General features: G+C 46.7%; 3 protein-coding genes across 6 annotated transcripts in view; 2 read left to right on the top strand and 1 right to left on the bottom strand.

Moving 5' to 3' along the window:
- Window positions 1-13532: 13532 nt before the first annotated feature.
- LOC146042146 (alpha-tectorin-like) lies at window positions 13533-40676 on the bottom strand. 3 transcript variants are annotated; one of them, XM_083162064.1, is made up of 14 exons: window positions 40598-40637; window positions 35099-35186; window positions 33487-33548; window positions 33357-33395; window positions 33222-33254; window positions 24978-25010; window positions 24038-24070; window positions 22596-22628; window positions 20750-20782; window positions 20529-20659; window positions 20026-20307; window positions 18032-18169; window positions 15380-15539; window positions 13533-14037 (listed from the first exon to the last, which is right to left on the bottom strand). In XM_083162064.1, the coding sequence occupies exons 3-14, from the start codon at window positions 33524-33526 to the stop codon at window positions 13865-13867; spliced, it is 1128 nt and encodes a 375-aa protein (XP_083018190.1). In that variant the 5' UTR covers window positions 33527-33548; window positions 35099-35186; window positions 40598-40637; the 3' UTR covers window positions 13533-13864. The 3 variants fall into 3 exon arrangements, with proteins under 3 accessions (XP_083018190.1, XP_083018189.1, XP_083018191.1); XM_083162063.1 differs by lacking the exon at window positions 35099-35186 and having other exon boundaries at window positions 40598-40676; XM_083162065.1 differs by lacking the exon at window positions 40598-40637 and having other exon boundaries at window positions 35099-35453.
- On the top strand, window positions 38631-59220 carry LOC146042149 (serine protease 1-like). 2 transcript variants are annotated; one of them, XM_083162067.1, is made up of 7 exons: window positions 38631-39010; window positions 42609-42743; window positions 44489-44605; window positions 56638-56794; window positions 57204-57457; window positions 58395-58534; window positions 58959-59220. In XM_083162067.1, the coding sequence occupies exons 3-7, from the start codon at window positions 44596-44598 to the stop codon at window positions 59124-59126; spliced, it is 729 nt and encodes a 242-aa protein (XP_083018193.1). In that variant the 5' UTR covers window positions 38631-39010; window positions 42609-42743; window positions 44489-44595; the 3' UTR covers window positions 59127-59220. The 2 variants fall into 2 exon arrangements, with proteins under 2 accessions (XP_083018193.1, XP_083018194.1); XM_083162068.1 differs by lacking the exon at window positions 44489-44605.
- Window positions 59221-64648: 5428 nt separating this feature from the next.
- The window catches only part of LOC146042148 (trypsin-like), a 14552-nt gene continuing 7111 nt past the window's right edge, over window positions 64649-72089 (top strand). The window contains exon 1 of the mRNA XM_083162066.1: window positions 64649-64704. Within this exon, the coding sequence (XP_083018192.1) occupies window positions 64665-64704 (40 nt within the window). The 5' untranslated portion in view covers window positions 64649-64664. The remainder of the gene's footprint in view (window positions 64705-72089) is intronic.

The raw sequence follows: 72089 nt of genomic DNA, 5'->3' as shown, positions 1-72089 counted from the left end.
AGGCATATAACAATGTCCAATAAGTCCTGCAATGTGTGCTGCTCCACTTGTCGGATCCAACACAAATCCACAAAGGTATGCTTGCAAAAAGAAGGTAAATGAAGCGCACAGTCAGTAATATATATAACACAATTTTACTTATAAAATACTGACGTACATTAAAGGGTAAAAACAGCAATGCTTGCCAGGGAGTAGACGGGCAGTGCGGCAGGACGGTCAGAGTAGAAACAGCCGTAGGCGGTGATCAGTCGCCGGCAGGAACCTCATCAAACAACCGCTCACTCGGATCCACTCCTTCAGATCGACATGGACTGCAAAGACGCCACAGCGTCGGGATCACTGGAAGCCATGCCCAGCGCGTTTCGTCACAGGTTCGGACTTCGTCAGGGGGTGACGAAGTCCGACGAAGTCCGAACCTGTGACGAAACGCGCTGGGCGTGGCTTCCAGTGATCCCGACGCTGTGGCGTCTTTGCAGTCCATGTCGATCTGAAGGAGTGGATCCGAGTGAGCGGTTGTTAGATGAGGTTCCTGCCGGCGACTGATCACCGCCTACGGCTGTTTCCATTCTGACCGTCCTGCCGCACTGCCCGTCTACTCCCTGGCAAGCATTGCGGTTTTTACCCTTTAATGTACGTCAGTATTTTATAAGTAAAATTGTGTTATATATATTACTGACTGTGCGCTTCATTTACCTTCTTTTTGCATATATATATATATAGTAGCTGTGTGTGTTTGCTGCAGCACAAACGGAGACGAATCAACTTTGCCAAATAACGTTTTTACTGTGTGACAACACAAATCTCTGTGCCGACGTTTCGGGGTCCCGTGTGCCCCATTTTCAAGGAGAGAGATCTCTCTCCTTGAAAACGGAGCACACGGGATCCCGAAACGTCGGCACAGAGATTTGTGTTGTCACACAGTAAAAACGTTATTTGGCAAAGTTGATTCGTCTCCGTTTGTGCTGCAGCAAACACACACAGCTACTATCCTATTCTGGCTGCGAGCACCGGAGCATATACCGAATTGAGCGGAGTGCCGGACCACCTTCTCCAAGCTATAAATATATATATATATATATATTTATACTGTATATATAAGGCTACCTACTCCTCACCTCTATGAGGTGAGATACTGCAAGTGACCACTAGAGGCCAATCCATGGACCAAATGACTCCTTTGTTTGCTAAAAGATGTCATAACAGAAAGTGAAAGCAATTATTGCAGGGGCACTGATCTGTTTCAAACTTGCTGGATATGGAGAGAGGGAGCTGTGAAGAAAGAGATTGTAATTAGGAGCAGAAAGGGATAAGGGGGTGGGGTGAAGAGTTTGTGGGCTAAAAACTGTCACAGCTCAAAGTGAATGTACATTGCAGAAGCCGTCATTTGGATGAGCTTTAAACTAGTAAAATAATCACATTTTTAAATGATCTCTGTGACATTACCTTTAGCGCCACTAGAGGGCCCCACGGCTCAATGAATGCTACAACTCTTCGGAACTGTTCTTGAATTGAGACTTTGCGAATGCGGAATAGAGCTGATTCTGTCTGATGCATTTCCATTGGAATGGAATCCAGGTGATAGGTCGATAGTGTCTAGCTCGACGGGTTGGGATCGTTTGGTCTACAGCAATAGGTCGACAGTCAAAAGGTCGACATGGGGTTTTTCACAGTTTTTTTACCGGAATGTTGACACAGTCGACATGGACACAGTTTCCAATGCACCGCATCCCCTCACGTCGCTCGCAATGCTTCAGGCACGGTGACTCGCTGTGCTCGACACATTATTTTATTCTTCCACCACGTCCTAGTGGATGGTAGGGCATGAAATACCGCCTGTCGGCACATGTCGGCTCAAAAAACTGTGAAAAACCCCATGTCGACCTTTTGACTGTCGACCTAGACCCTGTTGACCTAATGACCTGTTGACCTAAACCCATGTTGACCTAGACCCATGTCAACCTTGACCCATGTCGACCTAGAACCATGTTGACCGATCCCCATGTCGCTGTAGACCCAATGACCGTATCCCCGCTCGACACCATATGGTCAACATGCAAAATGTTGACATATACACAAGGGAGACATCAGGCACATGTTGACGTGCGTATGGATGATATAATACAAAAAAGTTTAACACTCGTGTCTGCTTATTCAACTGTCAACCCTTTCTGTGTCAGCCTTTTGCTTTGGTTGATCTCTTTCCAGTGTTGACCTTGTGACTGTTGACCTTTCAATTTAATAGCGATATCTTGTGAATCTGTGAAACTTCACAATAATGTTTACTACATATTGTACTTCAACATGGTGCATTCTGGGCCTCAATAATACAAAGCCTTGTAAAACGCACGGGTTCCAGTCAACGGGATACATTTACTAAGACAGGAGTTCTACTGAAGATGAGAGGTTGCCTATAGCAACCAATAAGATTCTATTTATTATCTTCTAGGAGCTGCTAAATAAACAGTAGAATCTCATTGGTTGCTACGGGAAACATCCAATCTTCAATAGAACTCCCGTCTTAGTAAATAACTTCAGAATGTTGACATGTTCTAAATGTTAACTTTCAGGATGTTGACATATTTCAAAGGTTGACAATTAACATACAGTATCAACAAACACATTGCCGACATAAACATGTTAATATGCTATTAAGGTTAGGCAATAATTAGGGTTTGTGTTAGAGTCAGGCTTGATCCATCAATAATAGATAATATCAGTGGTGACGCTCATCCTGAACAGCCTGGGAGCGGTGGAATATGGCGTCCGTGGAAGACATCACCGCCTACAGCGCTAGTCAGACTCAAAGATGGAAAAAATGTTGTCTTTGTGTGTTTAACATTATAGGTACGGCTTTCAGATTATCTGGCTGATCAGTCTTAAAACAGGGGCATGCCAAAGCCTGTTGGGGGGGGGGGGGGCAGTAATTGTCTATTGGGATTTTGATGCATTAACGGATCAATTTTGTGGGCAATGCTGGAAATGTGCTGCTCTAGATGTACACATTGCATATGTCTATAGGACAATGGGGTTTATTCTGATTGGTGCGGCCAAACTTGCGTACGTTACATATTAGCGTACGCTCTCCGTACGCGGCCGTTAAGGTTAAGTCCACCCACCAATCAGCCGCATACGTACGGCCAGAAACACAGACAAAGGGGAGTGGTGTACAATTGAGCGTACGCTAACGTACACGGACGGCTCACCCCTTAGACTCCGACAACTGGCGTACAACAGAGCGTACGCCACCGTTTACGGACGTCTCTCGTCCGTCTTCCCACCGACTTCTTGCGGCTATCTGAGCGTACGCCACCTTGCACGGACGGGTCTCTATTGTTTTCAATGGAAAACTCAGCGTATGTCACCGCTCATGAGAGTGAGCGTACGTCCGTGCACGCTGGCATACCCTTCACATATATGGACCTGCAAATCTTGCCTTTCATCTATAATTAAGAAAATTAATTAATTATTCTAATTGTTATTCAATTATTGTTTTCTATTAACTCAATTGTCTACCTTAATAAAGACCCTAATAACACAACATTTTAACCCTCATTACATGTATATTTGTTATGTTCTAATGTGGCATTTTAATCACTATCTATGTGTCCCCACATTGCTTTTACTTTTAAATAAATTTATGTTGGTGTTTGTGTGTATGTACTAAATTATGTCCATAATTAGTTTGATCTGATTTTTTTAACATGTATACCTACCGTGATGTTATGTGTGATGTTTTAATCTAACAACAATAAAAAAATCATGCCTTTTCACTATGTGTTATTTCACCCCAAAACACACACATTCACACATCATTCATTACCCCTCACCTCAAATTACCAATATAACTTACATTACACATCTGTATGTACCTGCCCTTACAAACCCTCTCACATATTTATGATTCAAAACACAGGCAACTTCTAACTGTAAAAACACTTTTATTCTTAACAAACATAATAAGGGGGGGGGATAAAAAAAAATACATGAGGGCCTCCAGACGTACAAAAAGAATATTTAAATAAAATAAAGTCAGGAATATTTCCCGCATTATATTGGCCACCTCCTCCTGGTGCTGTTCAGTGTCTGTAGTGAAGGGGGAAAGAACATTATAATTAATATATATTATCCACAAATGTTTGTTGTATTTTAACATAATAAGAAGTTGTGAGTTAAGTCTGAAGCCCACATACATTTTTCTACTACATTGAAGATGGGTCTGCTGTAAACACGGTACAAAAGACTAGTATGTTTTCACACACATACTGTACATATTACATGAAATGAAATAAATTCCTCCTTATTGGATGAATGTATGCTGTATCACCATTGGGAGGTTTGTTTTGGGGGAATCACCTCTAACCTCACAATTAACCTGTGCTATTTAAGGGTAATGACATTGTTGTGGCTTAACCACTCCTTACTTAGTAAAATGTTTGCCATTGCTGTACAAATTATAGGCCTAAAGCTATGTTTGTAAAGCATGCATCCGCATGGCCTCACATACTATTAACAAAACAATCTATAAATTAATGTTGCACATCATGCTGGGAAGTGGAGTTACACAACACCTGGATCCACATAACTACAACACCACTAATGTCGGATATGTCATTGGATGTACTGTTATGTCAATTATTCAAGGGGTGAGGCATGGCCACACTCAAAAAAACCACCAAGGGGACCCTTGTTCCTGGAGAAGGACAGGCCACACCTCATGGTCGCCCTGCAGTGATATGTTGCAACTAATGTTGATGTTGGATACACATATGTGGGTGTTGTGATTGTTTATGTGTAGAAATGTGTAGGTAAACATTGGCCACATTATTTACTTACGGCTAGTTGAGCCATCCTGCTCGCCGCTGGTTCGGTGTCCGGTGGTTGGGGGGGTCAGGAGCAAGGGGGATGGGATAGGACTTGGGATAGAGGTAGTGGGTTGGAGTGGGGATTGGAGAGGTTTGGGGGTGGGTGGTGGGGAGGTGTAGGGGGGTTGGAAATGGGGTGGGGAGGGGGTTTGGGTGGGGGTAGGGGTGTGGGTGGGGGTAGGGGTGTGGGTGGGGGTTGGGGTGTGGGTGGGGGTAGGGCTGTGGGTGGGGGTAGGGGTGTGGGTGGGGGTAGGGGAGTGGCTGGTGGAAGGGGATCTTGATATGGGGTGTGCTCCAGCAGGCCACAATGTGTCCTCCTCCTCTTCCTCCTCTTCCTCCTCTTCCTCCTCCCTGGCTGCCTCCTCCCGGGCTGCCTCCTCCCGGGCTGCCTCCTCCCGGGCTTCCATGCGTGCCCTTGCGCGTGCTGAAATGTTCATGTTGATGGCATAGAAATCGAAGGTTGGGTTTCATAAAAATGGGGGAATGAAAAATTCACATTAGTCATGCTCATAACCTTACAAATTATCATTTCTGTTATATTTCATACATTTATCATGCTAACTAATTGATATGCTACACCCAAAAACAGAGCGACTACATATACCCCCCCTATACACCCCTTATACACCCCATATACACCCCTATACACCCCATATACACCCCTATACACCCCATATACACCCCTATACACCCCTTATACACCCCTATACACCCCATATACACCCCTATACACCCCTTATACACCCCTATACACCCCATATACACCCCTTATACACCCCATATACACCCCATATACACCTCTATACACCCCTTATACACCCCTATACACCCCATAGACACCCCTTATACACCCCTATACACCCCATATACACCCCTATACACCCCTTATACACCCCATATACACCCCCTATACACCCCATATACACCCCATATACACCCCTTATACACCCCATATACACCCCATATACACCCACATACTCATGAACATATTTATAAAAAGTACAGAAATCATTGCAAAAAAAACGCAGACATACTAGTAAATAAAAACTTACATCAGGCAATATGGCGGCGAATTGATGAAAGCATCACTGGCTGCCGCCGGCGCAGGTCAGACCAGCGCCGCTCAACTTGTGCCAGGCTTCTGCGGAAGCCGGTCCAGGCGTATATTAGCCGGCGGGCAGCATTATATGCCCGCCGCTTGTCCATGTTGGACACATATGGGCCCCTGGGCCCCAGGCGCCGGTCCATGACCTCAACCAAGGCCACCAGCTCCTGGTTAGAAAAGGCGTTAGCCCTGGTTGAAGTCATATTGGCAATGGCGCAGTTATTAATTGCAGGTACATATATCACTTTTGGTGCTTGCTGATTGGTCTAAAAACTTGTTTGTTTAGTATTAACTTTATTAATCCTTCTTACATTAACAAACTGGATGCGAATAGAAACTTACGCGGACCGTTCTGATATACACACACCATAACCAACAGTATGCTTTCAATGTATAGAGAGACGTACTGTATATACAGTGTGCTGAAAATAATACACGCAACCGTCTACTAATAAATACGCTGCTAAAAAAGGCACAATGCAACATGTTAGTGTATGACAATTTCATACTCATTACATATGTAAGGAAAGCATTATAACGTGATGTTTTGAAATGTGATTCAGAAAGCATACACAAACTCCAACAGATACCAGCTGACAACACTCATCATTGGAATGACAGGTGCACACATTTCACCATGTAGCACACAATGGTCCACAACCTGTGTATGTGCATGTACAGGTGAATGTTCAGGTGCGTTGAGACCTGCGTAATTAAAGCGGGAATTATCGCCGGGAAATATCGGCTAAATTAGCTACTACATTGCGGGAAAAATATACGCCCCCTTGTTCATGGCGGGAGATTACCATATAAATATTCAGTCAGATGCAGGCCAGAATTGCTGCAAACATGTCTAGCTCAGATGATTCCGCAGCTGAGGACGCTCTACAGAGAGCTACAGCAGAATCCCTGCTTGAAGCTTTGACCAAGAGGGAACAGGAGCGGAGAAGGAGGGCCCAAGAGAGGAGTAGCCTGCAAGACCAAGCGGGCCCCTCACTAACAGGCCCTGTTCAAACTCCACCAGCTCCACAAGGGCCAAGCAACCAGCCAGAACAAGAGGTTGCATCTCTCCAAACAGGTGTGACCCAGCAGGTGCATGGTGAGAGAACTGGGGCCACCAGAAAACGAGCTGCAACATCTAGGGTGAGGACTGAGCAGGATACCACCACCAAAAAGAGAAACCCTGCATTTCTAGAGGCAGAATTGAGAATTTTAGTGCCCAGGGCACGCGAATGGATCGAATTGCCAACCAGGAAGCCGGGTGCCAGTGCAAGGAGAAACCTTTGGGACAAGATCACAGAGGAAGTGAACCAGGTGTCACCAGTGGTCAGAGATTGGCTATCAGTGAAGAAAAGGCAAGTGTGTTTCTCCCCCTGATAATGTCATATGTGTGTACATATGTTACATGTATGTTTTGAGCATAATAGAAAGGTGTGTTTGTAGATAGTGCTACACTTCAATGTCACATGTGAACACAACCATGTCTAATAACCCACATTTATATATGAAACATGCACCATTGGTGTGATGTGAGGTTATGGGCACAGTTCTGCTCATGTGAAGTATGTGATGGGACAACAGAAAGTGTGTTGTTGAAAAAGAGTTGTTGTAACATGTTCCATATGATGCTACTGAAACAAGAATGACCAAACTGTGCACATGTAGCTGGTGAGAAACTACACATCCCAGTATGCCTTCCCATAGTTAAATTACTCCATAATAACCACACTGTCAAGCTATGGTGGAATGTGTAGTTTCACACCAGGTGGAGGTGCATAATTTGGCCATGGATGATGTAATTTCTGCATAGTGATCTATGTATGTGCATTTAGTGGCCTAATGAATGAGATGAGACACTGAAATGCCTCATAATGGAGACATTAATGTGTGTGTGGGACACATATGGCTAAAAAACATAAGATCACCCACACTAGGAAATGTAACGTCGTCATGATGTTCACTAGCACAGTGGTGCACATATCTCATGGTGATATTTGTATTTTTAAACTTGTAGGTGGACAGACTTCAAAAGTACACTGAAGAGGAAGATGACTGACCGGTACAACCACAGCATGTCCACCGGGAGGGGGCCTATGCCAGATCATTTGGAATATACCCCCCTGGAGCAGGATGCCTTGGATGTCATTGATGTGGCCGAGGTCAGGGGGATATCCAATATGGATAGTGAGCTCCCGGTGGAGGTCTTTGCTGTTGCTTTTGATGGTAAGTCACAGTAATGCATTGTATTTGGAAAGATATTTTTTAGTGCGTATGTGATGGTGACATTGTTTTCAATTATTATCCTAGAAGAAGCAGAAACACAGGATGAACGGGCAGCATCTTCCTCTGCAGAGCCACAGGTGGAGCAAGTGGTCCAGCCTCCACCAACACGACACCCCCAGCCACAGGACACATGGGATGCCAGGTGGATGGTGATACTGGAGAGGATGGAGCAGCGAGTGGAGGACTCTACGGTCTGTCAGCAGAAGGTTGTGGAATTTCTGGCAGATTGGAAGTCCACAAAGAGCCAGCAGTGTGAGGCCTTAAACCGCATCAATGACACTCTGGCGGCTGGCATGCAAAGCATTCACCAGCAATTCAGCCGCCAGAATGACATTCTTGCGGAGCTGCTCACCACCGCCAGGTCCCTAAGGGACAATCCCCCATCTGCTGGCCCACCCCAAGCTGCTCCCCAACCTTCCACCTCTGCTGACCCTCCTGTGTCCACTAGGGGAAGACGGCGTAGCCATCAGAGCCAAAGGCCCCTGTCCCCAAGGCCCCATCTAAAAAGGGGAAAAAAGAGCCCAAATAATGACACCTGGTTCACTTCCTCTGTGGTTGGACCCCAAATGTTTAAATTGCACTAGACATCCACTTCCTGAGTTGGCCATCGATCCATTTTCGTGCCATGGGCATTAAAGTTCTTATTTTGACCTCTAGAAATGCAGGATAAATTTTTGGTGGTGTGTATCATGCTTAGTATTCACCCTGGTTGTTGCAGTACGTATTCTGGTGTCCCCATTTCTTTCACCATTGCATTTGCAGGGTAACACATGTTTGGAGATATGCAACCTCTTGTTCTGGCTGATTTTTATTTTTGTGTATATTTTATATTTTATTTTTATTTCTGACATTAAAGTGGCAAATAAGCTGTGATGCTGAACAGCAAATAAATTTATTTTCCCAATTACAACACAATTGTTGTATGTGTAATTTCTTGTGTGAAACAAATAATACATTTATGTGTACTTACTGACCAGGGTATTTTTGAGCATTTCTTGAAGTGTTGTAGAAGTTTCCCATGTGTAACCCTCTCCATGGCCATTCACATGTTCCTATCCAACTTTTCCCTGCTAATTAGTTTGTGTCAGCACATGTGCAGAGCAACTTAATAGGTGAGAAAGCAGTTTGTGTGCAGGTGAGGTAGCTCCTACATTAGTAGGTAAAAGCAGGTCCAGAACAATGATTTCCTCATGGAGTGGGTGAGGTAGACAAACAAGGGTCAAAAGGGACATTTGTGTAGGAATGCATATGTGTCCTCCCTAAAAAAAGATGTGTGAATCGGCCAAACATGATAAAATTGCTTGTGAACAAACATGTTTAACTATTTAAATATATATGAGTTTACAGTGTCATAAGCAGGTGTAGGAATCCTTTGTTAGAGAGATGTGAGTGCAATAATGTGATTGGTGGCATCTTATATCCAGAGTGTAGTAAAATCCAATTCATAGCAGATCAGATAGTGGTACAATTCGGTATTTTGGGTACTATACAAAGATTGTGCGCTAAATAGTGGGCATGGGCTTAAAACATTGCTGAAACATCCTTTGTAGGTGTTAGATGTGGTTTATGTTATTGTATCATAAATACAAAACATATGTTTGTATTAGAGTGAACACGTTGACACATGTCGACTTGTGTAGATTGAGTGTGCTACTGTGTAAAGTCTATGAAAGCACGTAGTGAATGTGTATAACTGTTTAACAAATACCTACCTTAGCATATATAAGCAGGTCTTACAAAGATTCTCACCTTAAATTAAACAATCCTTTAAATGTCGAGAAGTATAGAAAGATAAGCCTCCAAGGTGTTTCAGTGCTGTGTGTGGCTTGCAGGTAGTGAAATAATGGTTTGGACTTAATAGACTGCAGCATTGCTTATTACATTCAGGTGTATGTGTTTGAGTAGTAATCAGCGTAAATTAGCAAACCCAGGCGTCCGCTGTCATGCGGTATCTGTAGGGGTGGTCTGAGGTGGCGGTTGGCGGCCGCCTGTTTTGTGTCCGAAATGAACGGTGCTTTAGCCGATCGAGCGGTAGTAGCACCGTTCATTTTTGGTGCACACCCCCGTGTACGCCCATGTTTACGCCCATTTTCCCTCATTATTTCGGCCGCTCCCCTCAACACGCCCCTATGCCGCCCCCAATGCCCGTACTCTCGCGTACAGGTTTTTTCGCACGGAGAGACCCGTCCGTAAGCGTTGTGGAGTGTTCGCGCCTGCGCATTGGAGATGGTACGCATGCGCAGATCATTAAAAACCCCGGAACGTACGCGTACGGCCCAGCCGCACCAACCAGAATAAACCCTAATGTGTGATGGTACCATCAAGGGCATAAATGTGTGCAAGGCATGGCGGCCATTTTCCCAGTTTTGTGCATAGACAGTAGGGAAAATGGCGGTTCGGTCATCTTTCTGGTGGTTCCCTACTGCGTATGCACAGTAGACAACACATTTGTGGGCAAGCTGCTCAATCTGATTGTGATGTCACTCAGGTGCCAAAAGGGAGGGGCAATTCTGGTTAGGAAAAAACATTTTGCATCCCAATTGCACACTGAGTGAGACATATACAAATGTGTTGTGTAGTTGAGAGAGGCATAGATGGGTCAGCATTAGGAGGGATTGCTGACTCCTGAGTGCCATTGGAGAAGCCAGGGGTATCTCCAGGTAATGGTGTGTACACACGGTGAGATATGGCTTCCGATGTTGCCGATAAAGTGAACATCAGAAGCCATATCGCATGCAAATCGCATGCTTTTTTTTTTAGGGCTTGCGAGCAGATCTGCACTATATAGTCTAAATTGTGCCCCTCCATGCATGCCATGCGATGTGAGTCCCGATGCGATCTGATCGCATCGGGACTCGCATACCACGGCATATCGCCCCCGTGTGTACACACCATAAGCTGGCTCTCAGATTTCGTAAGCCATTATCATGTGGCCTTACACTGGGCTATTAGACCCAGACATATTTGTTATTGACTATGGGATGGTTTTGGGGCATAGCGTCCCCTGTGTTGGTAAGGCTGGGTTGCTTCAGGTCAGCACATTCTAACACTTTATTAACACTTTTGTTTTCCCTATTACATTGTATATATTTTGTATTGTAATCACTCCCTTAGGCTGGTTTCACACACTCCGGCTCCTGCCGGACGGCGAAATCCTGCACGGCCAGGGAGCCGTGCCGCACACATTAGTTGTGAATGGACACTATTGTGTCCATTCACACGGGATGGCCACGGCCCGGCCGCACGGCTGCAGCCGGATCCCGCCACTGGAAGGGACGGCTGCCGGGCTGTGGCCATCCCCTCCATGATAAAGTACTGTGTGCGGCACGGCTCCGTGGCCGTGCGGGATTTCACCGTCCGGCAGGAGCCGGAGTGTGTGAAACCGGCCTTACATAGCACTTAAGTCAGGGCTGGGCAACACCGGCCCTCCAGATGTTAATGAACTACACATCCCAGGATGCTTTGCATTAGGTTTTGCTATGTGGCCATGCTGAAACTGAAGCACGGCATGCTGGGATGTGTAGTTCATCAACATCTGGAGGACCGATGTTGCCCAGCCCTGACTTAAGTGCTTCTTATTAACCCCTACTAATTTTCATTTGTGTGCTGCCCTGGAGTGATCAGCCTCTGCCGGCATGATGGGGCCCACACCCCAGACCCATACCCAGTATTAGGGACCCCCAGTGACACAGAGACGCCTTGACGTACGGCCTGGGGGCTTAGCCCTATATCTGCAGATATATGCCACCAAGATCTCTGTATTATCTGATTATTATGTGTATATGTCCCCCCCCCCCCCCCACAGACTATCACCCCTCCCACCTCACCCGCTGCTCGCTGTTGCCCGGGGGATCCTGGCAGTGGCAGCGCCGCAGCGGGGTCCCAGCAGCGGATATGCCGTCAGCAGCAGGGTCCCTTCGGAAGATGGGAACTAGCAGCAGTATTAATACCACTACTAGTTCCCATCCGCCGCAGGGACCCCTGCTGCTGACAGCATATCCACTGCTGGGACCCTGCTGCCGTGGCCCATGCCGTGGGTGCTCCTCACTTTCTGTGGGTGCTCGGGCCCCGGTTTTGGCGCCTATGATTGGGATACAAAATGTTTTCCTATGCACAGAAGAACCTGACTATGCTGTCTGGCTAACGGCAGTAGAGAGAGGAAGAGGCCCAGTTGGAGACTGCACATAGGCCCCTCCTCTTTAAATATGCATATGGGTGGAAATTTACTAAGATTGGAGTTCTATTTCACACGGAAGGTTGCTATGGCCAACCAATCAGATACGATCTATTATCTTCTAGAAGGTGCTAAATAAATAAGAAGTACATTCTGATTGGTTGCCCACAGCAACATCCCATGTAAAATAAAATTTCCACCATAGTATCCTACTGTATATAACGATCTATACTGCTGAGTCTATTCCCAGCAGCCAATAACATACCCTCCAACATGACCCATTCCATTAGGTACAAAATGCTCTGTTCCTGGACTTCTCTGCCGGTGGCAGTTACAGAGTTTGGACTCCAGCACAGTCCAATATTCAAAGAGGGGGTCACATCAACTGCCAGTGAGTCCAGAACAGTGATGTTTGGGGTGGCAGTATACGTGGCTCCCCTTTTTGAATATTGGACTGTGCTGCAGCCCCACCTCTGTAACTGCCACTGGTAAGGAAGTCCAGAAACAGAGCATTTTGTACCTAATGGAATGGGCCATGTTGGAGGGTATGCAATAAGGCTTGCCTGCCTAATCTGTGAGAGCCAATGACAAGGATAGTATTCAACAGCACTTTTTATGTCTATCAATCATTGCCTACCCTCCCACATTCTGCAGGAGGCTCCCGTTTCAGTCATAAATCTCCTGTTGCCCTGATTTGTACTTCTAATCTCCCAAATTCTGCAGATTCTACCCGGGGTGCCACTAAGAAGTTTCTGTGCAAGGACAATGATTTGCTGTAATCAGTGTGATTTACTGTAGCTGCTCAGAAGTCCTTGCTAAGGACTCTCATTATCCCTGCTTGTGGGCACTCCTTACAGGAAAGACAGAAGGACATAATCACACAGGGTCTTTTAAAAGGTGCTGGTGTGCACTAATCCATAGCGTGCTGATGTTAATGAGTTGTGATTTAGCCGGTGTCCATAATGATTTGACTAATGATATGGAAAACAGAACAGCCAATAAATAAAGGCAGTGTCTACAAGCTGCAGGCAAGTCCAGTGTTTACAATCAAATAACATTTAACACCTCGAAAACATACTTATATGCTCTGGGATGAATTCACACAAGGTCAAATTGCATTTGGAATTTATTGCATAGACATCACATTAATCATGTATACTCTGCTGAGTGAGAAGAAAAGAAACAGCGAGTATATAGCTGCAAACAAGAAATCCTCTATTGCAGGCAGCAATGTTAGTATCAATACTTTTAAAAGCAAAACTTTTATCAGTATAGCGTAATGGTATCACTGAAAATTAACATCTATTTGGTTGCTATGGGTTACAATACATGCATTATACTAGCACTACTGTATTAAATAAGCAAAACTGTCTATTTTTTGTGTTGTAAATGGAAGAAATGGGCACATGTGGGTGAATTGCACAGGGGCCGGCCTTCTTCTCACAAGCAGACCTTTTGCTTGATTTTGCATGTGAAGAATGAGCCTGCGGATTGGCAGGTGCTATTTTCAGGGCAGGGCTCATCCTCACAACACACCCGCCCATCGTGGCAGGCGCACTTTGTGTCGCAGGTGGATTCTCTCCAAAACTCTTCTCCTTCTCTGACAAATTTTGCTGAAAGAGAAATTTTAAATTTGAGGAAGAGAAAAAATATCTGTTAGGATTTCCAATAAATTACTTTGGGCAAAATCTGGATGTGGTTACAGTAGAGAGTGGGCATGCTTTTGTAGTTTGGAGGTTTTACTGGTTCAGTTGGAGGTGTGGCCTATTACAATAGCTGTTATTCTGGTATTTAAATGATCAGGAACAGTAAATTCCAGGAACACTTGCGAGGCCCATGGTCATCTTATCAGCATTGTAAGGCTTGGGCACAGCAATGTACTGGGGTCCCTACAAAAATAATGTGGTCCTTCGCTGTTTCTCCACATGCTACCACACAGTGAATGGCTTTTAGCACTTGGATGCTGATGACCAATCACTGCTGGCTCCAGGCTGGAAGGCAGGAAGAGAAGGCTGACTGGATGCTCTGGTTGGTTGTAATTCACAATCAGAATCCTAAGGCAGGAATATCAACCTGCCTCCTAAAAAGTCCTGGAGGCACCAGCATGCTCAAAGGCCTCTAGAATCATGGGGCCATGGATAACTTCCCAGTGCGCCTGTATGTTAAGATGGCCCTATTTGGGACATGAAGCTCTACCAATGGACTAAAGAGAACTGGACGCAGGTCTTATGGACCAACAAATCAAAATGTGAAATCTTTGGTTTATCAGACAGAGTTTTTGGATATTGTCAAATGGGTAAAAGATGGTTCCTCAGCATGTGAGGTTTATTTACTAGTAGGCGGCTTTTACAAGTCACCACTTATTAAATAAACCCCTTGGGGCCATCTGTCAGACATGGAGGAGGAAGCATGATGGTCTGGGTTGGCTGGATCCCAAGTAAGTAACTTGCACACTGATTCAAAATGGCTACCACAGCATTTTGCAGCACCACGCAATACACTCTGATATGCTGTATGCCTAGTTAGTCAAGAGTTCGCCCTACAATAAGATAATGACATAGAAATATATCTCCAGGCTATGCCAGAGATATCGTCCATAAAAATGTCTTGATTGTAGGCTACAAATCAAGGAATGGCCGCACAGTCAACCCTGTCCAACTTGAATTAGATAAACTGACAGAAGGATGACACAGGTGTGGCACATTCATGGGAACATCTGCAGCAGAGCTGGGAAGCATCTTCCCTAAAATCTTTGATTTCCATTGTGTATAGATATCACAGGCAGTTGTGTTTGGTGGTTCTAGCTGCACAAGGCGGCCATTTTGAGGAGTCAACATTTTGTTAACTTTGTGATAATTATTTAATAATTATTCTATAATTTTCTTGGTATCTTCAGTTTCAATTTACAATGAGACATTAAACTGCTGGTCTCTATGTACAGTATTGTGAAAATACCTTGGAAATTGCAGCCTCCAAGAACCTTAAAGTTGTCGACTTCAAAAACCCACCGTCCTGGGTAGTTGACGTTGGATGTAGACTTAATATTCAGCACCTCATCAGTTCTGGATCCAGGAATATTGAAGTAGTGCGTGTCATCTCCACTGTTAAATCCAGCCTGCCAATGTAACAACATCATAGCCATTCATTTGTGGTCACCTTGAAATACAGTATATGGGACTGTATGACAGGGGATCTGGAACATCTCCCCTCTCCTAGGGTCTGAAACTAGAGTCAAACTTTTTCTAATTATGAGTTAGATAAATCATTTATCATTGTGGAAGTGAATTCCTGCATGTACTACTGAAATAGGACATAGTAGCCATTTTTATATTTATTAATTATAAGTAGTCATATTTAATATCACTTTTACTGTAGTTGGAGTAAATCCCAAATAGAACAGTGGTAAACACAGGTCCATCCGTCACTAGAATAGATGCCTGGAATGCAGCAATACCCTTTGTTAGCAATAGTTGGCAATAGAGAATCATTGAATTTTCAAATTAAGCAACGGTCAGTTATAATTTATTTATTTGTATGCATCCGTTTCAGTCCTTATTTATTAGGTGCAATGATAGAAAAAGTGGAGACAATAAAAAAAAAACTAAGAGCAAAAAAATTCTTTAGTAGATCACTAGTTAAAAGTCCATAAAAATGATGACTTCTGCAATGTACTTTCACTTTGAGCTGTGACAGGATTTACGTTCACTTTGAGCTGTGACAGTTTTTAGCCCACAAACTCTCCACACCACCCCCAGTCCCTATCTGCTCCTACCTCCAATCTCTGTCCTCACAGCTCTCTCTCTCTCCATATCCAGCAAGTTTGAAACAGATCAGCGTCATGCAAAAATTGCTTTTACTTTATGTTATGACATCTTTTAGCACACAAAGGAGTAATTTGGTCCGTTGAACTGTGTGATAGTGGATTGAATTTTAAAATGGTAAAACTTTAACTTTTGCATAATGTGAACTGGTGGCCACTGTAATGTGGCATAATGTGTACTGGACTGCACTGTATGCCATGCTCTGACCTACTTATTGTAATGTCAAGGCACTGTAATGTGAGATAATAAGAACTGGGGCACTATAGTATGGCATAATATGAACTGTGGGTACTGTATGTCATAATGTGAATTGAGGATACTGTGTGGTATAATGTGTACTGGGAGCCCTACAATGTGACATCATGTAAACTAAGGGACCACAGCATTATGGTTCATAAAAAAAACTAGGGCACTGCTATGTGGCATAATATTCACCAGGGCACTGCTATGTGGCATAATATTCACCAGGGCACTGCTATGTGGCATAATACTCCACAGGGCACTGCTATGTGGCATAATATTCACCAGGGCACTGCTATGGGGCATAATATTCACCAGGGCACTGCTATGTGGCATAATATTCACCAGGGCACTACTATGTGGCTTAATATTCCCCAGGGCACTGCTATGTGGCATAATATTCTCCAAGGCACTGCTATGTGGCATAATACTCCCCAGGGCACTGCTATGTGGCATAATATTCACCAGGGCACTGCTATGGGGCATAATATTCACCAGGGCACTGCTATGTGGCATAATGCTCCCCAGGGCACTGCTATGTGGCATAATATTCACCAGGGCCCTGCTATGTGGCATAATACTCCCCAGGGCACTGCTATGTGGCATAATATTCACCAGGGCACTGCTATGGGGCATAGTATTCACCAGGGCACTGCTTTGTGGCATAATATTCACCAGGGCACTGCTATGTGGCATAATACTCTTCAGGGCACTGCTTTGTGCCATAATATTCCCCAGGGCACTGCTATGTGGCATAATATTCCCCAGGGCACTGCTATTTGGCATAATATTCACCAGGGCACTGCTATGGGGCATAATATTCACCAGGGCACTGCTATGTGGCATAATATTCACCAGGGCACTGCTATGGGGCATAATATTCACCAGGGCACTGCTATGTGGCATAATACTCCCCAGGGCACTGCTATGTGGCATAATATTCACCAGGGCCCTGCTATGTGGCATAATACTCCCCAGGGCACTGCTATGTGGCATAATATTCACCAGGGCACTGCTATGTGGCATAATATTCACCAGGGCACTGCTATGTGGCATAATACTCTTCAGGGCACTGCTATGTGCATTAATATTCCCCAGGGCACTGCTATGTGGCATAATATTCCCCAGGGCACTACTACTATGCTTTTAGAAAATGAACTAGGGCACTACTATAGTTCACTTAATACTGGGTAGAGGTGTCTCTCAAGAAGTATTGGGACAGGGTCCAATCAATATGTTGCTATGGGGCCCAAAAAGTTCTTGTTATGTCCCTGAAAGTATCTTTTTAGCATAAGAAAGATTATATGATACCAGTCACCAGCCTGTTAATCAAAATCACGGAACATACCATTTAGAACCGGCGGCTGTGGGCAACACTTGACTTGCACTGTCGGGTGCCACCTAGTGGCCGTCAGTACGCAAAACACATGAGGAGCAGCGTTGGCCTTTATTATATAGGATGAGAGCCGGTACTTGATATGAGAGATGCCTGTGTGGGAGCTGGTATTGTTATATATAAGGAATGTTACCTTTGTTACATTGTTACCTGAGCCGGGGTGCCACCCAAACCAGTCAGGGGGTTCCCATCGCTGGCAGTTCCAGTTGTCCATTGGATATCACCGTAATTAAGGATGGCGAAGTAAGAGCTCCCATCAGTGGTAAGGACAGCCTGGAACGTGTTCACCTGAGTAACCACCAAAAAATGAAATAAAAAGTAAATATAAAGTCACTTTCTAATGATTGTGCCTCAATGTATAATATTGGGGTTACAACCTCTGCAACCCGCGTCTGGCTAGCTACTTCCCTGTCACCTCCCAGAAACAGTAACTGATGTTCTGTCTCTGTGCATGCAAAGTCTGCGTCTTCATCAGGGGCAAGCACAGTGTGACTCAGATACGTGTACAAATCGCTGCATCTACTGTATACCGCTTGCACCTCTGAGTTCTGCCCCGCAACCTTTCCTATTCATTGATATCACCTAATTGCCTTTTGCCAAACAGCACAATGGGGATATCTGACTAAGTGGCGGCTTTTGCAACCCCTGCTACTTGGTGTTTTTATCCTTGAAATTTAAAATAGCAATGATATAAGCAAAACGCTACTGGACGGATTCTGGGTCCTACACCTGAATGTGCAAGGACTGAGATACCCATTGTCAGAGTCCATACACTATAGTTGCTCCAGGAGGGGGGAGGCAAAATGGAACATCGATGGGTTATGTGGGAGGTGCAGTGGCGTAAGTTTGTTCCAGTTGCCCGGAGGCAAGATATATAGTGGTGCCCCCCCCCCCAAACACACACACGCACACATACCTATATAACCTTATATAAAATATATATTTCTGTTAAGAAATATAGATAGATAACACATATATTTCAGAACTCAGCCACTGAAGCAATATTGTTGGCTTTTAAATAACTGATTTAAACTTCCAGGGGAGGAGAGGTGCCCCCTTGGGAGCAGGAGCCCGGCGGCAGATGACTCCATTGCCTCCCAGAGTTCTGCCTCTGGTGAGGTGTGGCTTATCATAGGTGGCGGGAGGGGGTGTGACAAGGTGCAAGAGGCTGCAGTTGGGGGTGTGGCTGCATAATTGTGTAATCATAGCCACGCCCCCTTAATAATATGTTGAGATTAATGGCATTGTGCAGTTGGGGGGGGGGGGGGGTGGCTCGATGAAGTGATTCAGTGTGAATCGTGCCATTGGCCACTTGGTAAGTGGGCAGCTTAGTGGCTGGATGTGGGTGGTTTGAGAGACTTGCCTAATTTCCTGTGGAGCCAAGAGTGCCTACAATTTTCATGAGTGTCCCCGCTGGGAGCTTGGCGTTCCTTTGGCACCTTTAGTTGCATCAACCAAAGTTTCACCTGTGGTTCCTCTGTTCAAGTTTCTATGTGAGTGGTTCAGCGTCTAGATGCAACATTCTCCTGTTAAAACCCCCCCCCCCCCCCCCCAGTCACCATTCAGGACTGCCCCTCACATTTCTGCTACAGTGCTCCCAAATCTGCACTGTGACTTTATGGCCCAAGTTAGGGATGGATTTGCGGTGCAGCTCGGACACATGCACAGTATAGACGAGAACACATCAACCATTTGCGTGAATATCAGATGAGTATCTAAATCCTAGACTCTAGCCACTATGGTAGTGAGCCAGGTGAGGAGCCTGAGGTGCGGCTGCAGAAAAATACAAATAGGGGAGGCACACTAACTGCCACCAACTGCCATTCCAAACTGACTCCCTGCCAGTGGGTGTGGCTCCACTATTTGCATTTTTAACTGTGATGAAGCTCCCCCCCCCTCTGGATTCGCCACTGGTAGGGACATTAGCCAACAATATAACCAGAAAAGTCCTGCACCTAGGGGCTGTGGGTGAAAATCTGGGGCCGACACCTTTGCTTTGTACCCTGGGTGTTTCTTACAGACGAGTCTGAATTTATTTTATATGTTATTTTATAGTAACCCATCAAATATAGCCACACCTGCTTAAACAATCCATCAGTATATCAGAAATAGCAGCGATGTTGATGAGAAGGGACAATACTGACCTTGGTGGATGCGGCGCCGTAATAGGCGACTTTGTCCCAGGTGGCAATAAATGCCCACGTGGCTACGTAATGCTTTTCTGGCAGGTGCTTGGCCATATCCCCTGTTATCCTCTGCAGTATAGAGATGTCGGTCGTCTCCCTGTAGTACACCTGACCTCCCAGACCATTGTCCACGTCTCCCCAGAAAGGGGTGACGAACGTTTCGCCATTTGCAAGTGGGAAAGCGTCGGGTGTGTATTGTGACACTGCGCTTTTGAAGGAGATCACGCCGTTGTTGTTCACCTACAGATAAGGAGCAGGTAATAGAAAAAGATTTCCAAATAGTTTTTATGTGAGAACCTATAAGACTCAAAATGATTGTGCCATTTAGAAAGAAAAGTCAGAGAAATATGGCAGTGTGCACTGAGAAACCAAAAATACTTCTGCTTTTGTACAACACATTCTTGTTCTACATTACACTCAATGTTCAGATGGCTCCAGTGAAATATGAAGGGCTTACTTACAAAGAGAGATTTGTATTCTTTCCCAAAGAACTTAAACTTAATGGAAAGTTGGACTTCTCCGGATGTGCCATCATCTTCTACTGGGGTGGTTTGGTCACCCTGGGCTGGTCCGTATGGATAGAGGAGGTCATCTAGAAAGTGTATGACATGGGACATATGTGTAAGCAGCAGCAGGCGCTATGACTGAGGAGACGTCATACATGCAAATTCCTTACACCTACCCTTATCGCCGCCCCCGTACTGCTGGGCGAGTCCTGTATGACAAATAACACAGTTTTGCTTAGTTTGTTAGTAAGTGCGATTGTAATAAATATCAGAACATCAGATTCATCAACGAGGCTGAAGTTGGCTTCTTTTTTTAGCCAGCTTTTTGTATTTTGCCTGTTCCAATGTGATTTTAGTCATGAAATAGGCTGGCAAACTGGCATGGGTCCCAAACAGGCTAGATTAAAGGGGGCACAGGGGGTCAGTACTCCTGGGCCCCCCTCTAGCTCAGGGTTAATCGAGTCCCCCTCCCTGCCCCCCGGAAAGGGGGGCAATCCTCCCACATTTCCCTCCATCACCTGTGAACTCCCACCCGGCGGATCACAGCATTTGAGCCCCGCCCCCCGCAGTGCAATGCCTGAAATACCGGAATTGCACTGCGGGGGGTGGGGCTAAAATGAGGCGCATGCTCTAGACACACACTCCAATAGGGCAGCACGCTCCTGACTCCACCCCCGAACTGCCCCTTTCCCCTCCCAGCGATGGTCCCTCCCCCTGCTTTATTGAGCTGGCTGCCCTCTCCCGGAGTGGGCAGCATGAAAGTCGGCAGCTATGCTCTAGCTAGGGGGGCCCCCTGTGGTCGGTATGTATTAAAATTTTTTTTTTTTTTTTTTTAGCTAAAGGTTTTGTGCATGGGAGTGGGGGAGTGCTGCAGCTTCACCTATCTGCCAATGTGACAATGATTAATGGTGCTGAGCATTGGGAGCCAAGGCACATGCAATACTGGTTGTTGACTAAGTCCCATGACACTTTGCACAAGAGGGCAGAGGCTGAGAGGTTTGTGCTGAGCTCTGATTGGTGGAGCTCATTACATGCTTCTCAGGTCCATGGAGGACAGCAGCAGCAGCCTCCTCATGGGAGGGTTTTTAATCAGAGGCAGCACTGGGACTGTGAGGTCTCCTACAGTCCTACAGAGTAAGGTACAGAGGGATGAACACAGGCTTTTCATGTGGTACTCTATGTTCTAGAAATAACAAGTGCAAGGGGGACCCCCTGTCTATATTGTCCCGGGCCCCCTGAAGGCTTAATCCGGCACTGGTCCCAGATGTCATCATTTTGAGTAAGTAGCTGGTGTCTTGCAAGGGTGGACGCCTGTGTCTGCTGTTGCAGCTAGTCAGCCGGTGATGTGTGAGCGCTTCGCTGTATACTGAAGCACCTGCACTTAAGCAAAGTGCCTGCATAATTTTGTGGGGTAGACTTTGGCGAGTGGGCCGGCCTTGCCCTGTGCGGCTCCGCCCGCAGCCCAGCTCCGCCAATTGCAGTTTTGTGAAGTTTCGCAAAACTGCAACTGAGTCGGAATTAGGCCCAGGGTGCGGGAGGTGAGTCAACACTTTTGGGGGTTTGGGCTCTAGCCAGAGGATTTGAGTCTTCAGCACCTTCTTGGAGAGTAGGCAAGTATTGTGTGTGCCTATGTGTGTGCCTATGTGTGTGCCTATCTGTGTGTGTCTATGTTTTTGTGCATGTCTTTCTATGTGTGTGTGAATCTTCTGTGTGTATTATACGGGGGTCTTTGTGTCACCCTGGGACAGACCATATGGAAACCACTAGAACATGGAAAAAGTACATTAGAATGGGCCAAATGCACTAAGCCTCAAAAAGTGATGAAGCGAAGACTAATAAATACCCAGCCAATCAATTCCGAGTCCTAGCTGTCATGTTTCAAACCCAGCCCCTGTATTATGGCAGTTAGGAGCTGATTTACCACTCTGTACTGTCACTTTTCAAGGCTTAGCGCATCTCACCCTCTAAGTGGTGACGGACGGACGGGGGTGTGTGTAATCTAATCAGTTTCCTTGCACCCACCGTGGTCCTCATTGGCGTACTGCTGGGCCGGCTCTGTTTGACAAGTGAAAACATTTTGTTTAGTTTCTTAGCAATCACTGCAAATATCACAATATATAGTATATACACCTGTCTGTGTGTCTGTATACGTCTAAGGGCCCGATTCAGATCTGATCGCTTAGTTAAATGCCTCAGAGCAGATCACACTCCCCCTCCAATGTGCATGACTGCTAATGCGATCGCAGCCGGGCACATGAGGGGAATATCATTCGGAATCACTCACTCTGTTGTTTTTCCCCCTCCCCTCTATTCGCACAGCGCCCAGTAAGCCGGGACTCGGTGTTTCATTGGCCGCGGGGAGAAGGAGGCTGCTCCGTCCCAATGGCCGGGGAACGTCTGCGGTTTCTGGGGCACTCCAATAAAATGCAGGGTTACCTCCCCCAAACGGCCGCCTTCACACGGACGGCTCACGCACTCGCACAGTGCACTGTACGCATGAGTGGACGCTCGATCCAGGGACCACGGGTTAAATGACGTGATCGCAGTATTTTAGCCCTGCCCCCCCCGCAGTGCAATGCCTGAAACACCTGAATTGTACCGCGCAGGGCAGGGCTAAAATGACACATAAGGCAGCACGCCTGTGACTCCACCATAAAACTGCTCCTTTCCCCTCCCGGCGATGGTCCCGCCCCCCTGCTTTAGTGAGCTGGCTGCCCTCTCCCAGTGGGCAGCATGAAAGTCGACAACTATGCTCGGCATGTATTTAAATTTTTTTTTTTTTTAGCTAAAGGTTTTATGCCTGGGATTGGGGTATTTCTGCAGCTTCACCTATCTGCCAATTTGACAATGATTAATGGTGCTGAGCATTGGGTGCCAAGGCACACTGACTGCACAAGTGTGCAGTGCATTACTGGGAGTTGACTAAGTCCCATGACACTTTGCACAAGAGGGCAGAGGCTGAGAGGTTTGTGCTGAGCTCTGATTGGTGGAGCTCATTACATGCTTCTCAGGCTCATGGAGGACAGCAGCAGCAGCCTCCTCATGGGAGGGTTTTTAATCTGAGGCAGCACTGAGCCTGTGAGGTCTCCTACAGTCCTACAGAGTAAGGTACAGAGGGACAAACACAGGCTTTTCATGTGGTACTCTATGTTCTAGAAATGACAAGTGCAAGGGGGCCCCCCTGTCTATAGTGCCCCGGGCCCCCCGAAGGCTTAATCCGGCACTGGTCCCAGATGTCATCATTTTGAGTAAGTAGCTGGTGTCTTGCAAGGGTTAAACAGCATTGGTCAAACAACATGACACTTGAAACCCACACAGAGGAGTCACTTACATATGTCCCACCTGCAATTTCTTTTGACCAACAAGGATTTGGGCTGAACCACGTCTAATCTGGTCACATATCAGAACTGGCTGTTCGGTAGCCTATCTGCTGGTTATAATTATGTTTATATCCTCACACTTACCGTTATCTTCATTTGCGTACTGCTGGACGGATTCTGTTTAAAAAAACAAATAGATTTTGTTTAGTTTCTTAGTAATTCCTGTTGTGGTTATTATTACAAATTCACTGTCCTGGGGTCCCCTTGGGGCATGTGGGCCGCAGGTACTAGTGTGGAAGAAGCCGCACCGTAGTGTAGAATGCTCCTGCGTTGTTTGGGGATGTGACCTTGACCCTCGGCAGGTTAGAGTAACCCTACCATTCTCTTGTGCAGATTGCAGTTTAGAGGCGGAAGAAGGCCCAGGTGGGAGCTACCTGGGGTGGTTGTGTACATACAATATAGAGTGTCAGAGACCTTCCTGTCCGGCAGTGCCACTCTGGGCTCATGGGATACGTAGGTCTAGGGACACGTAAGGTGTGACCTTGACGCTAGGGCTGTGTGCGCTGCAGGTCCCGCACCCGATGCCATTGGTTCCTTCCTGCCACCACACATTTTGGAAGAAGTGCATATATTTTCTTTGTGATTTTAAGACAAAAATACCTGGGTAATATATTTCCATGATAGGTTCCGTGAATATTAAGGACAAACTAGTGTTTGTCTATGTGTGTGCGAGTGTGTATACTATGTGTGAGTGTGTATGTATCTGCGTAGCTTTGTGTGTCACCCTGGGACAGACCATATGGAAACCACTAGAACATGGAAAAACTCTAAGTACATCAGAATGAGCCTGTGGCACTAAGCCTCAAAAAGTGATGTTGGGGAGAGTAATAAATACCCAGCCAATCAGATTCTAACTGAGTCCTAACTGTCATGTTTCAAACCCAGCCCCTGTTTTATGGCAGTTAGGAGCTGATTTGCTGGTTACCACATCCTACTGTCACTTTTCAAGGCTTAGCGCATCTCACCCTCTAAGTGGTGACGGGCGGACGGGGGAGGGGGATCTAATCAGTTTCCTTGCACCCACCGTGGTCCTCATTGGCGAACTGCTGGGCCGGCTCTGTTTGACAAGTGAAAACATTTTGTTTAGTTTCTTAGTAATCACTGCAAATATCGCAATATCTATCTATCTATCTATCTATCTATCTATCTATCTATCTATCTATCTATCTATCTATATATATAGTATATACACCTGTCTGTGTGTCTGTATACGTCTTAGGGCCTGATTCAGATCTGATCACTTAAGTAAATGCAGGGAGGCACCATGCTGAAAAGGCGCTGTCTCCCTGTCAGCTAATGCCCTCACTGTCACTGCCTCCTGCACGCCACCTGCAGCGCCTGTCTGACAGCGGGCGGGCAGCAGTATAAAGAGCTGCTCCCTGCACCGCACACACACTGTCCTCCTCCTGCGACCTGCTCCCTCTTCGGACACTTGTGCTGAGACATGAAGCGCTGTCTGTGAATGCCTGGATGACATGTCATGTCCGGATCCGCCCCCTACCCATTGCTCCTCAGCTGTCAAACAAATGACATACAAGCAGCAGCGCCGCCTCCCCTTCCTTCCCTCTTCTCAGTGTGCTGTGCCAGTGCCACTGCCAGTCCTCAACACTCCGCCCCCTCTATCTCCTCCCCTCTCCTTCCATCTCCTCCTTCTCTCCCCTCCTTTCCCCCTCAGTCACGAGTGGGGTGTAATGGCGTCCTCAGCGTCCTGCCTACGCAGATAGAAGAGGAGGGACTGCACAAGAGTTAAACAGCAAAAGAACAGTGAGTCTTTTATATACATGTTTATAACACATTTTTTTATAATTGTAGATTTTTTTTATTTTAATTTAGACACTTTTTAAATAATGGGCTGGGTTATGTGCCTAAAGGTGGCCATACACGCTGGCGTAGCTACGTTTTGGGCGCCCCCCCGCCGTTAGGGGGGCGCCCCCCCCACGCCGCCCCGCCAAGCACCCCTACCCCCAGGGGCGGATTGGGAATTAAAACCAGCCCGGGAAATATCTTGAAGCAGCCCCAATGAGGGGACGGATGATCTGTTGCGCGCCGAAGGCGCGCCCAATTTTTGGGGGGTGTGGCCTAGCAAACTGGGGGTGTGGCCTATTTCAACGAGGCCACGCCCCATTTTCGCCGCTGTGGGGGGCATGGCTAGTGGCTCTCTGAGCTGCTGGTTATGTCCCCAGCACCTCAGGCTGCAGAATAGGCGCATGGGAGGGGGGAAGCAGGGTGGCGTAGAATTCTGGGAGGGGAGATGCAGGGTGGCTGAGGACGAAGGGAGGGAGGACGCAGATTGTGAGGGGGCATGGTGGCACAGGATGCAGGGTAGGATGGGGAACGCAGAGTGACAGAGGATGCAGGGAGGGGAGTCGCAAAGTGGTGGAGGATGCAAGGAGGGGAGTCACAAAGTGGTGGAGGATGCAGGGAGGGGCGACGCAGAGTGGCTGTATATGAACACCACACACACACTGTATACGCGCACATCCCTCCCACACATGTACTGTAAATGCACACATCCCCCCCCCCACACACACACACACACACACACTATATACACACATATATACTGTATACGCACACATCCTCCCACACACATACTGTAAATGCACACATCCCCCACACACATATATATATATATATATACTGTATATGAACACCACACTCTATACACACACATCGCCCCACACACACACATACTATATGCACACACATATACTGTATATGAACACCCATACACACACACACACACACACACTGTATACGCACACATCCCCCACACACACATACTATATACACACATATATACTGTATATGAACACCACACTGTATACGCACACATCCCCCCACACATACTGTAAATGCACACACCCCCCCCCCCCCCAACACACACACATACACGTTGCATATAAACATATTTCCCCTCCCTCCCCCTGAAAAATACTACTCGCACATGTGCATTCAGCTCGCCTCCAAGATCCGGGTCGGCGGCTCCCTGCTCTCTTGGGGGCGGCAGGGCCAGGCTGTTGACCTGGTGCGTGGCATGGGTAATGAAGCCACGCCCACCACCAATCTTTGTCCTATCCTGCGGAGGCTCTCTCTAACACTGGGCCTGGTCCGCAGACTCCGCACGGCACAGCAGAATCCAGTGGTGACTGAGCGGTGCGGCAGCTATTGCAGACTTGCAGTGCTGCCAGCTAGCAGGAGCACTGTTAAGGCCCATACACACTAGAAGATTTTAATTTCAAAAGACTTTGCCAAAATCTCTGACAGATATACCTTTCACCAAAGTAGTGCGTACACACTGAGCTATTTTCACCAAAGAGCAAGAGATTTTCAGGAGGCGAAAGACTTTGCTGAAAATCTTTCATATTAAAGGCTATTTACATAATGGGCGGGGTTTGAATTCCAATGGTGGGAGCCAGGGCCATCTAATAATTCAGTGCCAGGGCCGCCACTAGGAATTTTGCGGTTCGGGACTGATTTTCAGTCTGGGCCCCCCCAGTACCTTTGCCGGCATCTGTGATGAGGGAGAGGGGAGTGCGGTGGGATGCTGGGGGGAGGAGTATGGTGGAACACGGATGGGTTAGTGGTTCCGCTGCTGAGCTTTACGCCAGCGTCTGACATCAGGCGAAGGCGTCTCTGCTGCTGCATATGCCACACACTGTGGTGCCCATTACACATTATTACACATTATTTGACACACATGATGCACATTACACATTATTTGACACACTGTAATGCCCATTACATATTATACGGCACAGGACAGACAGGGGGGGCGGCAAAGATGGACAGATAGAACAACATAGATAGAAAGATGGACGAGGGGAGGGGGAGCACAGATGGATGGAGGGGCAGCATAGACAGAGGGAAGAGTTGGGGGGGGGGCAAAGACAAACAGATGTTGGTATGCTCACCATTACTTTCTCTCCTTCATCACACAATGGCAGCGGCTCCTCCTCTCTGTGCGGAGCATTTCTGTCCAGCAAAGGCGTCAGCACACAGTGGGTCCTCTCCCTTTTCTCCCCCCTTCATGGTGAGGCTCTGCTCTGGGCAGCAGTGTCCTCATGATTCGGCTCTGGGCTGCGGCTAGTCAGTCCCCGTCCTCTTCCCCCCCCCCCAGCTCCGGGCTCGATGACAGGAGCAGAGATAAGGTAAAAACCAGTGCCCTGGCTGCAATCGTGTGGGGGGGTGCAACCCCGGCAACCCCCATGCGCACGCCTATGCGCTGGGACGGAGACATGCACTGCTATTTAAAATTCACATCTCCCGCTGGACCGCGCTGGCCAATGGGCGCTCGCGGTCCAGCAGCCCCCAGTTGATTGGCTGCTGGACCGCAAGCGCCTATTGGCTAGCGCGGTCCAGCGGGAGACGTGAATTTTAAATAGCACCGTGTCTCCCGGACACCACGGGGAGCCGGGAGCTAGCGGGGCAGATGGCGCGGCATAGAGAGCGCAGGGGAGTGGGCGAGCTGGCGGTGCCGGCACAGCTCCGGCGCCATGATAGTCCCCTGCGCCAGGAGCTGGTGCTCCACCGGCACCGCCCTCGCTACGCCTCTGGTGGGCAGGGATGCCAGTGATATATACATTGCTAACATGTGCCAGCAATGTATATATTACCAGCTAATCAATATACATTGGTGGGCAGGGATACCAGTGATATATACATTGCTGGCATGTGCCCAGGGCCGGTGCAAGGCACCGGAGCGCCCCAGCAGGCGAGTCGGGCTGGGGGCGCCCCGGTGCCCGGGGGGGGGGGGGTGTGTGTGGGGTGTGTGGGTGTGTGGGGTGGTACCTGTCGTTCGGCGCAGTCTATTTCAATCTGGCGGCGGAGGCAGCGGGGGTCCCTGCAGTCTATTAAAAATCACGAGCGCTATCCGCCGGGCTATGCGGAAGCGCTTCTAGTGTGAAAACACTGGCAGCACGCTGATTGGCTGAGATCAGCGTGCGCCGTGCTGCCAGAGTTTTCACACTAGAAGCGCTTCCGCATAGCCCGGCGGATAGCGCTCGTGATTTTTAATAGACTGCAGGGACCCCCGCTGCCTCCGCCGCCAGATTGAAATAGACAGCGCCGGTAGGACAGGTACCCGGGCGGCATTTTCCGCCCTCCAGTGGCCGGCGCCCTAGGCAAATGCCTAGGTTTGCCTAGTGGTGGCGCCGGCCCTGCATGTGCCAGCAATGTATATATTACCAGATAATCAATATACATTGGTGGGCAGTGGTACCAGAAATATATACATTGCTGTGTCAGCAATGTATATATTACCAGCAAATCAATCATCATTGTGCTGCTGCGGGCAGGGGAGCCGGAGACCGGGCAGGCGGTGGACACTGGCCAGCTTTTTCTCCCTGCTCTGTGAAAACACAGAGCACGGGGAGGGAGAAGGGGGGCGGGAGCTGCGGTTTTGACAGGGGACCCGGAGATGCTGCAGACATCGGGCGGCTGTAAGCATATGGAGGAGCAGGGGGAGCCGGGAAGGGACGCTATGTGCTGCCACTGCTGCGGAAGGGGGCGGGCTGACGGTGGCGGCTTTTACCTCCCTGCTCCGTGCGGCGGTATATGGACGGAGCAGGGGGAGAGAGTGAGCTGCTGCACTTCAGGGGGAGGGAGAAGGGGACGGAGTGGGGGCGGTCCGCCGGGCTCAAAGTGGTAGTCTTTCAGCCCGGCGGCCGTGCGTTAGGACTCGGAAGCACTGCTGGCGGCCGGACTCCTAAGTAACCAGGCCGGCCGGCAGACATGACCAGCCGGCCCGACAGAGGGTGGATTGGGCCGGCCCAGCGGGATTTCTCCCGGTATCCCGGTGGCCCAATCCGCCCCTGCCTACCCCGCCGCTCCGCCGCCCATGCAAACCCCCCCTCAATCCCCCACAGCCTTACCTATCGCGCTGGTCCCGGTGTCTCCGTTCTTCTGCTGAGGACCACCAGAAAATGGCTGCCCCCATACAGCAGACAGTTTCAGAGAACTGTGTGCTATATGGTGCTATATGGGCCATTTTGTGGTGGTCCTCAGCAGAAGAATGGAGCCGCCGGGACCAGCGAGATAGGTAAGTCTGCGGGGGATTGGGGGGTTTAACTATAGCACCGCAGCCCCCGGCGCCCCCACATGCACAGCGCCCCCCCCCCCCGCGGTGGCGGGGGCTGCGGTGCTATAGTTACACCGCTGGCTGCACATACTTTTTGTACTGCTTTCGGATCGTATCGCACACATTGCATGTATGCCGTGCGATGGGATGCAATCTAGGCCATAACATATGCGATTCTCGCAGCGTGTATGGGCACCTTTAGTGCCTGCAACATTTTGCGGACACAGCACTGAGATGGTGTATGCATACATGTACATGCACCCGAGATCCTCCATAGGATCGCATGTTGCATACACTCCCACAATCGGGCTGCAGCTTGTTGCAATGGCAACAATGTGAAAGGGCGCTAAATTTATGGTTTGCAGGAGGGCGCCGGACACCCTAGCACCGGCCATGGTAAATGCCACTGAGCCAACCACACTCCCCCCGCCAATGTGCATGACTGCTAATGCGATCGCAGCCGTGCGCATGAGGGAAATATCATACGGAATCACACAATCTATTGTTTTCCCCCTCCCCTCTATTCGCACAGCGCCGAGTAAGCCGGGACTCGGTGTTTCATTGGCCGGGGAACGTCTGTGTTTTCTGGGCCACTCCCATAAAATGCAGGGTTACCACCCCCAAACGGCCGCCTTCTGTTATATATATACAGGGCAGTACGGATGGTGTAATGGTTAGCATTACTGCCTCACAGCGCTGAGGTCATGGGTTCTATCCCCACCATGTGTTATATATATGGGGCAGTACGGATGGTGTAATGGTTATAGCATTACTGCCTCACAGCGCTGAGGTCATGGGTTCTATCCCCACCATGTGTTATATATACGGGGCAGTACGGACGGTGTAATGGTTAGCATTAATGACTCACAGCACTGAGGTCATGGGTTCTATTCCCACCATGTGTTATATATACGGGGCAGTACGGACGGTGTAATGGTTAGCATTACTGCCTCACAGCGCTGAGGTCATGGGTTCTATCCGCACCATGTGTTATATATACGGGGCAGTACGGACGGTGTAATGGTTAGCATTACTGCCTCACAGCGCTGAGGTCATGGGTTCTATCCCCACCATGTGTTATATATACGGGGCAGTACGGATGGTGTCATGGTTACATTACTGCCTCACAGCGCTGAGGTCATGGGTTCTATCCCCACCATGTGCTATATATACGGGGCAGTACGGACGGTGTAATGGTTATAGCATTACTGCCTCACAGCGCTGAGGTCATGGGTTCTATCCCCACCATGTGTTATATATACGGGGCAGTACGGACGGTGTAATGGTTAGCATTAATGACTCACAGCACTGAGGTCATGGGTTCTATCCCCACCATGTGTTATATATACAGGGCAGTACGGGCGGTGTAATGGTTAGCATTACTGCCTCACAGCGCTGAGGTCATGGGTTCTATTCCCACCATGTGTTATATATATACGGGGCAGTACGGATGGTGTAATGGTTAGCATTACTGCCTCACAGCACTGAGGTCATGGGTTCTATCCCCACCATGTGTTATATATACGGGGCAGTACGGATGGTGTAATGGTTACATTACGGCCTCACAGCGCTGAGGTCATGGGTTCTATCCCCACCATGTGTTATATATACGGGGCAGTACGGATGGTGTAATGGTTAGCATTACTGCCTCACAGCGCTGAGGTCATGGGTTCTATCCCCACCATGTGTTATATATACGGGGCAGTACGGATGGTGTAATGGTTAGCATTACTGCCTCACAGCACTGAGGTCATGGGTTCTATCCCCACCATGTGTTATATATACGGGGCAGTACGGATGGTGTAATGGTTAGTATTACTGCCTCACAGCACTGAGGTCATGGGTTCTATCCCCACCATGTGTTATATATACGGGGCAGTACGGATGGTGTAATGGTTACATTACTGCCTCCCAGCACTGAGGTCATGGGCTCTATCCCCACCATGTGTTATATATACGGGGCAGTACGGACGGTGTAATGGTTAGCATTACTGCCTCACAGCACTGAGGTCATGGGTTCTATCCCCACCATGTGTTATATATACAGGCAGCATGGATGGTGTAATGGTTAGCATTACTGCCTCACAGCGCTGAGGTCATGGGTTCTATTCCCACCATGTGTTATATATACAGGCAGCACGGATGGTGTAATGGTTAGCATTAATGCCTCACAGCACTGAGGTCATGGGTTCTATTCCCACCATGTGTTATATATACGGGGCAGTACGGATGGTGTAATGGTTAGCATTACTGCCTCACAGCAGTGAGGCAGTAATGGGTTCTATCCCCACCATGGGTTCTATCCCCACCATGTGTTATATATGCGGGCAGTGTGGATGGTGTAATGGTTACATTACTGCCTCACAGCACTGAGGTCATGGGTTCTATCCCCACCATGTGTTATATATACAGGGCAGTACGGATGGTGTAATGGTTAGCATTACTGCCTCACAGCAGTGAGGCAGTAATGGGTTCTATCCCCACCATGGGTTCTATCCCCACCATGTGTTATATATGCGGGCAGTGCAGATGGTGTAATGGTTACATTACTGCCTCACAGCACTGAGGTCATGGGTTCTATCCCCACCATGTGTTATATATACAGGGCAGTACGGATGGTGTAATGGTTACATTACTGCCTCACAGCACTGAGGTCATGGGTTCTATCCCCACCATGTGTTATATATATGGGCAGTGCGGATGGTGTAATGGTTAGATTGGTTAGGCTGTAGATTACTGCCTCACAGCACTGAGGTCATGGGTTCAATACCCACCATGGCCCTAACTGTGCTGAGTTTGTATATTCTCCCGGTGTTTGCGTGGGTTTCCTCCAGGTACTCCGGTTTCCTCCCATAATCCAAAAAATATACTGTTAGGTCAAATGGCTTCCAGCAAATTAACCCTAGCTCCACTGGGGCAGGGACTGATGTGAATGTTCAAATATTCTCTGTAAAGCGCTGCGGAATCTGTGTGCGCTATATAAGAAATTGTTAATAAATAAATAAAATAAATGTATTACTATCCCGCCACAGTACATGTTAGTACATATGTCCTGGCATCGTGGTGAGGGGCGGCAATGTATGTTAATACATACCGCCATAGATGTGTTTGTGTGTGTGTGTGTGTGTGTGTGTGTGTGTGTGGGTTTGTGGGTGTGTGTGGTCATCTATTTAATTATCTTGCACCTACCGTAACGTTGATTTCCGAACAACTTCAAGAGTCCTATGTATGAAATGAAACAGATCAGTTTATTAGTAATTGCTGAGATTCATCGAATACTGTAGAACCATCTTCTGTAAGAATTATTGTATCAGGATGTTTTACCTGATAGTGCAGATCCCTGACCAAATGCTGTTACCAGGACTGTGGAGAAAGGATTTACATTAACGTTTGTTTGTGGCTTTATATAATATATACACTGTTTCCGCGCTGGCAGGAACTGCCGCGCACTTACCGAGTACCAGCAGCGGCGCAACTCTCCAAATCCCCGCCATCTTGCCTCAGTTCTGTAAGACGCTGAGAGAGTTGGTGATAAAACATGATCTCTAAATTACATATTTTTTTTGCAGTATCTTAAAATCTGTTTATTCACAATCTCCAACACTCTCGTTAACTAATTAAAGTTTCCCTCCTTTACTTCATTGTTCCTGCAAACTAAAAAATAAACCTCTCGTCTCTGTATGTACTCTTGTTTCTGCTATCAATTGATGTAAGAGAATATCACATGAGACATTGGTTGGATAGTGTACATGAATTATCAAATCAACCACCTTCAAACTGACGCGTTTCACTCACTTTTACAATTCCTCAAACAGGGCTGCAAATAGGGTGGTGCTCACTGCTGAGTGTGCCAGCGCTGCAGGGTACGGGGCACTTGTTAATTATCTGCTCAATTCCAATGCTGATTCTTTTTTTTAAAGTACAAGTAGCTTCATATACGGCCTGATTCTGGTTCACTCGCAAAAGCAAACTCCTTCTTTAATGGACAAAATCATGCTGCACTGCAGGTGGGGCAGATGTAATGTTCAGAGAGAGTTAGATTTGGGTGAGTTATTTTGTTTCTGTGCAGAGTAAATACTGGCTGCTTTCTTTTTTACACTGCAATATATATAATTTTAAACCCCACCCAAATCCAACTATCTCTGCACATGTTACATCTGCCCCACCTGCAGTGCACATGGTTTTGTTTATTAAAGAAGGAGTCTGTCTTTACGAGTGAACCAGAATCAGGTCCATAATCTCATAGTTCTTATGCAGGATCAAATAGCTCAATGAGTAAGGTGATTAACTAGAATGCAAAAGGTTATTGGTTTGAATCCTGGATATGGCAGTATATTGAACTGCTCTGAAGTTAATTGCATGAATGTGGTTTAATGAGGATTGGTGTTCAAATCAATTTTCTTGCAAAGTTGCCTAGTCTCTCTCTATGCCACCAACATAAACATATTATTCTATGGTTTAAATGTGCAGATTAGTCCCATACAGTATAACCTGTCAAGTGTATGACATTTGATGACGTACATTGGCCAATAGAGTGTACCTAGTATTTATATCTACTGATTAGAGTACAGGCGGTGATATGATTCTGTATTAAGTAATAAACTACGTTTCCTCTTGCAAAAGTGATTGCTAATTCTTCTTTTTCTTAGGAAAGTGTAAGGGGTGCCAGACGGGGTCCCGACAGTCGGGATCCCGACGTCAGGATCCCGACTGTCAAAACACCGACAGCCGGGTTCCCGACGGTCACCTGCTATCTTCCCTCGTGGGGCTCCACGACCCCCATAGAGGGAGAATAGAATAGGTGGCTAGCGCAGCTTTGTCGCGCTCACCATGCGCTGTCTGGGTCCGGCCAGTCGGGATCCCTATGTCGGGATAATGACTGTTGGGATCCTGACTGCCGGACCCCTATACCACACCCAGTGTAAGTAACTATTATGACATTTGATGACATCCCCCCACATGTATGAGTGCTCCGACCCTGACTTAATGGGGTCTTCAACTGTACAGGTCAAGTGGCATTTTATAAATTCAACCCATAGAATTATAGCTGTTTTATAGATCCTTACCTGTGTGCCGGGTAGTGCTGGGCAGCCTGCGGGCACTCCGCTGGGTGTACCAACTTATAGAGTCCGGGCTGAATGAAAGGGGCGGAGTCTATAGTGTTTAAACAAGACTTTATTCCACCATTAAGTACCAGGACATTGTGTGTACACAAACCACGTATAACAATATTTAAGTACGTCTGCAGCAATACAATGCTGTTGATTTTTGACACCTTTTATTACGGATGCGCCTGTTTACACAATGATTCACATTACTCTTCAGATTAATCCCGTGCTCTTTGCAAACACTTAAGTTGCTGTTTGCGCTGGGTTCTCATTCCTTGTGCAATTACAGTCTCATGCTTTACAAATGGCCCAATTTTTCAATAAATACCAACTGTATATTACTGTATATTACTATGTCTATTATTTCAGGTAAAATGCGGTTCCCACCGGTTATGGTTTGTTGGATCTGCAGTGTCCAGTTCGAAGGTCAAAAGGTCAACATAGTCAACATGGTCAAAATTTCGAAATTCAAAAGGTCGACATGAAAAACGGTAGACAAAGGTCAACATGGGTTTGTCAAAACATAATGCGCTGATATGTTTACCATGCGCCTGGCGCACTATTTTATTCTCCCAACATGCCCTAGTGGATGGTAGGGCATGGTTGACTGTCAATCTAAGCCATGTTGACCTAACGCATGTGTCAACCTAGACCCCTGTCGACCTAGTCCATTGTCGACCTAGACCCCTGTCGACCTTCACCCATGTCGACCTAGACCCCTGTCGACCTAGTTGTATGTCCACCCAACGGTGTCGACCTATGACTGTCAACCTAGTTGGGGGTCGGCAATTCGACCGTATCCTGATGTAACAAGCCTTGGATAGAGAGAAGTGGGGCAGTTTCCCATAGCAACCAGTCAGCTTCTGTCAATTCATAGCATACTTGCCTACTTCTGGAACATGATACAGGACAATCAGCTATGGCACTGCTAAATAACTGTCACATATATGTATACAAAGATGGCGGTTGCGGTGCAGATCCGCGGTGGCCACACATGGAGCATTATCAAACTGGGCTCAAGAAACTGAAAGATATTTCAAAATGTTACCAACCATATTACTGCATCTGTGACCAGCAATAAGTGGTTGTTTGCTGGAGTCAGGCCCATAGTATTTATCCCATAAGCCCATGGTGTTTGCATTTACGTTGACTGGGTGAGAATGATGTCGGTCTATGGCGGTAATCTCCCAGTCACACAAACACACAAGAGCTTACTCTCCTCTCGGGAAGACAAATACATTTGTGTCTTATCAAGAGATAGTTTAATTTAAGGATCATATCACCTTGTGCTTGTTGAAATAACACAGTAACATAGTAATTAAGGCTGAGAAAAGACGTTAGTCCATTGAGTGATTGGCGTTGTAGACAAAGACATAAGGATTTCGCAAGAGTTTTCTTTTCAAAGACCCAACATTAAAAAAGAGCAAGTCTAAAGGCCCCCATACACTAGGGCGACTTGTCCTTAGGACAAGTCGCCCCCGACTTCCCCCTGAGCTTCCCCGGCAGCTTGATTAGATTGGCACTTGATGTGCCATTTTTTACATGTGATAAATCGTCTCGATTTATCACATGTAAAAAACCCTGGGGACGCTGCGGGGGACAGCGTCTGTGCGGCGAGGCGGTAGAGGGAGCAGGGGGGCTGGGGACGCTGCGGGGGACACGTCTGTGCGGCGAGGCGGTAGAGGGAGCAGGGGGGCTGGGGACGCTGCGGGGGACACGTCTGTGTCCCCCGCTGCTGGGGACGCTGCAGGGGACAGCATCTGTGCGGCGAGGCGGTAGAGGGAGCAGGGGGGCTGGGGACGCTGCGGGGGACACAGGCGGCATAGAGCCGGGCAGGGGGAGCCGGCGGGAGCTGTCAGTGCTAGAAAAAAAAGCCTATGCAATGAATGGGCAGCCTGTGATTGGCTGAGCGCTCTCTCAGCCAATTGCTGACTGGCTGAGAGAGCGCTCAGCCAATCACAGGCCGCCCATGCATTGTATGGGCTTTTTTTTTTTTTATTCAATACTGACAGCTCCCGCCGGCTCCCCCTGCCCGGCTCTATGCCGCCTGTGTCCCCCGCAGCGTCCCCAGCCCCCCTGCTCCCTCTACCGCCGCGCCGCCCCACTAGGTCCCAAGTCGGGTGGTCGGACGTGTAGCAGGTCCGACCACCCGACGCAGATCCGATGCGCACGGGACCGCGCATCGGATCTGAGGGGACATCAAAACTAGCCGATTTTGATCCGATTTCGGCCAGATCCGACTGATCTGGCTGAAATCTGACCAAAATTGGCTAGTGTATGGGGGCCTTAAGGCAAGAACACTGGCGATCTATAATAGGTGTAAATGGGGCACACCGCACCCGGAATCCCGGGGGCGCCCACACTGCACACCCTTGCCCCAGTTTTTCACCCTTGCCCTTGGTTGAGAGATTTGCCCATTCTTCCAGGAGATTGATTTACGGGAGCCGTAATTCCAGCACTATGGCCCTTATTCTGGTTCACTCGCAAAGACAAATTCATTCTCAAATGGACAAATCCATGTTACACTGCAGGGGGGCAGATGTAAATTGTGCAGAGAGAATTAGATTTGGTGAGTTATTTTGTTTCTGTGAAGGGGAAATACTGGCTGCTTTATTTCGGCACTGCAACATAGATCTCACTTTGAAGTAAAACCCCACCCAAATCTAACTCTCTCTGCCCATGATACATCAATCCCCCCTGCAGTGCACATGGTTTTGTCCATTTGAGAATGAATTTGCCTTTGCGAGTGAAACAGAATAATGGCCCATGTCTGGATTTCACCCATAAAGGTGGACAAGTATCTTGCTTTCCATAGAGGCCCCAGCACCCCCCTGCACCACCCTTGAGGGGTACCGGATGATGCGATTTGGCACTGCATAGAGGGTGCGGAGCCATAATGATGCGATTGTGATGCCACGCCTCCCGGGGACAGTAAGTAGGTCAGCAGGGATTAAACAATATCTGTGTTGCGGATAGAGAGAGGACTGTTATATAAAGTGTGCGGTTCAGGGTGAGTGCAGGACACGCCCCCACAATGATAGAAGTATGGTGTGCTGTGAGGCCACACCCATTCTACGAGACCACACCCCCAACCGGTGCCAAATGTGTAATGCAATATGCAGGGAGGTGTGTGTACGTGCCTCATATTATGAGATTATGAATAGGCCGCATAAACCAGCGTTATTTCAAACAAAGTTGAATTAATAAAATAAAGAGCGTTCAGAGAGATGACAGCCAAAGGCGTTGTGAGTGGAGATCTGGGAGGCGCTACTGAGCAGCGCGACATGTAAAAATCAGCCGGCAGGGTGACTACAGCAAGCAGACCGGCTTGTGCTAATAAGCAGTTAAAACTGTTAATTAATGATCTTCTCTGAGAGCTATGATATAGGGATATTTGACTATATTGCTTGCGTTAGTGCACAGGGACTTAAACTGAAAGTGAGTCAGTTTGGAATGGCAGTTGTTGACAGTGGGTGTGGTTCTCCTATCCGGGGGCCACCATTGCACACAATGCAGGCTTGCCTACCCTCCCGGAATGGCCGGGAGCCTCCCGGAAATCGGGTCCTTCTCCCGGCCCCCCGGGAAGGTGGGCAAGTCTCCCGCATTCTGGGATTTGCCCCGCTCCATCCTTGCCCGCTGGTTAAAATTACATGAAATCGCGGGTACGCGGGGAGGGGGCGGGGCTTAAATGACGCGATCGCGGCATTTCGCGTCATTTCGCGGCATTTAAGCCACGCCCCCTCCCTCTCGGCCCGCGAATCACGGAGGTTTTCGTCATGGGGGGCGGGGCCAAGTGATGTCAGCCTTGCTCCCGCCCCCCTGATGTGTTGCCTCTCCGGGCTTCTCCCGGAAAGGTGAAGATAAAAGTAGGCAAGTATGACACAATGACGCACTTAGTTTGACAAATACAGTATTACAACCTGCCAATTCATTTATACCTAATACCGCCAGTTGATTCTGGCTCAAATTTAAAAGGGTTATAATATTAAACACATAAATGGAAACATTTAGCAGTTAATATTAATCCCACACCTAGGACTGTTTGCACATTGATATTCTGCAGGCAGGGCAAGATTACAAATGGCCCTGATTGAGCTACAATAGGCCCAGCAGTATGACAGCGGTATGATGTCCACATGGCACTAACCACACCCACACAGTACATACCACACCCACACAGCACTGACCACACCCACACAGCACTGATCCCACCCACACTGCACTGATCCCACCCACACAGCACGGATCAAACCAACACAGCACTGATTACACCAACACAGCACTGACCACACCCACACAGCACTGACCACACCCACACAGCACTGATCGCACCAACACAGCACTGACCAGACCCACACAGCACTGACCACACCCACACAGCACTGATCGCACCCACACAGCACTGATCACACCAACACAGCACTGACCACACCCACACAGCACTGACCACACCCACATAGCACTAGGCAAAGCTCCTCCCCTTTTCAGTATACTGTAGGCCATTGAACCCTTTCAACCCCATGCTAATGTACCTTTATTCCATACCTGCCTACCCCCCCCCCCCCCAAAAAAAAAAAATGTCTGGGAAACTCCTGAAAAGGTGGGTAGGTCCTCTGCAATGGACATAACTGCAGCTTCCTGGGTCCCCCTCTCAGCACAAATCTCATAATTGTGGCCCCCTCTGTACATTGCCTGTAATACCGTCATTGCACAGCTGAGGGCATGTCCACGATGATGCAATCACAATAGCCCTGCCCCCACTCTTTCACCATCACAATAGCCCCCACCTCCCTTTGTTGAACCCCGCCTCCAGCCCCACCCCTTTTGCATCATGCCCTCGCCTTCTACTTGCTCAAGCTGGCTGCTCTCTCCCTCTGCCTGCATGGTTATGGCACAGTTATATTAATGGCCTGTCGCATTGACGATTAAATCAGTTAACGGCTAATGAACCTGCTCGACAGTATTGTCCAGAATCCTAGTATTGATTTCCCCTTGTTATTCCAGCAGCTCACACAAACAGCTCTGCCTAATGCTTCCTGCATTATATCGATGTCTGGTGCCAGATCTGTATTCTGGGACCTTGGGCATACATACACCTGTGCCTGGGAAAGCGCAGCTGGGAAACTTGTGCAGCTGAGAACCTGATTCCCCTGCTGTGTGTTTGGGTATTAGCGATACAGTTAGAGGCTTAATCTCTGGCTCTGTGGTTTGCAGAAATGCAGACGCGGATTTACATGAAGCTTGCTCATAGATCCAATGTATAACATATGTGAGCACGAGTCTCCAGTGCCATCGCGTATGCCCCCCAGCCCACCCGCACTACCATATTCAGGAACCTTATGCAGCACATACACATGAGAAAGCTCAGTTATAACACAGCCCCACCCAAATACAGCATTCCACCGGGAAGGTGGGCAAGTCTCCCGCATTGCCCCGCAGCTACAGCACCCTCCTTACCCGCTGCAATAAATTTCTGATTTTCACGGGTGCCCCTCCCCCAATCCGACGACCCGCGAATTGCCGTGGATGACTGTCATGGGGGAGGGGCTTGGTCACGTCAGTCTCATCCCGCCCCCTGATAAGTAGCCTCGTCCTGCCCCCTTTCACTCCTCTCTGGGCTTCTCCCAGAGAGGACTGTAAAAAAGTAGGCAAGTATGATTATATTGCTGACAATGGCCAGGGTTTAACCCTTTGGGTGCCAACGTTGCTGTGAGAGATGGGCAAAATATCCACTAAATATGCCAGAGCCGTTGTCTCGAGGAATATGAATCACCTAATATATATATATATATATATATATATATATATATATATATATATATATATATATATATATACCAATCAGCAATGGCGGCACTCGTAGCACTTGATACAAAAAAACAATGGAAGTCTCAACGTTACAATCTGTAACTATTTTTGTCAGGAGATACCGGGCACCAGGCCGATTGTTTATGATTGAAGAGCGCCAGCACTTGAAGAACTGCTTGGCTCTTTATCGCCACTTATTGGCCAACAAGTAGTACTGCCGCTTAAAATTCTTCCTCAACATCACAGATTATTATGACTTTTTCTTTTAATATTTATCGCCCACAACAGTGGTATTCCTGGGGGTGATTCCAGACACGCGTCTTCTGCTAATCTCCCATTACTGGGCCTTTACATCTATGGATAATACATAGAACATGTATATAGCAAACAAGGAAACTCCCCATTATTAGAACTCCATGATTTATGAGGCCGACTTTCCACGACTGTGTGTTGTGATGTTTATTTTCTTCTCACTCAGCACAGCATACATAATTAATGTGAAGCCTATGCAATAAATTCCAAATGCATTTTGACCTTGTGTGAATTCATCCCTAAGCATAAATGTATTATTATTTATTAACAGTTTCTTATTTAGCGCACACATATTCCGCAGCGCTTTACAGAGGATAGTTGAACAATCACATCAGTCCCTGCACCAGTGGAGCTTACAATCTATATTACCTACCACACACACACACATACCTTCTAGGCTTATTTTGTTGGAAGCCAAATAACCTACCTGTATATTTTTGGATTGTGGGAGGAAACCGGAGTACCCGGAGGAAACCCACGCAAGAATATACAAACTCTGCACCGTTAGAGCCATGATGAGGCAGTAATGATACCCATTGCTGCCCCATTACACCGTCCGTGCTGCCCCATTACACCGTCCGTGCTGCCCCATTACACCGCCGTGCTGCCCCATTAAACCGTCCGTGCTGCCCCATTACACCGCCGTGCTGCCCCATTACACCGTCCGTGCTGCCCCATTACACCGTCCGTGCTGTCCCATTACACCGTCCGTGCTGTCCCATTACACCGTTCGTGCTGCCCCATTACACCGTCCGTGCTGCCCCATTGCACCGTCCGTGCTGCCCCATTGCACCGTCCGTGCTGCCCCATTGCACCGTCCGTGCTGCCCCATTGCACCGTCCGTGCTGCCCCATTGCACCGTCCGTGCTGCCCCATTGCACCGCCCGTGCTGCCCCATTGCACCGCCCGTGCTGCCCCATTGCACCGCCCGTGCTGCCCCATTGCACCGCCCGTGCTGCCCCATTGCACCGCCCGTGCTGCCCCATTGCACCGTCCGTGCTGCCCCATTGCACCGTCCGTGCTGCCCCATTACACCGTAATGCCAAATCAATTTGGACACCAGAAATTCTAGTTAAACATATGTGCTTAACTAAAGAATGATTTCTACCAAAAATTCTTACCTTTATGCCGGCCACATATCAGAAAGATATTGTTCCAACCAGCCAACTTTTGGCTGGTTGGAATGATAATCTTTCTAGTGTGTGGGAGCAAATGATTATCAGCTGATGAACGGCCTCAAACCTGTTTGATTTTTCCCAGCTGATTATCCTGATGTGTGGGGGAACTGTCCTACAACTGCCCGATAAGAAGGCGGACGCTGACCAGCAGTGTCCGCCTACTTTTCCAGGTATCTCTCTGCAGCCTCCAGCGTGGTCCAGATGCCGCCACCAATCCAGCTGCTGCCAGTCCCTCCAGCCGCTGTGCCTGCACCATCTCTGTAGCCGCCCGGTCCCGGAGAGAGCCTGCAACACATAGCACTGGGGTAAGTGTCCTCCTCCGGCAGCTTCCACTAGTCCTTGACATTTAACCCATCCCCCGGCAGCTACCCCCCGGTAGAGACAGAGGCAGCTTTCTGTGTGTCTGCGGCTCCTTAGGATAAGGTGCGCAATGCGATTTTATAGGGTGTGCAATACCATGACATTAGGTATACAATAATATGATTGTTTGTCCCAAAAATAGATTTAACGCACCCCCCCAGTATCCACACCACCCCGAACCGTGGCGAGCGGTGGCGAAACGCGTCCTCTGACTTTTTCATTACCCCACTATCCACGTCGGCGTGGAGTCAATGTTATATAGTGTGGCGAGCGCAGCGGGCCACCGAGCCCAAAGCGTGGCGAGCGCAGCGAGCCCTGCGAGGGGACGCGGATTACTTTACATGTATTCAGCTTCCCCTCGCTGCGCTCACCACACTATATAAAATCAACTCCACGAAGTGGATAGTAGGGTAATAAAAAAGTCGGAGGATGCGTTCCGCCGCCGCTCGCCACACTTCGGGGTGGTGTGGATATGGGGGGGGGGGGGAAAATCAATGTAAAATGGTCCCTGATACCCGATTTTACATTGGCCCCCAGACCCCAATTTTTATTGTTTCCCAACCCTGATGGGTCAAATGCTCCCCCATTGTTAACGCCACCCCACGATCAACGCCAACCGGAAGTGTGGCGAGCGCAGCGAGCCCGCGAGGGGCGGCGGTACGCGTCCTCCAACCTTTTCATACCCCCACTATCCACATCGGCCACCGAGCCCACAGCGTGGCGAGTGCAGCGAGCCCCGCGAGGAGACGCGCATTACTTCACAGGTATTACACGTCCCCTCACGGGGCTTGCTGCACTCGCCACGCTTCGGGCTCGGTGGCTCGTTGCGCTCGCCACACTATATAAAATCAACTCCACGCCGACGTGGATAGTGGGGGAATGAAAAGGTCGGAGGACGCGTACCGCCCCCCCTCACAGGCTCGCAGCGCTTGCCACGCTTTGGGGCCAAAGAGAGGGGATCATGCTGACTAGGCTTCCAAGGTACGCCGGGGACAGAGATGCTGTTCCTGCCAACAGCACCGGTAGTTACTTGTGTAGTTTCACGGCGCCAGCTTAGGCTGCCACCATGAAACTACACAAGTAAGGCAGCCGTTGGGCTCCGCTGATAACGTAGCGTAGCTGGCGCCGTGCATAGCTTAAGCTGGCGCCGTAAACTACACAAGTACCGAATATACATATCATATGTTTGAGATATGGGATAGTTGCAAAGTGTCACATCTTGGGAACAATGCATACTATAGATTTGTCATCTGCGCCTCACCTACAAAACAGCCTCAGCTATTAGTCAGATTATTTTCTGTACGCTCCACTAGCAGGGACATATAATTCCATATATTAAAGCCTATTCCCTTCATCTAATGTAGTGCAGTGTGTTTGCCTTTTGTGATGTCTCAATACACATGTGGTGGAGTCACCCCATAGTAGGTGATAATTTTAGAGTGCCAACGCAGACACAAGACAGTTCTGTCAGGTGATTGTCCCTTGAAATCCATCTCTTTGATATACAGTCAGCAAAAGGTTGACTGCACCATTTGGTTCGAACTGTGGCAGTCCTATGGTAATCTGATTGCCAGCTTCTGTCTCATTCTATATGCTAATTCTGCCACATGCTAAATGAAGCAGTTTCTACCTGTGAAGAAATGCCGGAAATGGTTTTGAAAATGCTGCAGTTTTTTTATATCCTCCTCAGAATAAATTGTATGCATTGGTGGTCCACAAGCTGAAGTGCAGTGATCCTGGAATTCCCTATGTTATGAATGCAGTCACCTGCTTACAACAGGTTATTTGGAGTGTACCATGTTGGAGGGTATGATGCCATTTGTAGAGCCATTGCTGCTTTGAATTCAACATCTTCAGCATCTTGTGTGTATTTGTGGGTGTGATTTTATATATATACATACATACATACACACACAGTGGCGTAACTATAGCACCGCAGCCCCCGCCACCGCAGGGGGGCGCTGTGCATATGGGGGCGCCGGGGGCTGTGTTGCTATAGTTACACCTCTTACCTATTTCGCTGGTCCCGGCAGCTCCGTTCTTCTGCTGAGGACCACCACAAAATGGCCGCCCCCATATAGCACACAGTTCTCTGATACTGTCTGCTGTATGGGGGCGGCCATTTTGTGGTGGTCCTCAGCAGAAGAACTGGGTCTGGAGAGTGACCCAGACCCTTCCTTTGACGCTGTGACCCAGACCCTTCCTTTGACGCTGCTAATTCCCATCTGTCTGGTGTTAGCCAATACTTACATGGCACTGCGATGGCTTTGCAGAGATCTGGACCGCTGTTGACACTACCGCCCCTCCCTCCTAATGGACCGATAATCAGATTTGCAGCCCTGCGTTCGGGTCTCAATCGTATGTAGGAATGGGTTCATGTTTCTTTAGTTGATCCGTTATCTTATCTGTGGTCTGGGTATTGCAGACAGACAAAGCAAAAAATGCTTTATTCCCTTCCCAGTGGACAGATGTGACCATATGGTGGTCAGATAACACCCTATTGGGGTCAGTTTGTGAGTATTAACTTGGCACTGCCTGTATATGGCATTGATGGAACAGTATATGGGTGCACAGATGCAATAACCATGTATGAGATACGGCTGCTGCAGGCACTGGCACCTGGGACACAGAGCAGCCTATAATCTGTTAATCATTTATGTCCTAATCATAAACGCTGGTGAAATAGAAAACTACACACGCTGTCCACAGTGTCCGTCCCAGAGATGCTTATTGTACTTGTCGCTGCTCTGCTGGGGTCAGCAGGTGAGATGGGCGCAGGACAGAACCGGGACATATGACTTTATAAGGGGTAGGATAATACTAACCAAGGACTTCTGATAATGTACAGCATTGTCTGTCTGTCTGCCTGCCTGCCTGCCTGCCTGCCTGCCTGCATGCCTGCCTGTCTGTCTGTCTGCCTGCCTGTCTATAGGGGTGTACACACGCTTCAATTTTGACAGGTTTTCGATTCGATTTTGCTTAACCCCTTCATGACAGAGCCAGTTTGTGCCTTCATGACAGAGCCCTTTTTTTCAAATCTGACATGTCTCACTTAAGTGGGGATAACTTTTTTTTGCTTTTACTTATCCCAGTGATTTTGAGACTGTTTTCTCGTGACACATTGTACTTCAAGTTAGTGGTAAATTTTCGTCGATACAGTCTGTGTTTTTTTGTGAAAAATACCAAAATATCGTGAAAAAATGGAAAATTTAGCAATTTGCAAAATGTTAAATTTTCTGCTTGTGAGACAAATAATCATACCACTCAAAATAGTTAATAACTAACATAGACCATATGTCTACTTTATGTTTCCATCATTATTTCAACTTCCTTTTAATTTTTTTGGACACTAGGAGGCTTACAATATGAATAGCAAATTCTCAAATTTTCATGAAAATTTCAAACACTGATTTTTTTAGGGACCAGTTCAGTTCTGATGTGACTTTGAGGGACTTGTATGTGAGACACCCCCATAAATGATGCCATTTCAAAAACTGCACCCCTCACAGTATTCAAAACAGCATTTTGGAAGTTTGTTAACCCTTTAGGTGTTTCACAGGAATTAAAACAAAGTGTAGGTGAAATTTCAAAATTTCTTTTTTTTTGCAGAGTTTCAATTTTAATACATTTTTCTAACGAATACAGTAGATTTTACTAGAGAAATGTGACTAAAAATTGATTCCCCCAATTCTTTTGTTTTCAAAAATATCCTATATGTGGCCCTAGTGTGCACGTTGACCAAACCACAGGCTTCATAATAGAAGGAGCACCTACTTGATTTTGGAGCCTCCTTTTTATGAGATTTTTTTTTAGGCACCATGTAGGTTTCTAGGCACCATAAGTGCTAAAAGTTAGGAACCTCCCCCACAAGTCACCCCATTTTGCAATCTACACCCCTCAGGGAATTCATCTAGGGGTATAGTGTACATTTCAAACCCCCAGGGGTTTCACCAATTTTGGTATAACTGGGATGTGAAAATGGAAAATTACATTTTTTTACACAAACATGCAGTTCTGGCTCAAAATTTTTCATTTTCACAAGGAATGAAGGAGACAAAGCACCCCAAAATCTGTGCCCCAATTTCTCCCGAGTACGGCAATGCCTCACATGTGACCAAAAAATACCAGTTGGGTGCATGGCAGGACTCAGAAGGGAAGGAGTGATTTTTGGATTTTGCAGCAAAGATTTTGGTGGAATGAATGGTGGGTGCTATGTTGCATTAGCAAGACTCCCAAAGCACCAATACAGTGGAACCCCCCCACAAGTCACCCCATTTTGCAAAGTACACCCCTCAGGGAATTCATCTAGGGGTATAGTGTACATTTCAAACCCCCAGGGGTTTCACCAATTTTGGTACAACTGGGATATGAAAATGGAAAATTACATTTTTTTACACAAACATGCAGTTCTGGCTCAAAATTTTTCATTTTCACAAGGAATGAAGGAGACAAAGCACCCCAAAATCTGTGCCCCAATTTCTCCCGAGTACGGCAATGCCTCACATGTGACCAAAAAATACCAGTTGGGTGCATGGCAGGACTCAGAAGGGAAGGAGTGATTTTTGGATTTTGCAGCAAAGATTTTGGTGGAATGAATGGTGGGTGCTATGTTGCATTAGCAAGACTCCCAAAGCACCAATACAGTGGAACCCCCCCACAAGTCACCCCATTTTGCAAAGTACACCCCTCAGGGAATTCATCTAGGGGTATAGTGTACATTTCAAACCCCCAGGGGTTTCACCAATTTTGGTACAACTGGGATGTGAAAATGGAAAATTACATTTTTTTACACAAACATGCAGTTCTGGCTCAAAATTTTTCATTTTCACAAGGAATGAAGGAGACAAAGCACCCCAAAATCTGTGCCCCAATTTCTCCCGAGTACGGCAATGCCTCACATGTGACCAAAAAATACCAGTTGGGTGCATGGCAGGACTTAGAAGGGAAGGAGTGATTTTTGGATTTTGCAGCTCAGATTCTGGTGGAATTTTGGTGGGTGCTATGTCGCATTAGCAAGACCCCCCAAGCACCAATACAGTGGAACCCCCCCACAAGTGACCCCATTTTGCAAACTACACCCCTCAGGGAATTCATCTAGGGGTATAGTGTACATTTCAAACCCCCAGGGGTTTCACCAATTTTGGTATAACTGGGATGTGAAAATGAAAAAAATACATTTTTTTACACAAAAATGTACTTCTGGCTCAAAATTTTTCATTTTCACAAGGAATGAAGGAGACAAAGCACCCCAAAATCTGTGCCCCCATTTCTCCAGAGTACGGCAATGCCTCACATGTGACCAAAAAATACCAGTTGGGTGCATGGCAGGACTCAGAAGGGAAGGAGTGATTTTTGGATTTTGCAGCACAGATTTTGGTGGAATGAATGGTGGGTGCTATGTTGCATTACCAATACAGTGGAACCCCCCCACAAGTGACCCCATTTTGCAAACTACACCCCTCAGGGAATTCATCTAGGGGTATAGTGTACATTTCAAACCCCCAGGGGTTTCACCAATTTTGGTATAACTGGGATGTGAAAATGAAAAAAATACATTTTTTTACACAAAAATGTACTTCTGGCTCAAAATTTTTCATTTTCACAAGGAATGAAGGAGACAAAGCACCCCAAAATCTGTGCCCCCATTTCTCCAGAGTACGGCAATGCCTCACATGTGACCAAAAAATACCAGTTGGGTGCATGGCAGGACTCAGAAGGGAAGGAGTGATTTTTGGATTTTGCAGCACAGATTTTGGTGGAATGAATGGTGGGTGCTATGTTGCATTACCAATACAGTGGAACCCCCCCACAAGTGACCCCATTTTGCAAACTACACCCCTCAGGGAATTCATCTAGGGGTATAGTGTACATTTCAAACCCCCAGGGGTTTCATCAATTTTGGTACAACTGGGCAGTGAAAATGAAAAAAATACATTTTTTTACACAAAAATGTACTTCTGGCTCAAAATTTTTCATTTTCACAAGGAATGAAGGAGACAAAGCACCCCAAAATCTGTGCCCCCATTTCTCCAGAGTACGGCAATGCCTCACATGTGACCAAAAAATACCAGTTGGGTGCATGGCAGGACTCAGAAGGGAAGGAGTGATTTTTGGTTTTTGCAGCTCAGATTCTGGTGGAATGAATGGTGGGTGCTATGTGGCATTAGCAAGACCCCCGAAGCACGGTGAAATGATGAACCTAATAATCCATCGATGTGTGGTATATTTTGAAACACTCCTTTATACATAGGCCGGGTTTGTCGGGGCAAGTTTCACAGTGGAAAATAGTTTCCTTTCTTATTCCCTTTTTATAGCAAACTTTGCACCTTTTTTGTGTCCTGCCCTTTCTTGCAGTGGAGGGGATTTCGTTGGGAAAATGCTGCCCTGGTACAATACGAGGGCCAGTACTAGAAGTACTGGGGCCCTCTGCCTGCTGATTCCCAAATGTTAGGCTCTTTATGACTTCCTCTTGAAAGTGCATAAATGTCCCCCTCTGGCCGGTAGAACGGAATAGCACGTAAGCGTTATACAGTGCCATCTGGATGATATACACGGCCAGCTTCTTGTACCAGATATTTGTTTTCCGCAGGGCACTGTACGGCTTCAGTACCTGATCTGAAAGATCCACTCCGCCCATGTACTTATTGTAATCTAGGATACAATTTGGTTTTGAGGTGTGGGTACTGGTACCTCGTACAGGGATGGAGGTGGTACTGTCTCCATGAATTGTTGTCAGTATAAGGACATCCCTCTTGTCCTTATATTTGACCAACAACATATTTTCGGTGCATATTCCCCTGCTTTCACCCCTTCTCATTACTTGGGCAATGTGCGTTTTGGGGAGGCCTCTTTGGTTCTTGCGCACAGTACCGCAAGCTGCTGTACCTCTTGAACCAAGGGCCTTAAACAGGGGGATGCTGGTGTAAAAGTTATCCACATAGAGGTGATAACCCTTATCCAGGAAGGGGTGCATTAAATCCCAGACAATTTTTCCACTAACACCTACGAGGGAGGGGGGGGCATTCTGGTGGTTCAATTCTTGAATCCTTCCCTTCATATACCCTAAACTTGTGGGTGTACCCTGTGGTGCTTTCACACAGCTTATACATTTTTAGGCCATACCTTGCCCTCTTACTGGGAAGGTACTGGCGGAATTTAACCCTTCCTTTAAAATGTATAAGGGACTCGTCGATACTAATACATTTATCAGGGATGTATAGCTCTGCAAATTTGGCACTGAAATGATCAATGACCGGCCTGACTTTGAATAGCCTGTCAAAGGTGGGATCATCTCTGGGTGGGCACTGTGCATTATCGGTGTAATGTATAAATTTATGGATTGCCTCAAAACGAGCCCGGGGCATGGCCATACGGTGAAATGGGGTGCTGTACAGAACATCTGTACTCCAATATTGCCTAATTTGTGGCTTTTTTACTATGCCCATATGTAACACCAGACCCCAAAACGTCATCATCTCTACTGCATCTACAGGGGTCCACCTAGCAAATGATGACGTGGGGTTTTGAGCAATAAACTGCTGGGCATATAAATTAGTTTGGTCCACCATTAAATTTATAAAATCATCAGAGAAAAATAATTTGAAAAAGTCAATTTCTCTGAGACCTGTTGAATCAAATTGGATTCCTGGGATGGCCAAAAACTCAGGAACCTGGGGCTCAAAATTGTCTGGTGGTGGGGTCCATACGAGATCAATTATTGGGGGGGGGGGTCTCAGCTGCTCTACGGGGGCGTCTTTGAGGGGGTCCCTCATCATCAGAGGAGGAAGAGGAGCTTAAGACAAATCCTTCAAATTCCCCGCTTGCCTCACTGGCTGTGTCAGAGTCAGAGGCAAGCATGGCATATGCCTCCTCCACCGAATACATTCTCCTGGATGACTGGGACGACATTTGGGATGACATTTGGGATGCCATTTATATTTTTGTGTTACTGGTAGTGAAATGTTTCAACACGTGTATAGTGTAGGGGGGGGTACAAACTTTATTTCAACCCGGGGGGTATGTAGTGTGTAGTGGGTACTTGTGAGTTATCCGGGCGTCCGATTTTTTGATTGTATGCCTTAAGTTAAGGCATACAATCAGATGCGATGCGATGCGATATCGCATCGCATCGCATCGCATCGCATGCGACCATCGGATGCGATGACCCGATTTTTCCATAGGAATCAATGTTAAAATGATTCCTATGGAAAAAGGGGTCCTTTTCATACCCCTACTATCCAAGTGGGCATGGAGTTGGATATAAACCTGTGGCGAGCGTAGCGAGCCACCGAGCCCGAAGCGTGGCGAGCGAAGCGAGCCCCGCGAGGGGACGGTATTCCGTGTCCCCTCGCGGGGCTCGCTACGCTCGCCACGCTTCGGGCTCGGTGGCTCGCTACGCTCGCCACAGGTTTATATCCAACTCCATGCCCACTTGGATAGTAGGGGTATGAAAAGGACCCTTTTTCCCATTGAATTCCATGTTAAAATGGACTCAGTCCATTTTAACATTGATTCCTATGGAAAAATCGGGTCATCGCATCGCATCGCATCCGATGGTCGCATGCGATGCGATGCGATGTCCCGATCCGACCCGATTTCAAAATCGGACGCCCGGATAACTCACAAGTACCGTGTAGTGTGTATGTAGTGCAGAAAAAAAAAAATAAAAAAAAAAAAAAATTGAAGGGTTCAAAAAAAAAAAATGGAAGGGGTTAAAAAAAAAAAATGGAAGGGGTTAAAAAAAAAAAAATGGAAGGGGTTAAAAAAAAAAAAATGGAAGGGGTTAAAAAAAAAAAAAGGTCCTGCGCCAAAAATTGAGCACAGATGTTGGTCAGTAACGTCCGTCACTGAACAGCGCTCAAAGGCAACAGGAATTTGATCCAAAAAAAAAAAAAATAGATCAACCCTGTGCCGAAAAAGCTGATCAGTGATGTACGTCACTGATCAGCGCACAGTGGCCACAGGACACACACAAAATCACAGTGTGTGTAAAAAAAAAAATGTAAAAAAGACCCCACAGCACTCACAAAAAATAAAAAAAGGTGATCAGTGATGCGACACTGATTACCAGTGAGGGGCAGCAGGTGCACAACCTTTGGTGGTACTGACAGGTATATATATAAAAAAAAAACCTCTGTACCCCCAAAAAGTTGCTGATCACCTCAGATATAGTGATCAGCACAAAAGGCGGGGGCAGCAGACACAAAATTTAGCACTCTCTATCACTCTCTGTCACTATCTCTCTCTATCTCTCTATCTCTCACTATCTATCACTCTATGACACTGCAGCAGCAGCACTGACAGGTATATCTATATATAAAAAAAAACCTGCGCCCCCAAAAAGTTGCTGATCAGTTAATTTATACTGATCAGCACAAAAGGGGGGGCAGCAGTCAGTTATATAAAAAATATATAGCACACAGGGCCGGCGCCACCACTAGGCAGCTCTAGGCATTTGCCTAGGGCGCCGGCACCTGGAGGGCGGCAGTTCGCCCCTCACCCCCTGCACTGTGGTACCTGCGTAAAAAAAACTTCTGTCCCCGGCGTCCCTGCTGAGTGCTGGTGCAGGGGTGTCCGTGCCGCCGGGGGAGCCTGCGGCGCTGTTATCGTGTATACGCTTGTCGCGCCCGGCGGGGTCCCTACAGAGCATAGAAAATAACGCCGCGCGCATAGCGCTAGTTATTTTCTATGCACTGTAGGGACCCCGCCGGGCGCGACAAGCGTATACACGATAACAGCGCCGCAGGCTCCCCCGGCGGCACGGACACCCCTACACCAGCACTCAGCAGGGACGCCGGGGACAGAAGTTTTTTTTACGCAGGTACCAACCAAGACCCCCGCCCCCCCCGCCCGGCACCGGGGCGCCCCCACCCCGACTCGCCTGGGGCGCTCCGGTGCCTTGCACCGGCCCTGATAGCACAATCTGTCACTATCTCTCTATCTCTCTCTCTCTATCTCTCTCTATCTCTCTCTATCTATCTATAGCTCTATCACACTGCAGCAGCACAAAATATAGCACTAGGCCTCTCTATCTCTCTCTATCTCTCTCTATCTCTTTCAGTTATATAAAAAATATATAGCACAATCTGTCTCTATCTCTCTCTCTATCTCTCTCTCTATCTCTCTCTATCTCTCTCTATCTCTCTATCTATAGCTCTATCACACTGCAGCAGCACAAAATATAGCACTAGGCCTCTCTATCTCTCTCTATCTCTCTCTATCTCTCTCTCTCTAACTCTCTCTCTATCTAATAAATCGCAGCAGCACAAGATGTCACAGGATGTCACAAGATGTCACAAGCATAAGCAATATCAATGATCAGGTAAGTATTTTGGATGGGTTCTGGTCAGTATAGGCGGCAGCTGGGCACGGTGACTGCACTGCACGCTATTCCAGACCGGAATGGCGTCTGCAGTGCAGTCACCGTTAGTTTAAACCCCCCTCCATGGCTGTGATTGGTCCGTCGGTCCGACGAACCAATCACGGCCTTTGGGGGCGGGAGGGGTGAGGTGGGGTGACACCAGTGTCACCCTTACACCCCGCGGTGATTGGTGCTGTACTTTACAGCACCAATCACCTCCGATCCCGTGTCACCGGCGAACGTTATTCGCCGGTGACACAGAAAACGCTGTGAATGGCTGTTCACAATGAACAGCCAATCACAGCGATCGCCGACGGGGGGGGTTGCATCGCCGCCCCCCCTGGGCATGCACGGACATGTCTGCTGTCAGGGACAGCAGACATCGTCCCTCTGTCACTGCGTCTCTAGACGCAGTGACAGTTTTAAGCCATGACGTATATATACGTCAACGGTCGGGAAGTACTTCCCGGCCATGACGTATATATACGTCAAATGTCGTGAAGGGGTTAAAGAAGCAAAATCAAATCGTAATCGAATGGTTTTTAAGATGCTTTCAATCTGCATTCAATTCAATGCGCGCTCCCATTTTCTCTATATCGAAAAGAAAATAGACTGTGCAGGGAAGGAAATATAGAATTCGATCCAATAAATCAAATTTGTACACTGTACCTTGAATGTAAATCGAATTCGATATTGAAATCGATATCTAACGCAAAAGTACAGATCTAATGTCAAATTGAATGCAAAGATCTAATGCCAAATCTAATGGAAAATCAAATCAGACATTGAATCTAAAGCAAATAGAAGCATGTGTACACACCTTAAAGGCACGTGCACACGTACAGATTTTCTGTCTGATCTATCTGGTAGGAGCAAAAACCTGGAAATGTATTGGAGCAAATGACAATCAAAAATGTACACCCAAATGCAGGAAAACAGAAAAAAAATATATATACATTTGTTATATCAGAATGATTTACACAATTTGTCTGAGTGATCACCGTCTGTTTTCAAGCGTTTGGGAAAAATTTTTTGATTGTCATTTGCTCCCGTACATTTCCAGGTTTTTGTTCCCATCAGATAGATCAGACAGAAAAATCTGTACATGTGTACGCACCTTAGCTGTTATCTGTCTGTCTGTTATCTATCTTTGTATTTCTCTCTCTCTCTCTGTCTGTCTGTCTCTCCTGTCACTTGCTGCTCTGCTGTACAAAGGAATCAGAGGGACAGAATTCTGGTCTGTGGTCTCACAGGGGAACAGCAACCATAGGCCACACCCCCGACTGTGAGGCCACACCCCCAGATTTTGCCATCTATGCTTTCCCTCTGAACTTGAATGTCGGCTGCACACAAATTGATGTATAATACAGGAGTTATCTCATATCTATAGAATATCTGCTCTGTACAACAACCGGAATCCAAATTCTGGAGATTGCCCATTTTCATGACAGGTGAGGGTCTGTGCTATGTGCCATAGGATGCCGCTGGCAGTGCAGTACCCATTGAGTGGGGTGTCCAGCAATAGCCTCCCCAAAGCATATGGATAAATAGATCTCTATACAGGTTGAGTATCCCGTATCCGAGTATCCGTTATCCGAATTATTCCGAAAACCACACATTCCAGAAAGTGAAAAAAAATTTTTTTTTTTGCTAAAAACTCACTGGGGACAATTGTAACAGCACTACTGGTGACATGATATGTAACTGGCACTATATATGTGCAAGACAATGATTGCTTGGCATTCAAATTCAGTGCTGAGATAGTACACAAATTTTGTTTCATGTTTTGAAACCTTGTTTTTTGAACAAATAAAATATATTTGTGTGTATTTTATGTGGTAATAAAATATATTTGTGTGTATTTTATGTGTTTATACAGCATACATGCAAGATACTTCAAAATACATAATTGAAATATTAAAATATTCCGAAATACGGAATAATCCGTTATCCAAAATTCTCCTGGTCCCGAGCATTTTGGATACGGGATACTCAACCTGTATAACATTTGTATCTCACTGTACTTAATAACTATGGCCCTTATTCTGAATCGTGCGGTACGGCCCGCGTGCGGCCGTACCGCCGATGTTTTCAGTCTGCACATGCGCAGAGGTCAATCTGCGCATGTGCAGCCCAATTCGCCGCAGACGTAGTTCGTCCGCCGCAAAGGGGGCGTATAGGGGCGTGAGGGGCTTCATACCCTGATTTCCCTATGCATACGCCCCGCGTTTCATGGGCGTTCCCATGCAAACGCGGGGCGTATGCATGCTAATGAGGGTATGACGCCAGTGATGGGGGCGGGAAGCTGACGTCGCCGGATGTCAGCTCTCAGCCCCCATACAAGCTATCACACGGACGATTGTCCGTGTGGTCTCAGCTTGCGGGACCTGGTGGGGCGTGCGGCCCAGCCTTCGATGGTCGCCGACCATCGAATGCAGGGGGCAGCTCCCACCATGGTGGAGGCGTACGCCCCACCATTTTCTTGCGGATCGCCAGCCGTCCGTGTACGGACGGCCGTGGCGATCCGTATCGTGGGCGGGGATTGGTTTGTGCGGCCGGAGCACTGTGTGCGGCTCCGGCCGCACAGATCTGAATAAGGGCCAATGTCTGAAAGTATTTAGGCTGCAATTACTACATAATCATTAGCACAGGGAGACCTCTGTAATATATCTGTAATTGCTGAGAAATGTATTTCTAAAACATTTGTGTGTTATACATTGAATATTTATCATTATTACATGCGGGGAAAATACTAGTCAATGGGATTTTCCTCTCTATAGCATATCCTGATAACCTGACGATACCTACAGTATATTGACGGGATGCAGTCAAAATCCCGAATGGGTCAAAATACTGACAAGGACAAAATCCCAACAAGGTCAAAATCCCGACATTTAAAATCCCGACAAGGACAAAATCCAGAGATTTAAAATCCCGACAAGGTCAAAATACCGACATATAGAATGTACAGGTGAAACAGTCAACATGACTTTCGGTCAACAGGTCGCGAGGTCGACATGGCTTTTTCACTGTTTTTTGACCCGACATGAGCCGACAGGCGGTATTTCATGCCCTACCATCCTCTAGGGCATGGTGGGAGAATAAAATAGTGTGCCGAGCACAGCAAGGAACTGTGCCCAAATCATTGCGAGCGAAGAGAGCGATGTGAGGGGCTGCGGTTCACTTCCAATTGTGTCCATGTCAACTGTGTCGACATTCAGGTAAAAAAAAGTGAAAAAACCACGTCGACCTCACGACCTGTCGACCGAATGTCATGTTGACTGTTTCACCTGTACATTTTATATGTCGGGATTTTGACCTTGTCGGGATTTTAAATGTCGGGATTTTGATCATGTTGGGATTTTGTCCTTGTCGGTATTTTGACCCTGTCGGGATTTTGACCGTCAGGATTTCATACCGAATCCATATTGTTTTGTCTCACTAACACTGATCTTTCTATTCCGTTATATTATGTCCAGTTAAGGCCCAATCCATTGAGCGGATAATAGGGGGAAAGGAATGCGATCCCCATTCCCAGCCATGGCAGGTGGCCCTGTACTACTTTACTAGGTTTATCTGTGGTGGCGTCCTTATCAATGAGTCCTGGGTGCTGACGGCGGCTCACTGCAGGATGACGTAAGCTTTCAATGTTTGCTTTCTCTGTCCTGCTTTTCCTACTTCTTATAATCCATACCAAAAAAAAGTAGTGAACCCCAAGCCCGGTACACACCAAGTGATTTGCTCCATGAGCAATGTCGTCAACGATTTTCCTTGAACTCTGGTGCAAACCATATAGTAATAAACATTGAACTAAATCATCAAGGATACCCTTCAGTGACATCATTGGGTCCCCACCTCATACAAGTCATTGAGTCATTGATGATTTAATCATTTGAGCTGCATGTACAGACAACAGGGGGGATGGTCATCAAAATTAGAATCATCCCCCTTAATCTGCTCATACATCTTATTGTCTTGAGTAGAAGTTCTCATTGCAGAAGTCTTTCCTTCACTGACTGACTTGTTACTTTTTTTTTATCACCAGGAATATTCAGATTCATCTTGGAAAACATAACCGGACTATCCACGAGGACACACAACAGTTGACGTATGCTGATAAAATGTATTGCCATCCGCAATATGACAACATGACGTATAACAATGACATCATGCTCCTGAAGCTAGCATCACCAGCCGTCATGGATGACTATGTGAGTGCTATGCCCTTGCCTGCTGAGCCCGTGGGTGACGACGCCAACTGTATCATCTCGGGATGGGGATCCACCAGCAGCTCTGAGGGTAACAATATACTACTAGGAACCAATGATATAAGACGGTCGTTGTGGGTGCAATATTCAACCAGAAAGGCTGTAAAGCCTCACTGACAAATAAAATATGCAGAATGTATAGTCACAGTGACTTGTGAGCAGAACTGGGCAGATCAGAGGCATCACTGAAGGCTTTGGAATAGACCCATTGTTGCATAGGATTATATACCACAGGGCTGTGGCATTTTTGAATGCAAGTCAATTTGTGGATGTGGAGTGAACCATTTGCACTGAGACGTTGTTTCATAATCCTAACAGTGTGTACACATGGTGTGATTTTACTTGCGATTCGATTGAGATCGATTCGGGAGCGTACCGCAAAATACATTCCATTTGACTATATAGTACAGATCTGTGTCACTGAGTATTATTTCATTTATTCTTTATTACCAGTTTCTTATATATCGCACACATATTCTGCAGCGCTGTACAGAGAATATTTGAACATTCACATCAGTCCCTGAGCCAGTGGAGTTTACAATCTATGTTCCCTACCACATGTACACACACACAGACATTCTAGAGTTCATTTGTTGGGAGCCAATTAACCTACCTGTATATTTTTGGATTGTGGGAGGAAACCAGAGTACCCGGAGGAAACCCACGCAAGCACGGGGAGAATATACAAACTCCTCACAGTTAGAGCCATGGTGGGAATCGAACCCATGACTTCCGTGATTATTGCTCAGATGTGCACATATCGGGTAGTTGGAATATTCCCGACATCAAACGTTCCCCGGCCCACTTCTATTGGGTAAGACATAAAGGAAGGTACAATACAGTAGGTGGTGCTAGCGAGGAATAGGCAGTGTAAGGAACAAATAAAGGAAACATAAAGAATGCGTGTGATAATTGCCTGTACACGTACTGTGACACGTATATCTCATATTAACCTTACGCTTTCACAGAGACGTACCCCGATGTTCTGCAGTGTCTGAACATCACCACCGTTTCTGCTTCCGACTGTCGGCAACTCTACGATGAGGAATCTATAACTGACAACATGATCTGTGCCGGGGTTCTTGAAGGGGGGAAAGACTCCTGCCAGGTAATGTTTGCTCAGATCATTACTATAACATCCCCTGGGACTGGCACATACTGTATGCCTGTTGGGGTATATATAAGTTCGACAGACACTGGGTCAACCACTAGTGGTCGACAGTAATGAGGTTGACACCTAAGAAAGGTTGACATACACTGGGTCAACATTGACAGAAGGTCGACACAGGCAAAATGTCAACAGGAGCATTGTTGACCAATGAAAAGGTTTACACGACATCCAGCGGTTGATACCCAAACAAATATAGGGGAAACACAAACTCTACACAGATAGGGTATATCCTCCATTGACCCAATGAGGTGGCCCAACAATGTACCCAGCACTAGTTTTTGATGGACCTCATACCTGTAATGCTGCTTGTATCAAACACAATAATAGGAATGGTGTCACTGAAATCTTTTCTTTTATTCAGGGAGATTCGGGGGGGCCCCTCGTGTGTGGCTCCGAGCTGCAGGGAATCACATCGTGGGGAGACTTTATCTGCGGAACACCAAACAAGCCAGGGATCTATACTAAAGTCTTCAATTATCTCCGCTGGATTAATGACATCATGGAGAATGAGGCGCAGGAGCCGTGCTAAGAGGTACGGCGCTATCACCCCTGACAGCTGGGTGATGTGAGAGTAACACAATAGCTATGTAAACCTGCCAATAACTAACGGGTGGTAATTAAATATCGAGAGTCAAAGCAATACGTCTAAAGCCGGTCTGTTTCTTCTCAAAGCTGTGGTCCCACTGTACCTTACTGTCACCCATTAATCACACCTTCCCAACGCCCCAATGAAGGCTGTCGGTGGATTGTGTGTCACATACACCAATATGTATGACTTTTGTTGCTGTAGCTTCTGCCAAAGTATGGTAATGCCATAGCATTCAGCCGAGTATCCAATTATGCCTGGACACCAAAATTCCAAATCAAATTGAGTTCCAGTTCGGAGTCCTGGCTCGGGTCTGTTGTCAATTTGGAACTTGGACTTAAAAATGGAACTTGGGTTTTGGATTGCATGTAAACAGGGACATATTACAGGGTTTTAGCGGCAGACAGTCACATGTTGCATGACACTCAACAAAAAGGTACTACTTCGATTTCTGCAAAGGTTAAGGCAAGCGGCATACTCTAGATCTTAAGGACAGCGTAACCAAATGTTATTACCTGTTTATATCCTACAGTAGATTAGTAATACGCATTCTGTGAAGGTTTATTTGCTTAAAAGTGGTCTCAGTTACTTGTGCTATTCTGCTGGGACTCTAGAATAACTAGAGTCCCAGCAGCTTGGCCTAATCTCCTTCCCTCTACTGCTGGTGTGGCCGAACAAGTCCTTGAGATCCACCAACAGTTTACGTTTTCCAGGACACCTGGGGATCTGTGGAATGTGGCGATTAGGAAGGAATGCATCACAGATTTGAAAATGTGACAGTCAGTAATGACTACACCTGTGGACCAGCTAGGTGGTCTTGGAAACATGACAGTTTGCACCTGTGCACCAACTAGGTGGTCTGTGAAATGTGACAATCAGTAATGTCTACACCTGTGCACCAGCTAGGTGATCTGGGAAATGTGACAGTTAGTAATGACTGCACCTGTGCACCAGCTAGGTGGTTTGATTAATATGAATTGTTGTTAGCTCTTGAAGATCAGCCCAGCTCTACCGAAATGGAAGGAATCCAGTAAAAGTGATGAGGGCTACCTTTTGCCGCATTGGTATGGTGCAATAGTCTGCAGGATTGGTAGGGTGCAATGAAAGATAGTTGCTTGTACAGTCATTCCTGACTCAGGGTTGACAGTTGTCCCCTCCCAAATCCACAGGCCCACCTGCCAGGGTCATAAAGAGGGGATCTGGCTGGAGCTGTCTCCAAGGACAAAAACAGGGGAAGAGGCGGCACTGTCATTGTGTCAATGGTCCCTGTTACCAAGAATAGGCAACTACAGGTTTATACCCTGAGATAATGGTGACTTCCTATCTCGGTGGGGTGAGAGGATACTGTACTATTTTATGCCAAGTGGTTTGGACCCTCCTCATAATTACCCACCTGGCATCATAATAACAAAATCAATATAAATAACCAAAAAACTCAATATATTGTAACGGTGTCCGGACAACTGACAATGTATAGATCAAAAGGCAACAGATTGTTGACATGCACAAGATTCACATTGAAAAAAGTCTACAGCAGCAAAATGTCAAAATGTCAACATAGAAAATGTCTATACTTGAAAAGGTCGACGTGAGTTTTGAGGGATCAATCAATATTTTAAAAAAATGCATACAGTTATTCAAAAAATCCTTAATTCAAGACACAATATACCACCTAATATATAATTGGTATCGTATCAAGGTTATTCATCAAGATATAAAAAGTCTGACAGAAACCTGTATATAGTGGGGATCTGGTTTCTGTTTTTAGCCGTCTTGTCACATGACATTGGGCAACCAATGAGAACCACTGTATTTAATTGCAATACTATATACAAAAACTTACTGCATCTGCTTTTGGCCAGGATCCCTCTGATATCCATTTACCCACACCCCAATGACAGTACAGAAAGAAAAATTAGAGATAGGAAAAAGGTATTTTAATGTATATATACCAATTAAGTCATACAAACTTAAGTAAAAAATATTGCAAAACAATAATCTCAAATATCCAGTCAATGGCCCTTATTCTGGTTGGTGCGGTGTTTGCCGCTTGCGGTCGTACCGCCGATGTTTTTCGTCTGCGCATGTGCAGAGGTCACTCTGCGCATGTGCAAGCGGTTTCGCCGTACGTTTTTTTTAGATGCCGCACAGGGGGCGGAGAGGGACGTGAGGGGCTACTTAGCCTCATTACCCTATGCATACGCCCCGCGTTTCATGGGCGTTCCCATGCAAACGCAGGGCGTATGCATGGTAATAAAGCCGTGACGCATGTGTAGGGGGCGGGCATCTGACATCGCCGGATGTCAGCTGCCCGCCCCCATACATGATTTCATATGGACAAGTGTCCGTGTGGTCTAGGGTGGCGGGAGCTGGTGGAGCGTGCGGCCCTGCATTCGATGGTCGGCGACCATCGAATGCAGGGGCTGCTCCCAAGATGGAGGAGGCGTATCCCCGTCCACTTTCATGCGGACAGCCACATATCCGCGTACGGACGGAGGTGGCGATCCGTATGGAAGGCGGGGATTCGCCTGCACGGTCCTGGCCGCATATTCTGATCTGGCCGCACAGATCAGAATAAGGGCCAATATGACTGCATCAATGTAATGATCCACTATAATACACATTAATCTATGACAACATTATAATCATGTAACGCAAAAATAAAAGTGAGAAGAAAGAGCACTGTCAATACATATGCTTACATCTGCTGTTAACCCTCTTACCTTCGGGAATTGAACGGTAAATGAGAGTCCCAGAAATTATATCTGATAAAAATGTGTAGGATGCTTCTGCTTTAAGTTAGTAAGACAATATTTATATCATAACCAATGAGAGCGCATTAAGGGGACAGAATACTATCAATAAGGTACCCGGATACCCTCAGAAAAAACGAAGTCCCATTCTACTACATGCACCCCTGATTTGGCACAGATGCTGCTTCCAACATGTGTCTCACCGCAATTAGGGCTTTGTCAAGGAAGTCAGTCAGTGCAAAAAATGTGTGCAGGTGTTGACAGTGCAGAGTTATATAGGCACACCCAAACTATACAAATTTAACCAGTGATGCTGGTTTATTGACAGATACCAGGAACAACCGTACTCACTGTTACATGCACAGTGTTGCTGTAAAAGCTTTATAGCAGGAAATAATAAGGTTTCTTATAGGAGCTAGATAGCAGTCTTCTGTTTCTCTGCTACTGTTTGTCACTCTACTCAATAATGACAAGATGGGCCCTGCACATGCTTAGATGTGATTTAAGAGACCACTTTCTTCCTGGAGGTCAGAAAGACTGGATTCTGCACAGTGTGTACGCTGTACCTAATTATCTCACAATAAGAGCTGTCCTTTGTTATTAGTGCCGGTCACTGGACTTCCTCTGGGTTTATAACCCGGGGGTCCTTCTATGCATGACCAGAAAGACACAGTGGCTACAAAGGCTGCTGGGAGGGATCTGAGTTCATCCCTCTTAGTGCTGAATGTGGAAAAGAACCCAGAGGCAATAGCTGGCATTACCCTCTGCACCGAAAACCAGAATCAAGTTCTTAGTATGTATTTTTCCTATACTATGCAAATACAAAGTTATAGAAAGCATAGAGGTAAAGACAAATCTCATGCAATATCTGGCAGGATTCGGTCCTGTTTACTGATCATTACCTATAATCCTCAAAGCTCTGACCTTGCAGATATGATATTCTGTGATGGATAACGTGACTGCTTAGCCGATGTGACTCCCTGGGAAGTGGCAGGTGGCTCCATCCGCAGAAGATTAAACCTTCTCTTTAATTTCCTACTATTAACCAACCACAGAACAATACTGGGAGCAATTAGGACTTTAATGTGTAGCAGTTTATTTGTCGCTGGAAAGTATTAAATCAGCAACACATGTTACTTTATCATTTGTAATCAGAATGGATAACAGTGTGTGGAATAAGTAGTAAATAGCATATGGGATGGAATGCGAGCCGGTCCTGACCAATTTAATGCTAGATGCTCCCCTCTTCAATGTGGGTCTGCCCAAATTGGTGTGCCCTCACAATGGGGGTGGATGGTGAGGAAACAAAGAGTGTCAGTGTCTCCAGCCATCAAATATCTCTCTCTTGTATCTCCAACCATCAAGTTTCTCCCCCTTGTGTGTCTCCAGCCATCAAGTCACACCCCATGTATGTTTCTATCCATCAACTCTCCCTGCAACTTTGTGTCTCCAGCCATCAAACTCTACCACATGTATCTCCAGCAATCCAGTTTCCCTCCTGTGATATCTCCTCACAAGGTTGGTAGATGAGGAGGAGGCAAAGGGTGGCAGAGTCTCCACACATTACATATCTCTTTTGTATCTCCAAATAACTTTCCTCCTTTTGTGCCTCCAGCCATCAAGGCTCTCCCTCTTGTGTGTCTCCAGCCATCAAGTTTCTCCCCCTTGTGTGTCTCCAGCCATTAAATCTCTCCCCTTGTGTGTCTCCAGCCATCATGTCTCTAACCCTTGTGTGTCTCCAGCCATCAACTCTCTTCTCCATGTGTGTCTCCAGCCATTCAATCTATCTCACCATTGTGTGTTTCTAGCTATCAAATCTCTCTCCCTTTTGTGTATCTTGTCATCAAGGCTCCATCACCTTGTGTCTTCAGTCCCCAAGTCTCTCCCTCTTGTGTCTCCAGTCATAAAGTCTCTCCCCCAGGTTTGACTCCAGCCATCAAATAAACTCCCAACCGTGTGTCTCCAGTCATCAAATGTGTCTCTAGCAATTCATTCTCAAGCCTATGATATCTCTGTTACAAGCTCTCATAATTTCCTTTCCTTTGCGGTCTTCCCTCTATTTGCCTCCTCTGCGGTGAGCTCTCTTCTGTGAATGACACTGATGTGATCTTAGGTGACGCTGATGGAAGCTGCAGGACCAGTATGATCTGCGCTGCTGCTCTGCTGTTTGCCATATAATATAATAGGCAATGACAGTGCAGTATCACAAAGCCTGCACATTCCATGGGAGGACAGCCACTGTCAGCAGGGACGTCTCCTACTTAGCTCAAGAAAAATCTGTGTTTAGCAGCATTACAAGGGGATCCGCATATGTATTATCTTAGGGCACCTAGAACCCTTAATCAGGCCCTGAAAGACTCACAGTTCTCAAACACACCGGGACTGAAAGAGATGTCTACAAATTAAGTAATCCTCACCAAACTGTTTCTACACCTTGTAGGTCATCTTTTTGGTGCATGATAGGGGGTTTGGGGTCAACCGACTATCTGGAAAAAGGTTCAGGGCAGGGTCAATTATGCCTCATACTCAAATTCAAGTTGGAGGATGACCAGACGTGATATCGGTGGAACACAGTGTTGCTGTAAATAATACTGTACAAGCAGCTGGTATTTCGTAATCCATCAACAGCCCGCGGTTATTAAGTTAATTATTAACCCTTTACCCTCACCTGTGGGAAAAAGGTCTGGCTGCAGAAGCCTTGCATATTCGGAGGACATTGCACCTCACCATGTTCCTCCTGTTTCTAGGAGCTCTGCTGGGAACGGCAGGTAAGTTTATGGGGAGCTCATTTCATGAATAGTTCTTGACAATGGGACCTAACAGGATAAAAGTTATGCAAGAGAGAACAAGGCGTGTTCCTGTAGGCAGTTATTAGCTGGGTTGGATCCTATATTAGCAGTAAGCTATAAAAGCAACATTGCAAAAATGATTCATTCTGAAAAATTCAAATTCACTTCATGCAAAAATGTATTCTCTGTCCCGGTGCCAGTTGCTGGTTTGTCAGACCGTATGTGATTGGCAACTGGTGATGATGAAAGCAGGGGACAGGGATAGCATAGAACTATGTGTATTCTATAACGCGTTAGACCCCTTTTTTCCTGGGGTCCCAGTTTTTGAAGGACCGGTACAGCATACTGCACCAGTGGAACGTTATCAGGATACGAACGAAGGACCAAGGTTTTTGTTACAAATAACCTATAAGAAGCTACATTTATCTGTTTATAGGTATTGTGGCAGGGGCAGCATACCTACACATGAAGGTAATGTGAAGGATCCGGTCCAGATTTTAGAGCAGCAGCAGTAGGAAAACTGATGTGAACAGGGTTGGGCTGATTAGCTGCACCTGTGCTCTCCTGATATAAGTGTTCCCAGGACAGAGGATCAGGGCTCCTGAGGGTGGAACAGCTACCCAGGTGATAGGCCGGGGGTTTGACATCTGTATGCTGCAATGCTGTAGCCATCCCTGCTTATGCTGATTACCTGGTGTGCTGTGTACCTGCTACAAAATAAAGACCAAGACATCATCGTATCCAGTGTATGTGAGTCTTTGTCACATTATGCATCAAGATTTACTTCTTTCTTTCCCCTTAAAGTGAGTCTGATTTTCCTAAACTCCTTAATTTTGTGAAAAAGCACAAGGTCTTGATCTGGGACTCGGGTGACACCTGAGGACTAATTAAGCAATTTGAGGTTTCGAATTAGTGAAAATAGTCGTTAACTACTAAGGATGGGCATAATTTTGGTTGCCATCAATGGTTGACATTGATGGCGCAAGTGGTCACTGATTGCAATATGTTATGAAATGGATGACCGTCAATGGTTTTTCCCATCGGGGGTCATCCCTCTTCTTTGAATAACAATTAAATTACAACAAATAGCCCGAAACCTCGGAAGAGGGCGGGCAATAGCCCGAAACATATGGAAGAATAAACCACATTTGTTTTCACCAAAAATCCGGGAGTGCCGCCCGATCAATACTCTCTCTCTCTCTCTCTCTCTCTCTCTCTCTATATATATATATATATATATATATATATTATAGGGAGGAGTGAAAAAGGTGAGACTCCTAAAGTTTCGCTTTTTAGATAAAAATAACGAAATGCATGAAGAAGCTCCGATCTAGTTAAAATTATGTCAGGATGTCTTAGAGTGGTTCATTAATAAAAGAAGTACGAGTTTGTCCTAGTGCAAATTTACTGACTTTGGTGGGATAAAAAAAATCCCTGATAACTGAATGTTTTCATGGTAACAATTGTGAATATTGTGACCCGAAAGTGTTTTTTTTTTTTGTTTTTTTTGTTTTTTTTGAGGGTGCTCTGTAATTGAAGTAACCAAGAGAAAAAAAAACTTTGGGCATAAAATCTGGACAAATCCCTTTTGTTTGCCCTTAATAGAATAGTGCTCCTCTGTGTCTTCTAATGTCCAACTCTGAATGCTACAGTAAGTTCAGTAAACAATGCATTATGCTCTGTGATTTAGGAACAGTAGTTTAAACACTTCTGTTTATTGTCATTAATTGTGGCAGTTTATTTTAAACATCAATTGGTCTGAAAAACAGTTTTGCATCCCCTATGCTGGGAACATGATTGGGCTGCATTAGAGCATATAATTATGCAAAAGATCCGCCAATATATTAACAGTTGAATACATTAAAGTTCATTATGCTGTAATAAACAAATAAATCTCATGTTAAGAAAAATAAAATCAAGAACATTGAAGAACACAAAAATAACAGATTTCAAAGATGTTGCGAATATAGTATTGTCTTCTTAAGGTACCCATGCACCATGACAGGGATGAGATGCGGCTCCCGTGCACATCCTATTGCACAGCACATAAAGTCTGTGCTGCCTGTGCTACTGTAGTGCTACTGTAGATTGCATAGTATCTAATACAAAAAGCACGGTGCTGTAGCACATTGTATGCTTTTGTACTAGATACTGTACTATGCAATCTTGTACTAAAAGCACAGTTCATCGCACCTTTATTTTATTTATGTTGTGTTTTGATTTCAGTTTTATACAAACCACTTGTGACTGATGTCCACTATTATTAGACTGTTAAATTGGGTAAAGTAAGCACATAAAAAGGAAATAAAGTATTGCTAATCAATCCTCCCTAGTAATTAAAAGTGATTGGCATATACTGTATGTACTGCTGGACACCACTGGTAGAATTAATAACGCTCAATAGCATATCCAATAGCCTTTTTATTATTTTCAACACACACATTATATCTGATTTTAGAATTTTGGCTTGAAAGTTGCTGTGTCAAAATTTTGCATAGCATATGGGTGTGGTATGACTTGTCGACAGTGACCATGTTGACATTCAGTATGTCTTCATGGATATGTCGACCATCCCTGGTTAAATAGTGGTCTCTTAACATTTCTCATTGGCAGCTCCAGCTACTCAGTAGACCTGTAATACTCTTGTATTCTCCCCCAGTGCCAAATTGCCCACCTTGCTCTTCTGGCGCATACTCCCATCATAGGGGATGCAAGGGTGCACTATTCTATTAAGGACAAACAAAAGGGATTTACCCTGATTTTTTGCCCCAGGTTTCTTAGTCACTTCAATTACAGAGCATCCTCTCCAAAAAAAACAAAACCCAAGACACTTTCGGATGAAAACACACAATATTCACAATTGTGACCATGAAAATGGGTCAGTTATGAGGGATTTTTTTCTCCCACCAAAGACAGTAACCTTGCACTAGGACAAGCTCGTACTCTTTTTATTATGCTAAAGTATATTAATGAACTGCTCTAAGACGTCCTGACATAATTTTAACTAGATCGGAGCATCTTCATAGGTTTCGTTATTTTCATCTAAAAAGCAAAAGTTTAGGCCTCTTGCGGGAACAGAAGATATTGACTTAGAGCAAAACGCTTTTGCACTTTTCTTATTCAGGTCAAGTCACAACTTTTCCACACTAACCGATTTTGAATATCTCAATTTCAACTTTTTCACTCCGCCCCAAATATATATATATATATCAATACAATATCACTAGGTATTTGCGCTAGGTAAGAGTGGTCACTAATAACACTAGATCCCCTACTAGAGGGATCCACAATCCAATACACAACCCAAAAGTGTTAAACAGCGCCCATATACAATTTATCAATATAGTAAACCATTTGTGAGTAAAATATATAATTCCATTTGTTAAGGGGCTTTCATAGAAAAGTGACTCCTAGAACAGTTTGGCTCAAGCCTAGTTGGATAAGGGTAGCCAATTATGGCAAGGTCCCTCAGTCTCCAATAGATGGTCCCTTATTTTTAGGTTCAAGATAAGGGTACAATAGCAGGCAGCAGTGTTTAGCCTCCGGATTGGTGATGTAATCACTTTTCTAATTTTTAAGGGCGAAATTAGAGATCCCCTTAGTGTAGCCTGAGCATGTGAACTCTCCAATGTCCAAAGGGCAAGTCTGAGGGACCTTGCCATAATTGGCTACCCTTATCCAACTAGGCTGGAGCCAAACTGTTCTAGGAGTCACTTTTCTATGAAAGCCCCTTAACAAATGGGTTCATATATTTTACTCACAAATGGTTCAACTCTATTAATAAAATAAAGAATTGGATTCCCTAATTAAAGGACAACAGTAATTGTACCATTTGAACATCCAGTGGGAATAAACCATTCAAACTTTCTTACGAGAAAAAAACATCTTTAATCCTTTGAAGATTCTTACTATATGTATCTAACCCCTGATGAAGTCTCATAAAGAGACGAAACGCGTCGAGTACTTGGTACGATCCTAAATCCAAGTGAATACTTCTACTCCAAGAGTATCTACTTTTTATATGTTTTATAGTAAATGTTTTATATTTAAAAAGAAGTCTTGGTTGATAATTTTACAACAAGCGGAAAGACTGAATTTACTATATTGATAAAATGTATATGGGTGCTGTTTAACACTATTGGGTTGTGTATTGGATTGTGGATCCCTCTCGTAGGGGATCTAGTATTATTAGCGACCACTCTTACCTATCGCAAATACCTAGTGATATTGTATTGATATATATATATATACTAGGTGATTCATCGCGCCCTACGGGCGCTCTTCACACCGTCGTAAGGGGCTGCGCCCCCTTAATTTGTGAACGTTTGTATATGAGAAAGATGGTTAGAATTGTATGAAAGATGCCTGTATTGCAACTTGAGTTATAGGTGAAATGTGTTAAATAGAGAACATATGATGTGGAAGGGGTGTGTATTGTTTTGTTTAATTAAAAAGCGGTTACAGAGTAAGATGTACATTGATAGTGTGGATGGTACAGTGACATTTGTGGGTGGGGGGGGGGGGGCTGTGTGTGCATGTTGTTTAAGTGTGTGTGTGCAATAGTATAGTAGGGTGTTTCTGAGTCAGCGGCTCCCCACTGGCGGAGGTCACGACACAGGAAAACAGGAGGCTGGGTAGTGATAGGGGTGTGTGGGCATAAGGGGGACTAAAGAGGAGGGTGGGAGATACTGTGCAGCTTCTGCCAGTGGGTGAGGGACCAGCGTGGCAGTACAGGAGTACAGGATGGTGGCCCTTAGTCAGTGTCTCCTCCTACTGGGTGGGAGTTCGGGTGCATGAGAGCAGGAGGCTGGGCTATGAGGCATGATAGGGGCATGTGGGCAAAACAGCGTCAGCGACTCCCCAGTGGTGGAAGTTACGGTTCAGGAGAGCAGGAAGCTGGGTAGTGATAGGGGTGTGTGAGTACACGGGGGACTAAAGAGGGGCTTAGGGGTGCTGCCGTGGGTGGATGCCGTGAATTGCGGGAGGGGGGGGTCGCGGGGGGGGTGTGTGGGTACCGCGAATTGTGGGAGGGGGGTGCGCGGGGGATTGCAGTGAATCGCGGGAGGGTGGGTCGCGGGGGCGGGGGGTTGACGCAATGACAGGAGGGGGGGTCAGGGGTGGGGAATCGCGGTAGGGGGGTCGTGGGGGGCACCGTGAACAGCGGAAGGGGGGGCCCGGGGGGTTGGCGCAAATCGTGGGAGGGGGGGTCGCGGGGTGCCGCAATCGCAGGAGGGGGGTGTGTCACGGGGTGGGGCCGCGAATTGCGGGGGGTGTGCTGCAAATCGCGGGAGGGGGGTCACGGGGGTGCCGCGAATCGCCACAAGAAAAAATCAGCACAGAAAGTTCAACACATGTAAATGTTGACATAAGTGTGGCACTTCATCGGTGTCCATGTCGACACATGAGAATGAATATGAAAACATTAAAAAAAAGAAAAATAAATCTTCAAAAACTCATGTCAACCTTTTTCATTGTCGACCATAGCCGTGCCAGTGTTTTGCATGTGCCATTTAATCCTGGGGTTGCCGTGAATCGCGCGCGGGGGTGGGGGGGGAGGGAGGAGGTGAGGGGTGTCCGCGAATCATGGGAGGAGGGGTCGTGGGTGGATGCCGTGAATTGCGGGAGGGGGGGTCGCGGGGGGGGGGGGGTTTGGGTGCCGCGAATTGTGGGAGGGGGGGCGCGGGGGGTTGCAGTGAATCGCGGGAGGGTGAGTCGCGGGGGCGGGGGGTTGCTGCAATGACAGGAGGGGGGGTCAGGGGTGGGGAATCGCGGTAGGGGGGTCGTGGGGGGCACCGCGAACCGCGGGAGGGGGGCCCGGGGGGTTGGCGCGAATCGTGGGAGGGGGGTTGCGGGGTGCCGCAAATCGCAGGAGGGGGGGTGTCACGGGGTGGGGCCGCGAATCGCGGGAGTCACCGGGGGTGCCGCGAATTGCGGGGGGTGTGCTGCAAATCGCGGGAGGGGGGTCGCGGGGGGTGCCGCGAATTGCCACAAGAAAAAATCAACACAGAAAGGTCAACACATGTAAATGTTGACATAAGTGTGGCACTTCATTGGTGTCCATGTCGACACATGAGAATGAATATGAAAACATTGAAAAAGTGAAAAATAAATCTTGTCAACCTTTTTCATTGTCGACCATAGCCATGTCAGTGTTTTGCATGTGCCATTTAATCGTGGGGATGCCGTGAATGGGGGGGGGGGGGCGGGGGGGGGAGGTGCATACCTCCCAACATGACCCTCTCCAGGAGGGACACATTGCTCTGTTTCTGGACTTTCTTCTTAATTTATGGATTACCATTACCTGTGCTTAAACACCTTTCTTATCAATTACCCTGTTTAAAACAGGTGATGACAATCATAAATTAAGATGGAAGTCCACAACCCAGCGTTACAGCTCCAGACACACTTTGAGTGACAGATGTAGCCAAATATATAAGAGATATCTTCCACGAAAGCATTGCACTCTACTTCTGATTACTCTATATCAGGCTTTATTGCAATAAAGCTGATATACAGTAATCAGAAGTGAAGTGCCGTGCTTTCGTGGAAGTTGTATGTTTGCTGCACGGGCACCTCATCTATTTACGTTTTACCAGTGGATGTGCCGGACACCCGAACTCTAGTGTGTGTATATATATATATATATATATATATATATATATATATATATATATATATATATATATATATATATATACTGTACAGGGTCACTGGTATAGTGATTGAAGGTATGTATATTTCCCCCAGGTTTCTGACATACTGTTTGCTGGTTTTGTGATCTTTTGGGCCCTTTATAAGAACTGGTATAGGGTCCTGGGGTTGGATGGTTGAAGAGAGGCATGGTTCACTATCCATTATTGGGCTGTTAGCCTCACAGAAGGCTAACCAGTTCCTCCAGCTGGGTGGTGGACAGTTTCCCGACATTCGGGATCCCGACAGTTATTACCCCAATGTCAGGATCCCGACAGTCCAAACCCCGTCACTCGAGGTCCCAATGGCCACCGGCTATTCTCCCTTGTGGGGGTCCACAGCGTGCCCGTATTGTGGCCTTTGTTGCGCAAGGTGCTTTGTTGCTCTTGCCCCGCTGTCTGAGTCCGGCCAGTCGGGATCCCGACGTCGGGCTAATGACTGTCGGGATCCCGACTGTCGGGACCATATACCACACCCCTCCAGCTTTGGGGTTTTGTGAAAAGGCTGCCAGATTGGGAATTAGAGGTCACTGCCTGGAGAAAGGACAGACTGTGCAGTTTTCTATGTGGGAGACAACCTGAAAACTGCAAACTATGACTGGTATGCTTCTTCTCCTGTTTTATAGTGAATTTGTAGATTATTCTGTGTATTAGTTAGAGCCAGATGGCAGGGAC

Source organism: Crinia signifera, chromosome 19, assembly GCF_055691185.1.
Source record: "Crinia signifera chromosome 19, ASM5569118v1, whole genome shotgun sequence".
In the NCBI taxonomy this organism is placed as follows: Eukaryota; Metazoa; Chordata; class Amphibia; order Anura; family Myobatrachidae; genus Crinia; species Crinia signifera.
Note: the sequence above shows the minus strand (reverse complement) of the source record. Positions and strands in the feature narration are given on the sequence as shown.

What these genes read in the sequence shown, in the direction of transcription:
- LOC146042146 (XM_083162063.1), bottom strand. Translation starts at nt 33,526, where the DNA reads ATGGCGGGGATTTGGAGAGTTGCGCCGCTGCTGGTACTCG. An exon ending in TCAGGGATCTGCACTATCAG is followed by an intron (nt 33,255 to 33,356) that starts GTAAAACATCCT and finishes TTTCATACATAG; the next exon opens with GACTCTTGAAGTTGTTCGGA. An exon ending in GTACGCAAATGAAGATAACG is followed by an intron (nt 22,629 to 24,037) that starts GTAAGTGTGAGG and finishes CTTGTCAAACAG; the next exon opens with AGCCGGCCCAGCAGTACGCC.
- LOC146042149 (XM_083162067.1), top strand. An exon ending in ATCCACCAGCAGCTCTGAGG is followed by an intron (nt 57,458 to 58,394) that starts GTAACAATATAC and finishes ACGCTTTCACAG; the next exon opens with AGACGTACCCCGATGTTCTG. An exon ending in GGGGGAAAGACTCCTGCCAG is followed by an intron (nt 58,535 to 58,958) that starts GTAATGTTTGCT and finishes TCTTTTATTCAG; the next exon opens with GGAGATTCGGGGGGGCCCCT.